This window comes from Neopelma chrysocephalum, unplaced genomic scaffold, assembly GCF_003984885.1.
Source record: "Neopelma chrysocephalum unplaced genomic scaffold, ASM398488v2 Primary Assembly neopelma1_200, whole genome shotgun sequence".
NCBI classification, from domain to species: Eukaryota; Metazoa; Chordata; class Aves; order Passeriformes; family Pipridae; genus Neopelma; species Neopelma chrysocephalum.
In genome coordinates this window covers 2857200-2926326 of record NW_020897862.1, presented here as the reverse complement: position 1 = coordinate 2926326, position 69127 = coordinate 2857200, and the positions used below count along the sequence as shown (strand labels likewise).

General features: G+C 49.2%; 4 protein-coding genes and 1 long non-coding RNA gene across 5 annotated transcripts; 1 reads left to right on the top strand and 4 right to left on the bottom strand.

Moving 5' to 3' along the window:
• Positions 1–5176: 5176 nt before the first annotated feature.
• LOC113977069 (alpha-enolase) lies at positions 5177–18742 on the bottom strand. Its single transcript, XM_027702862.1, has 12 exons — positions 18635–18742; positions 14381–14474; positions 13013–13108; positions 10679–10737; positions 10007–10076; positions 9687–9820; positions 9340–9562; positions 7564–7761; positions 7125–7326; positions 6642–6750; positions 6135–6193; positions 5177–5637 (listed from the first exon to the last, which is right to left on the bottom strand). The coding sequence occupies exons 2-12, from the start codon at positions 14463–14465 to the stop codon at positions 5568–5570; spliced, it is 1305 nt and encodes a 434-aa protein (XP_027558663.1). The 5' UTR covers positions 14466–14474; positions 18635–18742; the 3' UTR covers positions 5177–5567.
• A 10948-nt stretch (positions 18743–29690) lies between these two features.
• On the top strand, positions 29691–40323 carry CA6 (carbonic anhydrase 6). The gene is made up of 10 exons (XM_027702860.1): positions 29691–30594; positions 31650–31742; positions 32715–32897; positions 35357–35505; positions 35900–35995; positions 36510–36576; positions 37091–37248; positions 38131–38254; positions 38743–38841; positions 39371–40323. Exons 2-10 carry the CDS (start codon positions 31664–31666, stop codon positions 39982–39984), a joined length of 1569 nt encoding a protein of 522 aa, XP_027558661.1. The 5' UTR covers positions 29691–30594; positions 31650–31663; the 3' UTR covers positions 39985–40323.
• Positions 34755–38747, bottom strand: LOC113977071. Its single transcript, XR_003537257.1, has 2 exons — positions 38287–38747; positions 34755–37525 (listed from the first exon to the last, which is right to left on the bottom strand). It is a non-coding gene; the product is annotated as an uncharacterized LOC113977071 (long non-coding RNA).
• A 312-nt stretch (positions 40324–40635) lies between the features above and the next one.
• Positions 40636–50110, bottom strand: LOC113977068 (solute carrier family 2, facilitated glucose transporter member 5-like). Its single transcript, XM_027702861.1, has 13 exons — positions 49589–50110; positions 48933–49236; positions 47692–47790; positions 47150–47310; positions 46595–46719; positions 44416–44568; positions 44207–44332; positions 43768–43955; positions 43252–43362; positions 42854–42955; positions 42441–42516; positions 41915–42042; positions 40636–41290 (listed from the first exon to the last, which is right to left on the bottom strand). Exons 2-13 carry the CDS (start codon positions 48987–48989, stop codon positions 41057–41059), a joined length of 1560 nt encoding a protein of 519 aa, XP_027558662.1. The 5' UTR covers positions 48990–49236; positions 49589–50110; the 3' UTR covers positions 40636–41056.
• Positions 50111–51552: 1442 nt separating this feature from the next.
• On the bottom strand, positions 51553–64341 carry GPR157 (G protein-coupled receptor 157). Its single transcript, XM_027702863.1, has 5 exons — positions 63950–64341; positions 57877–58090; positions 55521–55715; positions 54729–54980; positions 51553–52374 (listed from the first exon to the last, which is right to left on the bottom strand). Exons 1-4 carry the CDS (start codon positions 64324–64326, stop codon positions 54765–54767), a joined length of 1002 nt encoding a protein of 333 aa, XP_027558664.1. The 5' UTR covers positions 64327–64341; the 3' UTR covers positions 51553–52374; positions 54729–54764.
• Between the last annotated feature and the right edge of the window lie 4786 nt (positions 64342–69127).

Genomic DNA, 69127 nt, shown 5'->3' with positions numbered 1-69127 from the left:
GATCTCACAGTACTTTGTTCCCTCTTTGGGACCGAAAGGGGGAGCACAAATGGGTGTCTCTCCCTGTGGAAATGACCCAACCTGGATTCCCCAGGACAGCCCAAGCACCATCCTGGTGACCCCGGGAATGAGCTGGAGGGAGAGGCCACGTTCCCACGTGCTCAGAGGAGCAGGGCTCTGGCATTTCATTCCCACACCCACCCACAGCCCGTATCTACAAGGAAATCATTTCACCCTGCAATACAGAGCAAAAGGTAATAAAAGCTTTCCAAGGGAGTGGTGGGACCAAGCTGGTGCCTGGCACAGCTCTTTCAATCCTGCTGTGAAAGGGAGCATGAGGCCAGAGCCCGAGATGCTGCTGCAGGGCAGGCAGGGCTGGCAGCCTGCCCAGCACAGATCCTCTCCCCAGCATCCACCTCCCTCCCTCGTGTCTCCTTGCAGCCTGCAGGGCAGCAGGAAAGCCAGATATCCCCCTTCCAGCAGGGAAAAAGCAGCAGCTGCCCCCCCTTCCCCTGCTCTTGCTGGTCCTTGTGGGGTTTTCCCCTCCAGTGCTGGGGACACACACACAGGTTCTGGCTGGGAACGAGCCAGTGGGTGTTGATGGAGCACAGAAACCAAGGAATTCCCTTCCAAGAAAGGTGGCTCATCCCCTCTGCCTCTCCAGAGACAGGGAAACACTGGTGTCCTTCCTGGGGACAGCAGTGGGCACAGCAGCCCAGGGATGGTCTCACTCCCTGCACACAATGGAACAGTGACTTCTCTGTGCCCAGGATAAGCCATCAGGAGGGAGAAAGCATTGGGTATAAAATAGCTTTGAGCCATGTTAGAGGCAGTAAAATCTACCTGGCAAGTCTCAAGATTTCCCTGAGCTGAGCAGTCCCTGCAAGGAACAGTCAATCCACTGTTCAATTGTTCTGTTTCTTTTCAAAAATCAACAATCCGAAAAAAAAATAAAAATCATTAAGAGCATTTTTGAACGACACAGAAATCAGGGAAGAGAGGTGAACAGGGGGGAACCTGGACCAAACAGACCCAGGGAGGTTCAGTCCTGCTCTGTGGGACACCCACGGTACGAGAAAAGGAGGGAGCAGGATCTGGGGGTGGTCCAGGATAACCAAAGGATGGGAAAACGTGCCTTGCACTGCCCCAGCCTCAGAGAGAGAAGGTTATGAGTGATGTGCTCACTCCATTCCAGGGGCCCATGTCCAGCAAGAAATGTTGAATCATTTGGTTTCTCAAGATTACACAGGGATGGCAACATTCCTTTCTGTCCAGAACCAACTCTTTGAGACAGGGCCTGTACGAGACCCAGAAACCAACATGAGGAAATTAATGCTCAGAGTAGGCTGGGCTTCAAAGCAGAAAAGCCACCTCTACACACCTAGAAACAGAGCCAGAGGGTAATGAGAGATCTCTCCCATTCCAGTCCTTTGCATCACTCCATTATAAATCCTGTTACCTGAATAGCTCCCGAAAGCACCACCTGCCTCTCCCCTCTGCTCATCAGTCATCCCTTCTCCCGCTTCCCACTCCAGCCCTGCTTTTAAGCCAGCCTGCTATTCTCAGAGCAGCCTCCCAGCTCGTGTTTGCTAAGCTGATGCCTCCCCTGCTCCAAGGAGTGCCATCCCTGCAAATTATTACAGTAATAAAGCCACTGGCTGTGCTACATTTGCTCTCTGTTATAAAGCACAGCCTTTCGAGTACAACTCCGTGGGGACAGCCCAGAAAGGTGAGGAGCTGTGCGGCGGGATTCGAGCCCTGATTAAGGAGCAGACACATCTCTCCCCCCTCTCCAGCACTGCAGGTTTAGGTCTTGATTTTCAGCAATCAAATCTTGTTCCCTATTCACTCACCCCCCTCCCTCCAAACCCACACAGCGTTACCAATCATTCACTTCTCTCTTTAACACGCTTAAAATCCTTATCTACAAACCCCAGCCCCACGTTCCAGCACTTACCCACTCTGGTCTCCTTTCTTCCTTTGCAAGGGACTCCTTTCAACGCTGCAGCCTCATTAGGTAGAGCCTGAATCCTCTGCAGCTGGAAGCACCTCGCTGATCTGGCCCAAATACTCTGTGAGATTTAACTTGAAAGCTTTACATAACTGGTTTGATGGGACAGGTGAGCACAGCGCCTGACACCGCGGGATTGATCCGCCGGCGGAGGGAGGAACGGGCAGTTCAACAGCGTCTGCCTTCAGCTTTGGGCTTTCCAGCCCGAGCAATGTTCTGACCCTGCCATTTTCCATGTGATTTCCCGGTTATTTTAAGGCAGGACACGCCTGGTGATTGACCTGGAACCGTTCTCTCCACCTTGCCCTGACGAGGTGTGAACGATAATGAATTAACGCCCGGCTCCACTGGCAGCGTTGTTAAACCAGCACAAGTGGAAGGGCCTTTTGTCAGAGCTGGGACTGAACTATTCATCTGAACAGAGGAGGAGGATTCCAGCTCACTTTTCCCCCCAGGTCGATGTAGTTGCACAGAAATACAGCAGCCCAGGTGCCAGGCCCTGCTCATGTCACTCAGTTCATCACAGCCTTGGTGCCCTTCAGGGTTTTGTCAATCTGTGGCAGCCAGTGACCTGATTTCCCAGCTCTTTTTGCCTTCTGATGCTTATTAAAAGAAAATCACCGAGTGGAAATAGAGGCCCCAGGGAAGGTGGGTTGGGCATTTGGACTTTACTTCCTGAAGTACCAGGTGAGACACAGCTCTGCTGAAAAACCTTCCCAAAGCATTCTGCACACACTACAAACTTCCCTCTTAGAGAGGAGAAAAATCCCTTGATAGGATTTGTGTGTAATTAGCTGGTTTATTCATTTAACAGGTCTAATTCAGAGATCAGCTGAGTGTGAAAAGTGCACTGTGCTTCAAATCTGCCACGGGGTGCAACCAGCCCAGCCCAAGGCCTTGGGAAAGGACAAAGGAGTGTGAGAGGAGGCTTTTACCCTGTGCTGAGCTGGGGCTGGTAAATTTGGTATTTATAGCAAAGCTCTTCTTAAGAGGAGCCTGACAGAGGAGATAAATCTCCTGAGGAGACACAGTTGCCAACTGCCCAAGGAAGGGATGTTTTCATTGCACTGGGCGCCCTGGGCAGGTTTTTTTGGGACCAGCTGTGCTGTAGTTGCTCTCAGGCTCCACCTGCTGAACTGGCCACAGGACCTGGGGAAGCCCAAGTGTGGCCAGGCCCAAATTCCCCTCACTCCCAAAGGATACTGGTCATGTGCATTTGGACACTGGATCCAAACACACCCACATCCCAGGTGACAGGAGTTCAATGTTCTTCCCCCAGGAGATGAGCTCCCCTTTTGCACTAATTACAGCACTGCACTGCACAACAGCCACCACCTTCCTCCCTCCATGGGTTCAGGGACAGGGAAGGTGCCAAAAAATCCTCCTTTCCCATCTGAGGGATGTTCAGCATTCTTAGTGCTGCAGCTTCTTAATCTTCACACAAGAGGAGGTGTTTTAGAACCAGCAACAGCAGATGAGTCCTTCTAGTTCAAAACCACTGATTGTTCAAAACAGCAGCCAGGCTTCCCCCCCACGGCTCTTGGTGCTAAACCCTTTCCTAGCTCTTACTCACACCAGTCCTAGGCAGCTGTAAACCATCCCAGCAGCTCACAAACATCTCTGCTCTGGCCTCTGCCCTCCCCTGTCCTCCCCCTGTGCAGGTTTGTTCAGGGACACAACACCCCAGCCTTGCCCTTCAGCATTTCACAGCACCTAATGAAATAAATTGGTTTTTTCCCCAAACTAGAACTGACAATATTCTTTAAGTTTAAGGCAGATGATGACACGTTCCCTGCAGCATCAGTGGCTTTAACGTTTTCCATCTTAGCGATTTAAAAGACACACAAAACTGGCTTGTGACGCTACACTGCAATGCCCGCAGCGCCCACCGGGAGGCAGCGTTGTGCGCCTCACGGATAATGAACATTCCAGCCACGGGGAACCCTTTCCTGGAACCGAAAGACCAGGAACAGTCATTAAGTGAAGCGGAAATTAGTATTTTTATTACAAATCTGCCATTATGGAAAAGAAATGAAAAAAAAAAGGAAAGCAAGAAACAAGAACTGGCTTAGACAACCCCTTCCTCAGTTGTGTAATAATTTGATTTTTCCTGATTAGAAAGGGACTAAGGTCAAGTCTGATCCCCAGTTCTGGGGATGCTGCTCTGATAGACCACACAGAGCAACAGAACCACCGTGGGGACAGAAACCCCAAACAAACTCTTGGCAAAGCCCAGGAGAAAGGAATTCTTCCTCCTCGTCTCCAAGAGCAGTGATGTGCCCCATGCTTTGCCATCTCTCCCTGCCTGCCCTGCCCAGCCAAACCAGCAGAGCCACAGCCTGAAGGGAGCAAAGGGGTTTGGAAATACAAGGATCAGCTCATCAGCCTTTTGTTCACCCTGCTCTCACACAGCTGGAAATACCCTCAAGTCTTTCCTTCTCCCCTGGGAAAAACAGTACCTGGACACTCATAGAGTAAAAATCAAAGTGCAGCTCTGGGGTCAATCCCAAATTACACCTTCCATCAGTGCCATCAGCAAAGCCCAGGGGCTGAGGAGCAGCTCTGTGCCACAGCTCACAGCCCAGGGCTGTCACTGGGATGTCTCAGCCACACTGCCAGGACTGACAAGCCAAGATGTGCAGCAGGGCCTGGCAAAGGTCACAGCTCCTGTCAGGATACACCTCAGCTTTGATACACGAGGGAAATCTCTGTGCTTTTCCTCCTCCCCTGCAGAATCACTATTGATCCATGGGTTAAAAACCTATTCTTAGTCTCCCTTCCCAATGACTGAACAGATCCTTGAAGGCCAGCTTGGTACAGGCACCTACACTCAGCTAATTGTCACTTTGTCACAAAGCAACAGGAACAGTTCAACTCTTGCTCCCTCCAGCACAGCTTTAAACCAGGATGTGATGGGAGGGTGGGGAGGCCCTGGCACAGGTTGCCCAGAGAAGCTGTGGCTGCCCCTGGATCCCTGGAAGTGTCCAAGGCCAGGTTGGATGGGGCTTGGAGCAACCTGGGCTAGTGGAAGGTGTCCCTGCCCATGGCAGGGGGTGGAACAAGATGGGCTTTAAGGTCCCTTCCAACCCAAACCACAATTCCATGATGCAGAGGGGGGTATCCCTGTCCCCCCTTCTCCTCCAAATAACTCAAAACCACACATTGTTGGGATGTTTGATGCTTTTATTTATCACATGTAAAAACACTACTATCTCTGTCTGCAGGTACCTCTGGCTGCACTGCAAATCACACAGCTCCAAACATTGACAGGCAGAGAAAGGAACTAAAGTGTTGATGCCCAGAATTACAATGTCAGGATCCCTGAGGGTGTTAAATACACAGAACCCCCTCAAGGACTGTTCTACAGAAGCAGTAGAGCATAACAATTAACACATCAGAGTCGGTGCAAACACTGGGTGAAGGGATCATCTAGGGGGGAAGAGGACCTGCAGACTGGTCTTTTCCTTCAGCTGCCCTTAACTTTCTAGTACAGGTAACTGTGATCTAAGTAAATGACTAGTGCTTGAAACCAGAACAGGGGTTGACTGATCCACACTTAGTTGACACGAGGGTTCCTGAAGTTCCTCCCAGCAAAGCGGGCCTTGCTGCCAAGCTCCTCCTCAATTCTGGGGGGAGGCAAGAGAGCACTGGGGGTCAGCAGACAGCACAGAGCTCCTGCACCAGCACAGCCACTGGCCTTACACCAAAACCCCCGACCTACATGGTGCTGAAGGCACTGCCAGTGACAAACCAGCTCCCACCAGTCACAGAACTGCCCCATCGGGTCAGTGCCCCTGTCTGGCAGAACTCAACCCAAACATTTTAAATGCTTGCCCAGGGGAATTACCCCATGCAGAGAGAAGGACAATCTCACATCCAGGATCACAGGATGCTTTATGTGATGTTCCCTTCAGTGTGGCTGTTAAGGACTTCACCCATCCAGCTCAGCCTTCAGCCACCCCTACAAAGCACCAGCCCAAAAGCACCTCTGCCAGGGTCACTTTATGTCCTTCAGCTGCAGGGTGTTTCTGAGAGGCAGAAGACCAAGCTGTGCCCCCCAAAGCATTACTGGAGCACTCATTCTATGCCAGGCTCAGCCCTGTTCCCCTTTCCCAAGGCTCACCTCAGCAGCTGGTTGTACTTGGCTAAACGCTCGGATCGGCAAGGGGCACCAGTTTTGATCTGAAAGGGAAATCACAAAGTTAGTGAAGAACTAGAGCAGAAACCAGGCCAGAGCTGCCAACACAAAACTATTCAGAGAAACAAGCATAATCATGTAATAATAATTTAGTGATAAGCTTTATTTGAGCATCAGGCTCAATATCTAAACACTCAAACACAAGAGGTTTGGGAGCAATAAAGATTGTTCATTTGCTATCAGCCTCAGGATCAGGAAATCCCAGTACACCCACTGGAGTTGACAAAGGTTTTTTAAATTGGTGGTTAAAGGTGAGTTTGCACAAGATAATAAGTTTCCTGTCACACTCCTGTGAGTCCAATCGGCTCCCTGTGTACAGGCACAGCAAACCCGCACACCTGAAGGCAGAGCAGCCCCAGCATGGCCTTGGCTTCACCACCAAATCAGCTCATCAAACAAAAAAGCCAAACTGCAGCAGGTACAGATACCAACCTGACCAGTGCAGAGACCCACTACCAGGTCAGCAATGAAGGTATCTTCTGTCTCTCCGGAGCGGTGACTCACCATCACACCCCAGCCATTGGACTGGGCCAGCTTGCAGCTGCAAGAGATAAAGACACGAGGTTCACACCGTGCCCATGTGCCCAGCAGCCTTTGCTCTGGTGGCAGTGCCAGCATTCCTGGCTTTGGCAGGACAGGACTGCCCTTTGGGCCAGGTCAGGATCACGCGACAAGGCGGTGACCGAGAGCCGCTTTCACACGTGCTCAGACCCTGTGAGGTTGTTCCGTGTGCCCCGTGACGCCAAGACCATGAAGGTACAAGTTTACTTGCAATATCCTCTCTCAGTTAATAATTGTTCTCCCTTCACAGATGCCCCACCAACAGATTTCTGTTCCCCTGGATCTAGTCTATATGTTCACCTCCCTCAGTTAAAACAACCCCCCTGCCTGGCCTGGCCAAGGGGGAGAACTTACGCTTGCAGGGACTCTGTCACGGAGCCGATCTGGTTGACCTTGAGCAGGAGGCAGTTGCAGGCTTTCTCCTCCACAGCCTTGGCAATGCGCTTTGGATTGGTCACAGTCAGATCATCGCCAACCACCTGGATGCCAGCACTGCCAGTGAACTTCTTCCAGGCAGCCCAGTCATCCTGGTCAAATGGGTCTTCAATGGACACCACTGCAGAGGGACACGAGCAGCTTTTAGACAACGCCAGCCTGAAAGGTCTTGTTTGAATGCAGTGGTACCAAAAGTGCTGCAGCCAAGCACTACCCACTTTGAAGAACATTCCTAAGACCTCTAAGAGGCTGATCAAGCTCTCGATCCCTCCTGTAAGAGAGGCTGCACAGCAGCTCTTTCTTTCAGCAATTAGCCCCTACCCACCACTACTGTCCTTCTTGTTAATGAAGGACTCACCGGGGTAGCCCTTGACAAAGCCCTTGTACAGGTCAGCCAGCTGGTCAGGAGTGATGTATCTGCTGGGGTCATCGGGGGATTTGAAGTCCAGGTCATACTTCCCATCCCGGTAGAACTCTGAGGCAGCCACGTCCATGCCAATGACCACCTTGTCGGTGTAGCCGGCCTTGGCGATCGCCGTCTTCAGCAGCTCCAGGGCTGGAACACAGGGAGGGATCTCTGAGCTCCTGCCAAACACCTTAACCCAAAAGCTGCTCATTTCCCAACAGCAGCATGTTCACTTGGCAAAGAATCTCCATTACCCACTTTGGAAAGCCCAAAGGCTGCACAGAAAAGGTTCTTAAACTCTCCCACTTCTGAACTGACTGGAACAAGATATTACTTTAATACTGCTTTTAGCTTGTAATACCCTTGAGACACCATTATGGGATTCCTAATCTCTTCAGGCAGGACTACATGTCAGCCCAGAAAGCTTAATGCTAGGTGATACCACATCCTCCTTCAGCTTTATGCATGTGGGCAGGAAGCACTGGCTGCACTCTAATCCCTTTTAGCTCCACATCAAGTGCTGCCCACAGAGTGGTGAGCATCCAAACCCTGACAGGAAAGGGGATACAGCCTGTCTCTGCACAGGGCACCCCTCTTGGCATCTACCTGTTCTCCACTTACACATTTATCTGCAGAAGAGGGGACAGAATCACTCAGGAAAAGTCTCTGGATACTGCCTAATGTGCAGAGCCCATGCAAGAGAACTCAGTATGATCCAACCAGTAAAACTCTCCCCATCACCCCTGACTCTGAGTGAAGCAGCTGGGATCAGCCAGGCTAACTGCAGTAGGAAGCTTAGATCAAGTGTTTTCATTTCTTGTTGGTTTGGGTTTTTTGTGGGCTTGGTTGGGTTTTGTAAGATGCTAATGTAGCACAGACTGCAAAAGCAGCTGCTGCCAGCAACACAAATTCCTTGGGCTGTAATGGTCATTCAAGGTCATCCTCACTGATGTCTGTGAGGGCACAGACCCAGCAAAGCTGCATGTGACACTGGGACTCAGAAATGGCCTCATTCCTGGTGCTGCCTCAGTATCTTCAGTGTCAGAAAAGGCAGTGCAGTTTAGAAGTCACCCTGAACAATAACCTAACTAACAGGTGTAAAGTAACAAGCAACTTAAGAGTCGTAGTATTCTACTGCCTTATCAGCAGCTCCATTTCTGTGAGAGGCAGAAAAACAGCTCCTCTGGCACAGTTTTTGTAGGAACAGGTATTTCACTTCCCACAGACAAACTGCCTCTCCCACAGGTTCCTGAACAGAACTGTTTGGCTGTGGAAGCAGCAACTGCCTCAACTTCCCAGGCAAGCCTTCCTGCACTCCCACACATGACCAGGCAGAGCACAAACTGTTTTCCTCCCCTGTCAGCAGAAAAACAACTCCAGAGATCTTTGACTACTGGTTCTGGGAGACCTGCAGTGCGCAGATGTTTCCACATCACTTTTCAACTGGAAGGACACAAGATTCCCTTAAACTGCTACAGGAATGGAACTAATGAGGCACTGAGGTTAAAACCACCCTGTCAAGCTGCATAAGCTGATGTCCAAGGGAACACCTGACCACATCAGTAGAGCATCTCAGGACATCTGTCAGGCTAAGAAGCAGAGCCAAGAAACAGCAGCAAGTCCCACACCTTTGAATCTATTGATCCTGCTTTTCATTGATATTGGGCAGGTGTGGTCTTAATTCTCCAGCTTTCAGTTATGGCTCCTCCTGCATTTAGCTCATCTTACCTTCTTTGTTTTCCAGGATGTTGGGGGCAAAGCCACCCTCATCCCCCACGTTGGTGGCATCCTTGCCATACTTCTCCTTGATGACATTCTTGAGGTTGTGGTAGACCTCTGCCCCGATGCGCATGGCCTCCTTGAAGCTCTCGGCACCCACGGGGAGGATCATGAACTCCTGCATGGCCAGCTTATTGCCAGCATGGGAGCCACCATTGATCACGTTGAAAGCCTTGGAGCAACCAAAAAAAGCCAAGTTAGAATGTTTCAGGGTAACTTGATAACAGCATTTATGCCCACGAGGTATCATGAGGCATCTGGTCAGACCAAGGCTTCAGCCCCACCAAGAGACTCACAGGAACTGGGAGAATGACTTCTGCGTTTCCAGCAAGGTCAGCAATGTGACGGTACAAGGGGACACCCTTCTCAGCAGCACCAGCTTTGCACACAGCCAGAGATACACCCAAGATGGCATTGGCACCAAATTTGGCTGAAAGAGAAGGAATTGTTTATGGAAATGTCTTTATAAAGACACTCAGCAATGCCAGCCCCACGGTTTTAATTATGGCAGTGCACAGCACATGCCACACACTACCCATTTCTGATAAAGTAAGTTAGAATTCTATAAACCCTTCTTCACCTTTCCACCCCTCGGGACAACACAAAGCCCACTTACATTTATTCTCAGTCCCATCCATTTCCAGCATCAGTTTGTCAATCTTTTCTTGCTCCACAACGTTGACATTCTGCAGAGAGAAGCAAGCAAAAAACACTGACACCAAACACAGGTTCACAAACTCTCACCTACCCCCCACTGCATCTACAACCCTGGCAGGCACCAAAACTTGCCATTATCACACAGCAGAACCTCTGGCCACTTGCAGCAGACCAGGGCTGGCAGGCAAGCTGGATGTGCAATCACTTCACATATTACCTAGTTTTGCACCATCCTTTGTAAGCAGGGCTTAGAGCCCACAAAGAACTCAGGAATCTCACACAAGCAAACTTTTCTAGATCCCTCAGATTCCCTTCCAAACTACCCAGCTTGGATGAAACCCAGCCTCTCCTCATCATTCAGCCACTGAAGTGTAAAGCACACCACTGCAGCTCCCAGGTGCTTGTGTTCCTACACACTGCACCACCAGGCTGCCAGAGATGGTTTGATCATATATTAGATATGCATTCATTAAGTAAATTAAGTAAAACAATTGCTGTAGTCAGTTTGTTCACATGCACCCCAATCCAACAACACCCCCCATGTCACACAGTTCCTGCAACCACCCTGAGGGGTGGTTTGGCCACACTGCCTGGCTTTAGGTGAGGTTAGGGAAAGGCAGATTGCTCCTACCTTGCTAACCAGTGCAGGTGCAATCGTTTTATTGACGTGCTCAACAGCTTTTGAGACACCTGGAAGGAACAAGCAGATCAGACACTGGTCAACCACACAGGTTATGCAGGTGTTAGTAGGGATCTCAGGAGCAGTAACATCTCAGGAATATCACCTCATGCTACTCCAGCCCCAATCCAACCTGAGCTCACAGAGAGGTCACCTCCACTGAGTGGGAGCTGCCTGAAGGACACTCTGCCCAGGAATGCCTGTGCAGGGTTAGTCTGCAAGGCCATGCACTGCAGGAGTTCACCCAAGGGCCAGAGCTGCACTGAAAGCACATCCATTACCTGTGTGCACAGGGCTGTCCCCAGGAACTCGTTAACATACTTAACAGCTCTGGAGACACCTGACAGAAGCGAAACAGGACAACAGAATCAAGGGGGAGAGGAAGACTCACAGCCAACCCCACAGGCATGCAAGAGAAAGGACACACACAGGTAAAACAGGCCTACCAGCCAGCAAGAGCCTGACACTGAGCAGTGGGCTAGAAACAAAAGGTTCAAAGAGCAAAAGAAATTGTGCAAGGCTGTATTTGAGTTTTCCACCCAGGTCTCCATAATTCTGCCAACAGCACTTTGGACCCAAACCTCAAGCGGCTGAACGGCAGCATTTACAGAAGGTTTTAGGATGGGCTACTCATAGAATCTATGAAAAGGGGGAAAGAAGAAGGTTTCCCCAGAAGTCAGGTATGCAGCAGCTCAGGCATTTCACCATCTGCTAGCATTTTGTAACTTTGCTAAAGCATCACCCTAGTACACGTTTTACTGTGCAGTGCTTAAAGATTGCCAAAAACCCCATGTTCAGAACAGTGAATGCTAATTAACTGCACCCTAAACCACATTAATTGCTTTTCCAAATAGTCTAAGTCTGCAGATTTATATTACAAAAGGCCTATCAGTTATCTGCAACTCATCCCATTTGGTGATTATTTTTTCACAACTCCTGTTATCTCCCAGCTGACAAAGCCCTTCAGCTGCCACAGCCTGTTAACCACTGTCTAGTTAGATGCCATTAAGAACTGCCTGTAGGATCAGACTTAACAGGTCTAAGCACACACACATTTAGCACAGTGAGGTAAGTACACATTTACTCTTCTCAAGAAGAAGTGCTCTGGGTAAACAGCATAAGCTTTTCAGCTTTTTGGGATATTCAGTCATCCAGGAGTTTATTCTGTGTTAAAAGTATTAACAACCATGAATCTTCTAAGACAAAGCTCTCCAAGTTAATTCAGTAGTTATCCACTCTAATTGCTCTTTCTTAATAGGCAAAAAATATTTCAGCTTCCTTTCACCTGACTGGCAAAGAGTCTGAAAATAATTCCCTCTCCCAGCCAAAAGTCAGGATGATTGCTTATACTTGGAAGGCATCACCAATGCTTTTAGAGCAGCAAGTTACAAAGGAGCCCTGGCTGTCCAAGCTCTCAGAATGGTCATAAGAACTACAATTAGGATGTGTATTAGGTAATGACATCTTGTTTGCAGCTATTCATTCTCACCCATACTTGTTCCCCAGCCAGCCTGGTGACTGCTGTGTTTAATTTCCTTTCAGAGCACACAGTCAGTCCCCAGACAAGTAAAATACTACACCACTAACACAAACCTAAGTATCCTGTAATGACAGACAAAATTCAGAGTGGCTTTAGCTGCTGTGCACCCTGAAATAGAAGCATCCTCCAGGATTACCAGTGCAGAGCTGTGGTAATTACCACATTAGCTGTGGACAGCAGCTGGCAGAAAACCTCAGGTTCAGGAGTTAACATGCAGGGAGCTAAGGAGTCTACAGTGACAGAGCTGACAGATTTAAGGGTTCTTTGAGAATTTGGTCCTTGTGACTGGCTCCAAGCCTTTTGGAGGAGGCAGTGTGGATGCTCCCATGGCACCCTGCTGATGCACTCTGTACTGACACACACACAGGGCAAGGGGAGCAGCACAGCAGAGGACATTTGGGCACACTGTACAGACACTGGCACCTGCCTGGCCTGTCCAAGCTCCACAGACCCACCTGTGCAGGTACAGTGACCCCCAGCATGAGGCAGCTGCACTGCTGGAGGCAGAGTCACCCTCCACATCATCCCCAGAGCACCAGCCCAGCAGCCTCTGCTTTCCCTGTGCCCCAACCCACAGCTGTCACCTCCCTGTCCATCTCCACTGGCCCTGCTCACTTGCCATGCCTTGAACAGAACACAGACAGCAGCACAGGAGCCCTGGTGTCCCCTGCTACAGTCCAGCAGCAGCACGTGCAGGGGCACAGCTACTGGAACAGGGCTCTCTGGGGACCCAAACTCAGGTTTACCTTTGCCCAGGTAACGTGTCTTGTCATTGTCACGAAGCTCCAGAGCTTCATAGATTCCAGTTGAGGCACCACTGGGAACAGCAGCTCTGAACAGACCTGTGCACAACACAAAAATGAAATGTCTTGGCACATTCAAACCCACAAAACATCCTACACTCATAAACCATCCCAACCTGCCCATACTTCCATCCCTGGAGATGGGAGAGGAAGTCTCTAAACCACATCTCTGCTCACATGTACAGTGATGCTAAGAGGGTTGTTTGCTCCTTTACAGCATCATCAGTTTATCAGTGTTTCCCTCACACTGACTCATTCTCCTCCACTGTGCATTTCAAGTGTTTAAGTTACAAAACTATCCATTCCCTTTTCAAAAAGGCAGCTTTATTCACTGGATCTACTTTTGAGCTCAGTCTGGCAGGCAAGCTCTTAAATTCTAAGATATGGCATAAAAGGGACAATTAAGAGGTCTATTTTGTTAATGTGAGTTCTGAGCTCTTCTGACAACAGCAGAGCCACCCAGACAGCCCATTCCTCCAGCCAAGGATGCTGAACTTGGAGCAAACCTGCACACTGGAGTCTGTTCTGCCCGTGGTTCAAGATGCCAGCTTCAGCCTCCAGTCTTTCCCTTATCCCACTAAATCAAAGAGCTTAGTGGGGGCAGTCTCATTAAATGACTGCATTAATCCTTTGAGGCAGAAAGATCAGCTCTTTAGTCAGTGTATTACAGCCATTGTGTTTGCTCATTCCACCAAAGCACGTTGGTATGAGTCTGCACAATGCCTCTGTCAGATCCTATCAGATGTGGGACGAACAACTCACAAACCAAGGGAAAGTCCTACAATAATTAAAAATATAAGATGTTATATGTGAAGGCCCAATTAGACAAGTTCTTTAGTCATGCCTGAGTTCTCGCACAGAGAAGAAACCATTACTCAAAATTCAACTCTGCAGCAGAAGACTTTCATTACAGCAATGACTGCCAGACAAAGTGCAGTCAGACAGAGTTTGGGGAGCACTGACCACCAGGACCATCAGCAGCTGCTCAAGGACAGGAACAAAGGCCTTCACTTTAGTTTGCAAGTGCTAACCCAGTTTATGCTTGGGGCAAGGGAAGGAAGGCAGGTTTGGAACTGCACTGGCACAATTTAGACTGTAAGAAGCAGCACACTCCAAAATACCCTGCACTGTCCAGGCCAGGAACTTGAGCTCAGCAAACTCATCCCAGGAGAATGAGGCAGAGGTTTTTCCTGCCAGTCTCAACAAGTTCTATGTATGGAAGAAAAAGTAAACACAATTGCAAGGCTAGAATGGGATAATTTGTTCCATCAGATACAAGAAAGGAATGAACCCCTACAGCTGAGGACTCACCTTTGTTGGTGTACAGGTCTACCTCAACAGTGGGATTCCCACGGGAGTCAAAGATTTCACGGGCGTGGATCTTGGTGATGGACATCTTTAATATCTGAAAAGAAGATTTGAGCATTACTCATGGAATGGGTTGGAAGTTTCCTTCTGATCATCTCGTTCCACCCCCTGCCATGGACAGGGACACCTTCCACCAGACCAGGTTGCTCCAAGCCATGTCCAACCATCCCCAACTTCCAGGGACGGGGCAGCCACAGTTTCTCTGGGCAACCTGTGCCAGTGTCATCACCTTTATCATTAAAAAACCCTCTTCCCTATATCCAAGGGAGAACCTCTTTTGATGTTTTTAAGTGACCTCATTGCAGTATCATGAGACCCTGCACGAAACAGTAGGAGCAGATGACGTGAATGCGAGCTGCTGGTAGGCAGCAAACTTCTCTAGAGAAATTGTCTGAATGGACAATGGGAGCTTCAGCAGGGAAGGGAGAGATCTCTAATTAACAATACCAGACATGCCTTTCTGGTGTCAGGTCACAGTGTCCTCACAGTTATAAAGTGGTAATTCCTTTGAAATATGGCATCTTCCTAATTCCCAGGAGTCCCCAAGTCCCTGGGTAGGCTCTGCACAGTCACCACTGAGGTGGGGTGACCATCATGTTGCAGCCTAAGCTGCAGGTGAGCAGAGCAGGCAGAGCCCCATCCCACACCCTTCCCACCACAACCTGCCAATGCCACTCCCTGGCTCCTTGGGCTCCCCAGAGGTTGGTTGTGTGTGGCTTTTCACAGCTTCAACTGGCCACAGGCACAACCAGCACCAGCCCTGTCCCAGTCCCTGTGCCACACAGCCCAGGGGTGCCAGGGACACAGAAACCCCCTCAGGCTCCCTGCCCAGGGACCTCACAGGCCTTGCACTGCTCTAAGCAGGCAGCAACTGCTGCAAGCATCAGCTTGAATTTTATATCCTGTAATAATACCTGCAGGCATGAGACCAGTTCAAAAACATCACACTGTAGGAAAACTTCTTAAACTTGGTGGGAGTTCAGAGTCAAATGTTGGGAAAAGTCTGAACTTAGATGGGAAGAACAGTCTAAACCCAGAAGGCTGGTTTCAGAGAGAGATCTCTCACCACAAAAGAGCAGCCAAGCAATCCTAATACAGGAAATCTCTGCTACCAGTTAGAGTTCTTTTTGATAAGAGTCTGAAGTGCACCAGCTCTTAGTATGCACAGCAGCTGCTCAGAGCCAAACAGAGCCTGTGTCAAAATAGAAACAGTCCCAGCTCTAATTAAGAGCTTGCATTAATAGTTACACCCTGTTGAGTATTTACAGGAATAGTTTTTCCTTTTAACTTTTCCTCTTAAAAGGAAGAAAAATCACCACAATGTTCTGAATACTTCCTTTTCCCCCTTCTCACTTCTACACACATAAGAAAACTCTTATGTAAGCTTGGCTAGATTTTAAAAACCAAGTCATACACATGCTTGTAAGCCACTCACTGGCACCAAACCCAGCCCATCTGCAGAGAATAAAGCTCAGCCTCAGAAGCAGAACTATCTGGAATCTGGCTTTTTGGCAAGCCAGTGTGGGTGGCAACTCTGTTTACAGAAATGGTCATGAATCCACAGTTACTGCAAAGTTAAGAAAACACGACCTTAGAAATGCTGCTGTTTGTTCTGAGTCTGTGTGAGGAGTCACTTCACACACTCAGTTCCTCCACAGCAAATTCCTGCCCCTGAAGTTAAAAACACAGGCAGCCATTTGCCTTGTCCCCTTGGCTTTCAAGTGTCCCTTCCAGCTGTCCTGCCCCTGCATGTTGTATAACCTCTAACATTTTCAAGTGCCTGTTTGGAGTCAGACCCACACACTGACAGATGATATGACTAATCTAGGAATCAACACAACTTACTTGGAGCTGACCTTCACGTTGCCACTACTGAGCTTCAACCAGTGAATAACACACAAGCTAGAAATAAATCCCTGCAACTCTCCAGTTATCAATCCCACCCACACTAACTCTTATCGCTCTGCAGGTGCACTGAGCAATGGTTACCAGGAAGATTCTCCAAAAAAAGGGCTTTGAGAGTTTATTAGGCTGGCACTTTCATTTTCAGAACTGTGGCTTTGCCACAAAACTTTAGGTGCCTTATTCTTTGAAAGCATGGCCAGCTCACAGGAAGTCTTAGCACAATGCAAGAACTGTTTGTTGACCTCCACAAAGGAGGCACTTCAGGAATACACACTCCAAGAGCTTCCACTGGGAATGTCTGCCAGGTCTGACACTACTGAGCATCCTTGACAAACAACCTCTCCAGAAGTCCCTCCCTTTCCTGCACAAAGAGCCATTTCACAGCACCACTCCAGAAATCCTTCACACTTTTTTCTTGCTCATTTTGCAAGCCCCCTCACTCCCATGCTCAAGGAACAGTTTTCCCACTGAGCTACAGGGTAAAACTGAAGTTGTTTAGCTCCCCATGAGCTCAGCACTAGAATCCTGCCTCAATCAATTCAATCAACTCATCTAGGGTCAGCCTGAGCACAGGTTTAACTGTGGAAATGCTGACTGAAGGCAGGAGAGGTCACCAGCAGCACTGTCTGCTCCAGACCTTTGTCCTGAGCCCTGGAATCAGCCCAACACGCAAATACCACAGTGGTATTTAACGCACACATTGCCTTAAACCTTCTTCTGTACCATAATCTGCTGACAAGGTCGCTGTCTCCCTGCAGGGGAGAAGCCACACACACCAGCTTTCCTGGCCTTCCCAGGAACACACGTGTCAGCACCTACTCAAAGCTAAGTCACAACCCACTGCCAGCTCTGAGTACTCACTCCACTATCACCTGAAGTCCAAGAAACCACCATTTATTCCCCATGTGATTCCGCACTCTGCAGAGGAAATGCAGTACTCCCACACCAGTGGGGACTATTCCAACTGAAAATTATTTCTAAAGGTTTTATTTACAGCCAACTTTATCATCAAAGCCTGTCCTTGTGAACTGTTTTGCAGCCACATGTCTGTAAAGTCAAGACAGGGTTACAGCTGAGCACTGCAAGCATCTGAATGGAGATTTAAAAAGCAACACTAAAGTTTGGCCTTAGGAAGAACTACCCTAGAGTCTTATTACAGAACTGCCACTTACCAGCTTTGCATGACATTTAAACGTCCTGTATGACCACAACTCTCATACCATTACCACTCTGAATATAGTTTACTGCCCATTAGACCTTTCAGCTCACTCTATCGGATTCAACACATCAAATCCACTGCTAAAGCACTCCTGAAAACCGGGCAAATGTTCACCTTCCAACCCTACCGCTCTGCATTCCACGGGGTTTAAATTCACCTCTATCTCTGTAACATGATACAACGGGTTCTAAACAATGCCCGGCAGGGAGTAAATCACAGACGTGTAGAACCACTTTCTCTCTCGGTGTTTAACAAGATGGAGGCCTGAACCTGCACTGCCTCAGCCCGTGGGTTTGGATGACAAACTTCAGTACTTCCTGCCAGGCTCAGACAGTCACAGCCCTACCCTGTGACTCAGCAGGCGAGTAACGGAACAGGAGGGAGCCCAGGATCCTCTCCGGCAGTCCCTGCACGAGGCAAGAGGGTTAACACGCAATTCTTCCATTCTTTCTGCACACCTCAACATCCAGAGATGCACATCCACGTGCTGCTGCCTTGGGATAACCAGCACTTAACCACCCGCTAAGAGACCTCAGGCACGGATTGGAGCGCCGATGGCAAAAGTTAAATATTCGAGACGGGCAGCTGAAGGACATCAACTAAAGAGGGGAAAAGTCGGAATCACCACAGGCAATCCGAGCGCGATTGTTAATGATTCAGAGGGAGAGGTTAAGCTCTGCCTTTGAGGATGCCTCGACCCATCATATCCCCCAAACTTTGGCCCAGCCTTGACCCACCATATCTCCCCGATTGTGTCCCCGCCTTGACTCATATGACCCATCATGTTCCCCCGATTCTTCCCGCGCCTTGACCCTCATATCCCCCTGATTTCACCCCCCAGTCCCACACGTTGGCGGGGTTCAGGCCGCCCAGACCCTCCAACCCCCACCGGTGCTGCGCGAACCGCCCACAGCGGCCTGCACCCCTCAGGTACCACCGAGCCTCGGCACAGCCCGGCGGCAAGGCCCCATCCCACGGGGGCGGCCGGGGCTCCGCCGCTACCACGCGGGGAGTGTGAACCGCGTCCCCGGTGCCCGCGGGGCGCCGAGGCCGAGCGGTGCCGGCGCACTCACCGCTGTGCCGGCAAACCCGCTCCGCAGCTCCGCCGATCTCGCCTCCCCGGCTCTGACTGAGGGCGAGCGGCCGCGCGCCCGCCCGCCTATAGCCGCCCTCGCGCTCAGGGCCCGCCCCCCGGCCGCTCCCATTGGCCGGGCCGGCCCCGCGCCGCGCTTCGATTGGCTGCCGGCGCCTCGCGCCAGAGGCGGGCTGGGGTGCGTGCGCTACGTGCCGCCGAGAGCCGGCCGGCGCCGCGTGCACAGTGCGCGCGCGTGGGGGCGGGGCCAGAGCGGCCCATGCGGGCGGCGGGGGGGGGGGGGGGGAGGCCGGGAAGAGGACGGGACCATGTGGGGGGGGGAGCGGGGCAAGCCGGGTCCGGGCGAGGGACCATTGTGGAGTCATGGAATGGTTTGGGTTGGAAGGGACCTTAAAGATCATCCAGTTCCAAACCTCTTACATAAGCAGGGACACCTTTCACTACAGCACTCCAGCCTGGCCTTGGACACTTCCAGGGATGGGGCAGCCACAGCTTCTCTGGGCAAACCTGTGCCAGGGCCTCACCACCCTCACAGCGAGGAATTCCTTCCCAGTGTCCCATCTAAACCTCCTCTCCTTCAGTTTGAACCCATCCCCCTCATCCTGTCACTGCATGCTCCTGTAACTAGTCTTGCCCCATCGTCCCTGTAAGTTCCCCTCAGGCACTGGAAGGCCACAATTAGGTCACCCGAAGCTTCTCTCCAGGCTGAACAGTCCCAGTTCTCTCAGCCTTTCCTCACAATTGTGTCCATCTGGGGAGCTGGGTCCAGTTCTGGGCTCCTCAGCACCAGAGGAGCTACTGGAGAGGGTCCAGTGGAGGCCATAAGGATGATTTGGGGGCTGGAGCATCTCTTTGAGGAGGAGACACTGCGGGAGCTGGGCCTGGTTAGTCCGGAGAAGAGAAGACTGAGAGGGGACCTTATTAATGCATATAAATATCTCAGAGGATGGTGCCAGCGACAGGACAAGGAGCAATGGCCATAAACTAAAACACAGGAAGTTTCACCTCAGCACGAGGAAGAGCACGAGGGCGGCAGAGCCCTGGGACAGCTGCCCAGGGAGGGTGTGGAGTTTCCCTCCCTGGAGACATTCCAAATCCACCTGGGCACATTCCTGTGGCACCTGTCCCAGGTGACCCTCCCTGGGAAAAGGGGTTGGGCTGGATGATCTCCAGATGTCCCAGTAATTCTGTGTGGGAATGGCAACTAAACCCAGAAAGAGGAAGGCTGGAAGGGGGGGTATGTGTGTGTGTATTAGTTCTAGGAAAAGGTTAATTACAATGAATATTTACTTTGATTTTTAAGCGAGTAACCATCAAACTTCCCGAGGTGAAGGAGCACTTATGTTGATGGGTTAGGACACCTCGTATCAGTGTGCCAGCAGCAACAAAAACTTTTCCAAGTGTTCTGCCTGGATCTGATTCCCCAAGACACGTTTGAAAACTGTTGTTACAAAAGAAACATAACAGAGCAGAACAGAGCTCAGAACCAGCCACAGAATTAAGGACTTTGCCAAAATGGAGCGATCTTTGCTCCTGAAAAGCTCCAACCCCTCTGTGGATGCTGTAAAAACATCCAATTATTCATTGATAATTATTCAGTCTGCTGTGCTATGGTGAGGGATGAGCCACTGGCTGAGCTGGGAGCTCTGTGATCAGCAAACCCTCCATCCCTGGAAAGTAACACTCAGCTGTCTGTGGACTTGGTGCTGACCTTGTGTCCTGGTGTTTAATAAGAGCATGACCCCTCACATGAATTGTTCCTGCTGTGGCACTGCCGAGGGATTCCTGTTCCTTCCGTATTTATCCAAATCTCCCCACTAGTTATTCCCTGGGACCACCTTGGCAAGGCCCTGCTCCATCTCCTGAATACTGGAATGCTGCACTGTGGTGCTGGTGGGGGCCATGCCTCCCTGCCTCACTCAACATCAAAAAACCCCCTTCAAACTTGTTTTCATCAAGCCTGGAGTTGGGGTCTAGGGGCTCCAAGGGTCCGACAGACCTCAGAGTAGGTTCAGATTGGATATTAGGAAGAAATTCTTCCCTGTGAGAGTGGGGAGGCCCTGGCACAGGTTTGCCCAGAGAAGCTGCGGCTGCCCCATCCCTGGAAGTGTTCAAGGAGCAACCTGGTGTAGTGGAAGGTGTCCCTGGCCATGACAGGGGGCTGGAACAGGATGATCTTTAAGGTCCCTTCCAACCCAAACCATTCTGTGACGTGATTCTGTGCCCAGTTCACCCTGACTGCTCCAGGCAGAGCCGCTTCCTCGCTCCCAGAGCCGGTGATGTTCATGCTCACTCCAGCCCTGCCTCGCCCTGCCAGCCTGTGACTGATATTTCTTCTGGGCACATTTTTCTTTCCTTCCTGAGAACATCCCCTCGGGCCAAGCTTTAAGTCTAATAAAAAGCAAAGGGAACCTGCTGAACTGACCTCCTTCCCCCAGCATGTCACAGTGCCACGGTGCCCCACGGGCCCCCTTGTGTGACCCCCAGGCTCCCAGCAGGGACAAGCCCTGTGAAATCCAAGCTGGTTTGGGACAGTGTGACGTGTCCCACGTGCCCACAGCGACACTGTGTGCTGGGGTTTGTGCTTTTTATGCAGGTCCATGTGGGCTGCCCAGCCATGAACCAGGCTGAAGTGCTGCTGGGTTGCACACAGCTGAGATAAAGCGATGTTGACCAGGAAAAGGAATTAAACTGTCACTTAAGGGTAGATTAATTAACTAATTAAGCTTGGGATTAAACTGTCACTTATAGGTAGATGATTTTTTGGAGTGCCAGCCTCCCCAAAACTCCACATTAAACCCAACGTACTTGGCATTACTGACTTTTCTACAGTCTTATCCTTCCTGGTGTGAGGGCATAGGAGGGGAACATTCCCTTCGAAAACACATTCCAGATGCTGGAAAACACAAAACTGGATTTTTATGCTGGTTAACTGCTGGATTAGAGATGCTTCACCATCTTTGCACTTGGTAAAAGTCCCTTGATTGCCGTGCAGGAAAATCATGCAGAGGTGCCGAGTCTCATAATGAGCTAAAGAAAATGGAGCACAGGAAAGCCTAAGGCAGAGGGAAATTAAACATTGTAGTAGCTGAGCAAAGGCTGATGCTGAAGTAAAATAGGGTGCTCTTTGGGGATACAAGATGTATTAGGAAAGGTCATAATTAGCCTGGTGGCAGGCAGAAGTGGAGTGTAAAGCAAACCCTCTGGCCTGGAGCACCGAGCCTCTTGCAGGTCCCTGTTCCTGCTCAACCAAACCAAAGCTATGGGAGAGGACTGGCTGTAGAAGCCCTTCCTTGTGAGGAAGAGTTTAGAACTTGCCCCTTGTCCGGGTTCTCCTTTCCTTGTGACCACAGAACCAGCACAAAGCGAATTCTCCTCCGTTGGAGTGTGAGCGACGAGCTGTGTGCTGAGAACCTGCATTCCCCATCCCCAGCAGGCAGGACTCGCTCCTGCCCACGGACACCGTGCCAAGAGCTGTGTCTGCTCCACTGGCTCGTGTGTCCATGAGGGAGGCACAGCTGGAGCCACTGGGACTGCAGTAGCTGGAGGCAGCAGTGGTCAGGCATCCATGATCAGAAGTCTGGCACTGTTCAGGTGTTGGTATAATATTTTTCTGGATCAGCAGATTTAAAATTGCACTGTACCATACGTATTAAAATGAAAGTCGGAGCTGATATTAAAAAAATGCCGCTGCTCAGTCATGTATCCTGTCTGATTTTTCTTTTTCTCTTCCTTCATAAAGAGCATTCCTAAGGCTATGAGATATCTAGGAAGCATGAGTTTCTGTGGGAATCCACGCTTGTTACCAGTTAATCAAATACTCAGGGCACTCTTTTATAATATTTCTTTCATGGTTTGGAAGGGGGATGTATGGCTGATGGGGTGGACACTGGGAACACAGAATTTTGGGAAACATAAAGCCAGCGATCCCATTTGACAGCCCACGCAGGAACACCAACACAGCAGCGTAACTGCTGATGGAGCAGATGGAGGAAAAACACTGACAGGGGTCTGGCTCACAGGCATCCACCACCCAGAGATGGAGAACAACTCTCATGATCAGAATCCCCTCCACTGCAAGGCCTGGTCGTTCCTTGTGCTTGACAGGTAAAATTCCAAGTGGGATTGTGTAAGTTATTTGAGTGCTTGAAACAGGCTGGAGAGCACAGCAGCTGACTGGGCCAGGCTTTCCCTTCCCTGGTTAAAGCAGGCTGTGAGCTTTGCAGAGTGTGAAATCACTGGTTCGGGCAGCTGAGAATGCCAAGGCAGGGAGCAGAACCACCACAGATCAGGACTTGTTTGCCGGTGCATTAATGTGCTTAACGCCCATTAGCAGTGCAGGGCTGCATTCCAGGGCGTGAGCTTTTGTAGCACCTTGAAAGCACTTCCTGAATGCTCAGGGACTCCTCTTTCCCCCCCAGTGCCTCCCAGAACACCTGAGGAACATGTGTCTGGGTCGCTGCCTGTGCACCACCCTCGCCCGCTGCATCCGACAAGTGCCAGCCTGTTGGGGTTTGGATCGGGAGCCTGCGGAAGAGCAGCCCGGCATCTCAGGGAACGAGGCTTCCCACATCACCACAGCCAAGTGGGGATCTCCAGGGGAAAGCCATCGGATGCAGAACTCAGCACTCTGTCACTCAGATTTCTCCTCTTCATTGGCTCTGCAGATCCTGCTATTTTAAGGAGCATCCATTGGAAAGGTAACGGCAGAGTCTGACTGATGCTGTTCCTGCGTGTCTGTTAAATTGCTGAATGACTGTTTAAGAGGTTTTCTTCCAGGCATTCAAAGCTTCCTCTGACTTTACATCCTTCTCTCTTGCTTCTCATGCCCCTTTTCTGCCCTGCCTTTGTCTTACCCTATGGGTTTTAGGCACATGAATAGTGAAATGTCTGCAGGTGACAGACCTGATGTCTTTCTTAATGCTTTTAATTTCTTAATTCTCTTAATTCTGCTGTCCTCTCCCAGGGTTTTAGAGATGGACTGGTTAGTCCATTTTTGAGAAGTGACACTGTGGCACACTGTGGTCTGTGTGCAGCTATGAATATGTAGCATGGGTCAATCATCAACCTCCACGAGTAAATAAGGGCTGTGTTAGACACTGGGCAGAATATTTTGAACATGTTTTATTCCAAATGGAACATCCATGCACAACAACCATGACAACAACAACAAAAGAAGAGCGGGTAAGATGGCTCAAATAGGAAAAATATATACTGCTTTTTAACTGCTGTAAATTCCAACCTACATATACAGCCACTACATCTGTTTTCAGGTGATGGGGAAGGGTTATTTGGAAGGGAACCAATGCACAAATCAGAGGGCTAATACCAGAGAGCACATTTCCCAGCAGCTGATGATCTGATATGGTGATTTGAAGTGAGACTGAAAGCTTTTAAACCAGCTGGATATTAATTGCCAGGAATTGTGGATGCAAAGGCCATAGCTGCTTGTTCCAACCATGGTGAAACCATTAAGTAATATCCTCTTTAGAGGCCAGTGTGCAAGCTTTGCACTGCCTCTTACAGGGTGTTTGAGGCTCCTTGCTGAGCAGGGCCCTCCCTCTCTCTTTGAGATATATTCTGCTGTAAAGGGGAAAGTATGCTTGGAATTGATTAGCCATCAAGAAATTATATTTGGTATTTAGGGTTGAGGGTTTTTTTAATGGAAACCTAAAAAAACCCCAGTATGAGTAACCCAATAACAACTCATTTGTTTTCTTAAGGAGTGCAAAATACTTATGTAAAGCACAGGAGTTATCAAGCAGGATTCTCTTGCCACAGAACAGGTACAACACAGACAGCAGGATTTAAATCTCCTTCCTGTTGTCTTAAAAATGGACCTCATTCTCATGGGAATGACTTCTAGCTCCCATCATCACTTTAAGCTCCTGTCATCATCCTCCTCTTCTGAACTGGCAGAGCCACTGGGAGAGGAGGGACTGTGGGCACTTTGCTCCTGCTGAGTGTCCCTGCAAGGACCTTGCCTGCAGGAAAAAAACACTGCAGGGCTGAGCCAGCAAATGCTGGGGCACTGACAACCCTGAGGAAAGCAAGGACTGGTTTCTTGATCTTTGAAACTGGATGCATCTGTCCCTAGTTTGGATCTCTGAGTCATTCAAGTCTGCTTTTATAATCCAAAGGAAACAGGCACGTCTGGGTTGGCATCAAGGACACCCATGTAAAACACAGCAGCTGTAAAAAGGCTGTTTCTCATCATGGGCTAGAAGGGAAGCTTAAGGTGGCAAACTTGCACCCAGGCTAGAACTTTTACATGTCTTCTTGGAGCTTAAACACTTTGGGATATGGAGTGATTGCACTTCTATCCCTCACTGAAAACTGCCCAGGCTGTGAGCAGCTCATCAAACACACCCTGGCCCATCCACTCAGCACATGCCTCAAACAGGCAAAGGGTTGAGCAAGGTCTGAAATGCAGCAGATGTACCAAATGCTACCATTAAACCTGTCAGAGGCTTTGTACCCACTGCTCCTCCCTAAACATGAGCCATGAAAACCCATCCCTTGGTCCATCTCTGTCTTTCTCTGTGGAACAGATGTTGCTAACACCAATCTGGGATGCCCTGTTCCGTGGGTGAGACCCAGCTCCTCTTTTCCATGATTTTTTTTTCTTGGTTTCTCTATCTTCCAATTTACCTGACACGACAAGGAATCACAGTTAACTGCTGGGATCTCCCTACAGTCACATTTCTTAATCCAAATCCATGTTAGTGCTGCCTTCCCCACCTTCCACATCTATCAGCAAAGTGCTCTGACATGTTCAGAAAATCTCTGCAGAAGCTTTTTCCTCAGGCCAAGCCTCTTAACAAAGGATCTCTTCCAAACCAGCCCTGCTCCTGTGTCCCCTCATCCGGCTTTCCCCACTCCTTTACCATGGATTTTCTTGCTCTTGGGAAAACCAGCACAACCCTCCCCTCGGGTGTGTTCTCCTCATCAGGTGCTGAAGGAGCTGCACCTTTCTGATCCCTTCTCTCTCAGCAGCTTCTCTTTGCACTGCTGGGTGAAGGTCCTGCACTCTGCTCCTACAGCAGGCTCTCCACCTCCCTAGAGAGCTGATTCCTGTGCTTTTGGAGAGCCTGGGCAGTGGTATCCCCCTCTCACGTGCACTTTTGGGATCACTGCATTGCTCTGCCCCGCAGAGCCGCGTAGGGGTTAATGAATTCGTGCTTATACAGCTCTTTGAAGATGAAAAGTGCCATGGCAGGGCTCTGTTATTGTTACCATGTATGAAGAGGTCTGTACCAGGCCCAACCTTATTGTGTTTGGCCACTGGATGTCACAGCTGCTCAACACACAATGCAGCTGAAAGCAGAAAGGAAAAGTGCTTACCCAGCAATGGGCAACAGCAACTTCCAGAGCCTTTCCTTGTTCTGTGCACAGCCTCTGTTTGTCAAGGGGCTGGGGGGTCTTCTCCTCTGTTTGTGCCCTGCTCATGTTGGTTTTCAGAGAGATTGAGCAGCAACTGTGCTTCCTGTGCCTGTTGTTACACTGGGAGGTCAGGAGCAAAATGAGTGTTTTTATGGGAGGAGGTGCAGATATGTATAAAACACTAATAGCAGATGGAAGGTGAACAGGTATTTGCACAGGCTGACAAGCTGCTTTTTCACTGAATTATTCCCTTTCTGTCCCACCACCATCCAATGCACAGCACAGAGCCCTGGAATGATGGAAAAATTTCCTCAAGGCCCCCTCTCTACAGCGCTCCTTCAATCCCCACGTTCAGGCCACATTCCTGTGTTCCTCACACTAAATGCAGAGGGAAGTTTGACCTCCCCCTTCCCAACCCTCCCTTCAGGTTTTGGGTTTTTTTCAAAGTCTCAACCAGAGATCCAGAACGTGAAGCCACTTTCAGCAAAGTCCACAGAGCAGCCCTACAGAGACATTACAAGAACTGTAATTACATTTCCTGCAAATGAAAACGAAGAGGGATTATTTGACCACGTCCTCTGCTTTTTATGGCATCACATTGTCCTTTTCTCCACCTTGGGGAAACAGTGAGTGAAAAGCTGCTCCTGCCCACGGAGCAGTGAGGTGATAACCACCCCAGAAGTGATGTGAACATTAAAAAGGGAAAACTATTTTAAGATAATCCAAGGGTTATAGCTACAACTAAGAGTAATTGGCTGAAACTGAGCAAAAGAAGATTTAGGTTGACAGTGAACTGCAGGTAGATAATGCTGAGATCTGTTAGACCGTGAAATGGAATCCGCAGAGGGAACCTCTCTGCTTCAAAATGGGCAAATCCTGCTTTTAGGAACACTGGTGTAAATCTCTGGTGTCTGTCTCTGACTGCCTCAAAGCCCATTTCTACCACAAAGCTTCAGTAGAATCAGTAAGTGTGTCAGAATTTGTAGCAGTAGAAGGTAAGAAGGTGTCCCTGCCCATGGCAGAGGGTTGGACTAGATGATCTTTAAGGTCCCTTCCAACCCCAACCATTCTGTGATTCTATGATTAAATTTAGTCAAACACATCAAAATATTATATAGGATGAAGGAGGTCTAAGGGGATTGTGTGATGTGGAGAAATGAATTCCAGCACTTTTCTACCTCTTGTGATCTCTGTATGTACTTGAAAACCAGGGGGGCAAAAAGAGGGGGGAAAAAACCCACGTGCGAAATTTCAAAGAAACGAGGGCGAGTTTTGGAAGGAAGATGTGAAAACATGACAGGAATTGCTGCTTAAAAGAATCCCCTGTTTCAATCTGTGCAGCTATTGCCAGCTTTTACTCATGGGTCTGGGCCTGCCTGCACTGGCTGATTCTGGTCTTTCATAAAACTTGTGTAGGCTCTGGATACTTTCACTCATCCAGCACGACCTCAGCAGACAGATCTCTGTTTGAAGAGGCTTTAGACTCACTTAGGAAAACCCAGATAGCCTGATTGAAGGCAATCTGTCCATCTCACATCAAACAACCTGTGCCCCTGTTTGCTGGACTGGGGAGTGATGCAGCTATTACTGCAATTCCTGATGAAATTCCTGCTGATTCAGAGGGAGAGGAGTTAACCCTTTCAAATTCTGGGTCAAAGGAGCACTGAGGTTTTGAGCCAGCTGCTTCAATGCCATGTCAAGGTTTTAATGTGTCTCCCAATACTGAGGATGTCAGACTTGAGCCGAGCTTTAGGCCAGCGAGGAGAATAGCCCGGGAGAAGCAGGATTTAAAAGATGGCAAAGAGTCAGGGAAAACTGTAGAGATAAAAGTGAAGTGCATGGAAGCCATTGATGTGGGATAAAAGGCTTATTTCCTACTGTAGAGGCGGGAGGGGGGAGGCTGAAGTCTGTGTGAAAGCAGCCTGCCCTTGGGAAGGAATAGTGCCAGGAATATTCATGGCTGAGATACACAGCTTTAGATTTTCTCACTGGCTAAATCCTGTCAGACCCACAGTCTTCACCTGTGAACCACCAGTTTATCTCAAGTCCTGCTGTGCTAACTGGAGTTCCTGAGCACTGTGTCCATACTTCTCCCTAGCAATTATTTTGGGGTAGCAAAAGAGCCAACTAAGACAAGCCTCAGCCCAGCCAGGTTTAATTCCACACACACTAAGAAGGCTCCAAGAACCAATAAGCAGTGGGTGTGCAATACTTTATACAGGGGAAGGACTTCCATAATATTCAGCTTGTACTTAGAAGCTGAATATCCAAATACATTTGAAGAACTTGATTAAAATCATTGCTCTGTCCTAACCCCAAAACGAATTCATACTTTGTGCCCTTAGCAAATCCTCTCCCCAGGTTGCTGTGCCTTCATAGGATCATGGAATGGTTTGGGTTGGAAGGGACCTAAAGATCATCCAATTCCAATCCCCTGCCGTGGGCAGGGACACCTTCCCCTAGACCAGGTTTCTCAGGGTCCCATCCAACCTGGCCTTCCAAAGCAGGCACTAATTTGGGGGAAGCTAACTCAAGCTAACAGAGATGTGGTTTTAGGATGTGCTGAGCACCCAGAGCTCCTGCTGATGTCAAGTGAAATGTCACGAATGTTGCAAAAGCTCCATTAAAAATTAATTCCCTGTCATCTCCAGTTTCCTGGCACCGGTACATTCCCGAATGGGCTTTATTCCAAATCCTTTGTGCGGGCTGGGCTGGCTGATCAATAAAGCACGGGCAAGGGAAACAGCTTGTCACTCTGTGCCATCCATTTTCACTCTCCTGGTGCACACAGGGAGGTGACAGGAGGGATGCTTCAGTGCAGAGGTGACCTCCTGTGCTTGACTCTTCTTCGCACCCTCCTCTGCTGCTGTGTGGAATCCTGAAGTGTAAAGAGGTATAAACCCCCAAAATTTCTCCCTCAGCTAATTTCAAAGCCTATTTACCCAACTGGATACACAAGGATTAAGAAGTGCATTGCAGGGCATGTTTGCTTAGTTTAGTCCTTACACAGTTCAGTGCAACTGTCAGAATAAATGATTTCTTCAGAGGAGAACGGGAAAAAACCACATTTGGTTAATCAACTCAATATTACAGCAGTTCCCAAAGATTAAACATGCACTGCACAAACCAGCAGACCAGGAAAGGCCTTTTAATGCTGACAAAGATGAATTAAAAACCTGCTTCTGTCCTTCAGCTCAGCTTAATCCCGGAAATCTGAGTTCCCGTGCAATCTGTAACTCACTGTGGCTCTCACTGTTGAATTGCTCCTTGTTGGGGGGTGGATAGAGGATTCTCTTGATCTTTAATTGTCTGTGGTGGCTGGTCCTGGGAGGGTGGTGAGGCACTGGCACAGGTTGCCCAGGGAAGTTGTGGATGCCCTCTTAGGGAGGCCAGAGGGTGGTCTCACCACTCAACCTCCATCTCTGGTTCTCTGATGCTTCTCAGCCCTTTCTGCTTCATCTTATAACTCCTCTGCCAGTCTGAGCACGTTGTCCACCTGGTCACATCAGCTGCTGCTGCCATCCCTGCTACAGCCTGTGAGAAAAATTCCTCCCTTGAATTTGGAAAGACAGCAAAAACTCGTGAAACAAAAAGAAAGAATTTACTCAGCGTGCTGGGTCCGGTCTCGCGCCGAGTTTTTTGGGAGAAAAGACCCCTTGTGTTTAAATTTCATGCATTTTATAGTTTTACAAAATCCCAGCTTTTTTCAGATAAGCTTAATATATTAATTTTTGCCTAGAAAGGTTTCTTTTCTCTCAAAAAGGGCTTTCCATTCTTTCCAATTGGCCACTGGGCATCCTCTGTCAAAAATGATGGATATTCCTTTGTTCTTAGCCCAAAGAGAGAAGAGAAACCCCTGTGCACAAAATTCTCACGTGGCCCCGAAAGATTTTAATTTTTAGGAATTTTTATATTTCCCGTATCCGTCCAAAAAAGACCCTGACACCCAAGTCCAGTCTGGGACTTGGATATCTTACAGCTTCACAATACTCCTATAAAACCATATGTTTATTTCTCACAAACCCACTGGAAAGCTCGGGCACTCCCTACAGCCCCAAGCCTGGACAGTTACATGGGGTTTTTTGCATGTTTTTGGGGGTTTTTTTTGGAGGAGCTCTGTTTGGGTCACCACATCTTTTTGGATGAGTTCAGAGGCCTTGTCCCCACGCTGGGGGCGGGCACCACGTCTGAGCTCTCTTAGCAAGTGTAACGACCAGCAAGCTGAGCACCTGCAGCACCTCAGCGCCCTACCTGCCCAAACTGCCACCCAAACTGCCACCCAGCTGCCTCTGAGCTCAGGATCCCCCCTGTACAGCTCAGTCTGACCCTCAGCCCCGGAGTTACCTCACTGCTGCCGCCTCTGACCGACTGAAAATCGCCTTTACTTCTGAAAATCCCCCGCCTCGTTCCTGAAAATAATTGCAAATCTTATTGCAAGTGGCAGGGACGTCGTGAACAGAAGTGCTGAGGGTGGCACTGGCCTGAGTTTGCTTTTCTGACAGATGTTTGATATTGCTGCCTGTCTTTGGGGGAAGCTGTAGCTCTTCTCAGTGCCAGGTGAAAATTCCATCCCCCGGGGAGGAGATTTCTGCTCCCCTTCTGTTGTAAAGCCGTGGGTTTGCGGGTTGGGCAGGAAGGGCTGTTGGTGGTGTGTCATTCCTGGAGGGAAGAGAAGGTTTTTCGGAGGGAATGGCATTTGCTTGGTAACAGGATACAACAAGGCAGGCAGAGGATCCATGGGCTGTGCCCAGTTCTGCCAAGTGACTTTTTTACTGGACCGTATTTGCTTGGGACAAGTTTTTAAGGAAATCAAATGTCTGAAGAGGCACAGAGCAGCTGCTGAAGTCCACGAGAGCATTTAGACATCTGTCACCTGCTGGTTTTTATTTGAATTCCTGTATGATTTTGAGAAAGCCATCAGGGTTTCAGTCTCTCCTATCACGCCTGTATCTCTCAACAGTCTAAATGTTTGGGTTCTTTTTTGAGAGCTCTGAATTTTTCAAAGGTTGCAAATCCCTCCCAGTCAAAACTAGATTTGCAGCGAGGAGGGAAGGTGTCGAAAGCAAAATGAGTTGAATTCTAAAGGCTTGGGGGTGTGGAGTGCTTTTAAACCTGGCCTCAAAAGTCTGATTTTCACAGGGGCCAAGTGTCTACGGTTTTGATTTCTAATAAGATTGCGAACGCTCCCTTAAATGCCTCCTGCCTCTGTGTGAGGAGGAAACAGTTGGCTGTCTCAGGACAGTGTTTGAGGTCTGTGCTGGGTATTTTTGCTTACAAAGCACTGTTTTACCCATACTTGCAACGAAGCTTTTCAACCCATGGATGAATGGACAGGAAAAGTGGTCAGACAGCGACTCAGATCAGCGTTGGCCATGGGGGGGGAAACCTGTCCCGTTTGCAGGCACAGCTTAGTTAAGAGGGTCAATAATGCTGACTGTCCAAATATATTATCTCAAATATCTCAAATATCTCAAACAGTTGTTTGCTGTTATTGTTTTGGCTGGGTGAGGGGAAGGGCAGGGTGGGTGTTGGAGAGGCCAGACCTGCAGTAAATGGGTATTTTCACCTCCTGAGGGTTTTTAAAGCTCTCCCCACCTTGGGTGTCACTGCAGGTACAGCCAGAGACATGTGGCTCCGAGCTGCCTTCTTCCACCTGCTCCTGCTGCCCCTGAGCTGCTCCCACCTGGTGCACTGGACCTACAAAGGTAATGAAAAACGAGGCTGGTTTGGGGTCTCTGCTGCTGAAGACGCTCCCTTCCCTTTTGTGCTGCAGAAGCAACACTCAGCTTGACTCTCCCTCAGCGAAAGAACACAGAGCAACTAATTTATTCCACTTTATTGATGCCTCTGTGTCTTGAAAGTGATTCTCTTCAATGTCACCCCTTTTTACTCCTTTGTGTGGTTAGGACACGTTGTCAGGGTTGGCAGCACAACGAGGTTCAAACAATGGGGGATATCTTTACTTGTGTTAGAAGAAAAGCTGCCCTTTGGATGATCCTGGAAGGAAAAGCTTTAAATACTGCCTACTTCTTATTTTATTGTCACGTTCCAGGCAGTACAGAGCACTAAGAAGTCCTTATTTGGGCATTTAAATTTTTTTGTGAAATTTTATCACAATTGCATTTGTTTCAGGGAGTTGATTGCAGGGCTCACTGAAGTAAATGTTAATCCTTTTATGATCTTCGGTGGGTTGGTAATCAAGCTAAAACAAAGGACGTCGTTGAATAGTTGCAATATTGCAATTGGTCTTTCCCCAGTTAAAAATAGCAAATTGCTGCCAGTTCCTGATCCCAAGTAGAGTCTTCCTGCCCATTGCCCTGATCCTATTCACTCACAGTGGTTGAGAACCGAATTCCACACCTTTGGCAGTTGAGCCCCATTTAAATCCCCATTTCCATACAAACACTGCTCCCCTTTTGGTGGAGGCTCAGTCTCCAGCCATCATTAAGCTGCTGCTGCAATGCAGGTTTCTTGCTTTGCAGCACAGTTGTCCTGCAGACAGAATAATGTGTATTTTCGCTCCAGGGAAGGCAAAGCAACCTTTTACAGCTGCAGCTCCTGGTGTTACAGTAATTAGATCGACATTTCCTGCTGGCAAATGAGGGGAGTTCTCCCACTCCCGACTAACAGCTCCTCACCACCCCCCTGTAACCTCGCCTTGCTTCCCCTCCTCGCAGAAGGAGAGCTGGATGAAGAGCACTGGGGGAAGCACTTTCCAGACTGTGCTGGCAAGAGCCAATCTCCAGTTGACATCCAGAGGAAAAAAGTGAGGTACAACCCCCTGCTGCTGGAGCTGGAGCTGAACGGTTACGATGGGCCTTTGCAGGGGGATTTCAAGATGACCAACAATGGTCACTCTGGTAAGGTTTGGGGGGGTGTCAGTGGTCACTCTGGTAAGGCTGGGGGGGTGTCAGGCTCGTGGCAGTGCAGAGGAACACTTCTTATTTTAACTGATGGAAATGCTGTTCACAGACAGTGCCCTATTTTTATTTGGTTTTTTTAACTCATCTTACTTTGCCATCTCCTCCCCTAGTTTTGCTGTTTTCCCCCTAATCACCCAGGAAAGCCCTCCAGAAATACATATATAAACCAGACAAATAAAGGGCAGTTAGGTTTCTGCAAGATATTTTCTCTGTTGGACCTGAAAAGGGGATAAAAGGCAGCCAGAGCATTCTAGATTGACCCTTTCTTTTAACATGCTACAAGACAAGAGGACTACAGCAGTGTGTGGTATTTGGGGCATACTGACTCCTCTCTGCATTAAAAAATGCATCTTTTGGCCCTGTGCGTTAGTAAGAAGTGACAGGAATGGAAACCTTTGCATCTCAGGTTCATTTAGATGTAGGTCACACAAAGTACAGCACAGAGGATCCCTCCCTCCCAGCCAGAGGATGGGTATCTTGGGTCTCAGCAAGGGAAAATGAAGCACAGCACAGGTTAAACCCTGGCCTTTGGCCACACAGTGTCAGGGCGAGGCGTGTAATTTAGGAGATCCCAGACTCTCCTGCTGCAATCTGTAATTCACTGCCTAAATAATTCATCAGCTGGTACTGTTGGGATAATGCTTTTGGACTACAGATGAGCAATGAGAGGATTTTCTGATGGCTGCAGTGGGGAGGTGAGAACGAGTGGTTCTGGGGAGGCGCTTGGAACATAAAACTCAGAGCTCTTTAATCCTGCACAACAGTCCTTTCTTCCTCTCTGTAACAGGGAGAGGGGAAATATGGTGTGAGAGCGAGGAGATGAAGTGATGAGAGACAAAGTGCCTTCAGAGGAGGATTGTGTGTCTGAAAATCAATCGTGCCTCCTGTTTGTGGCCCCACACAAACTCGGCGTTCAGCTCGTGTCAGCACTGCTGCCCTGCCTGCCTAGACATTAATTCTTGCAGGTTTAGCTTTTCTGACTCTGCACGTGTGCGTTTGCCTGTTCTTTTGTTAACTTCCCAACAATGATTTTCCGGTGCAGGGCAGTTTCCTAAAGCACAGGGACAAACGGCTGGGCCCATTCACAGCTCCTGTGAGTCAGGCTGGGATTTTCTACTGGCTTCAGTGAGAGGGGACAGGGCAGCAGAATCCCTCAGGGAAAACACTCAGCAGATCTGAGAGATGGATTTATCAGCAGGACTCTCCTTACAGGCTCTCAGGAGCCAAACCCTAATGTCTCACCTAAGAAACCGGATACATTTTCTCTGTAGCTCTATTATTATCAGGCTAAATCCCACCTGATAAAGCCTGTTTGCAGTAGTGCAGACTCTGTGTGCAGACACACTCACACAGATAACCTTGGGTTAATGAAACCTTTTGCATTTGGACCTTTCTTTTTGTTTTAAAGAGGACTGGTCGTCTGGCAGGTAGTGAGGGCAAGCACAGCTCTGGAAAGTAGAAACCCCAGTGAGGTACTTGAGGTAAATAACCCCAATTATGGAAGGCAGGCAGCAGAGATCTTATGAAAAAAGGTAGATTTTTCCCCCCCACTCTAGACCCTTTGGGATATTACAAGGACACATGTTTTCATCTTGTCCATCTGTAAACAGTTCACAAACAAAAGAAACTTCTCAGAAACCCAAACTATGACTACTGAATAATATGGTGTGCTGCATTTTGCAAGGATAGTTGCCAGTTTTTATGACACACTGTGGGCTTTTATTTAGATGAGGCAAATGTCCATTTTCACTCCTAGATTTGGCATATTTATTAACATGAGATATGATTTGTGGCAGTGAATTAGCAGGAAGACAAATGGTTCCTAGCTTCTTTGTGAGTACTCCTTGGCAAGGAGAAGGAAAGAGATTTGTCTCCACAAATCCTTCAAGAAACAAACAGCCTTTTCAAACATACAGGGCTCCCCCCAGTATGCCTGTTCCTAGAAAATACAGAATCCAGAACACTGGGAATTATGACAACAGGTTAGATGAGGCCAATCACTTTGTTGATTTCTATATTCCCCTTTTCTTCCTGGGAAAGGAAGTAGTTAAATTTATGCAGAGCCCGGCAAGAAGCTGATGTGCTGTGCAAGAGCTGATCACTAAAGCACTTTAATTAGTGCCTAATGACAAACCCGGAGCTGCTCAGATGGAGGAAGAGTTTGCAGGCACAGCTACTGCCCCTGGTGGGAGCTGCGTGGGGCACAAGCCTGAGGTCAGGAAGGATTTTAAGCACATCCAGCTTTAGGCTCAGTGTTTTCCCTTCCACACTGGGATCAGTTCCCGGGATGTTCCTGCTCATTCCAGAGGGAGCAGCAGGCACCGTGAGGGGATCCACAGGGACGGGTTGGCTGCACCCAGCGCTGCCTCCAATCCTGGTGGGTTTCTTTTTTTCAGTTCAGATCGATTTGCCACCCACCATGAACATCTCCAGAGGGCTCCCAGGCCTCTACACGGCTGTGCAGATGCACCTGCACTGGGGTGGCCTGGACCTGGAGACCAGTGGCTCCGAGCACACCATAGACGGGCTGAGGTACTTTGCGGAGGTACGTGAGCAGGGTGGGCTGCAGGGAGGGGGACTGCACCTCTGCCAGCTGGGAAACTGGGAGCTGCAGCCCACAGAGCCTGCAGGAAGCAATGCAGAGGCCATGGGGGAGGACAGGGCTCCCAGGAGTGCAGGTGGTTGGTGCAGTGCAAGGGCTGAGCCCGACAGTGCTGGCACAGTGAGAAAAGCCATTGCAAGAGCACTGGTGTCCTTCTAACATGGAGATTTTCCCCCACATTCATCACAAACCTGTTAAACCAAAGGTCTCCTTGGCCGTGCTGTGAGGCACGAGCAGCAGGAATTGGGAGGGTGGCTCTCCCTGCAGTCTGCCCTGGGCAGCACCCAGGAAGCCACTCAGCACTTGTTGCTGAATGACCTTGTCTCTCTCCTGGCAGCTGCACATTGTCCATTACAACTCTGCTGAATACTCAAGCTTTGAAGAAGCCAAGGACAAACCCAACGGGCTGGCTGTGCTGGCCTTCCTCTACGAGGTAGGTTTAATGCCCAGGGATCAGCGCCTGTGCTAAAATCTCAGTCCAGACACAAGCAGCCTGTGCTGGGTTTGTACTTCTGTCCTAAGAGATAGTGTCTGCCACCAGTTTAGGGAGCTGTGCTGCAGCAGGACTGTTATTCCTGGGACCATTTCTGGGGTTCACACAACTACAGCCCATACATTTTGGGAGCCCCGGGAAAGTTTGCCCCATAAGCAGTGCAGGTGGAATATCAGGTGTGGCAGCTGCTGTGCATCAAGGCCTTGCTCTGCTTTGCAAGTGGGAACACTTGACTTTGTGTGGATTTAAAAGTGGTGAAAAAGGACCCTTACAGTTCCCTGTTCTACCTGAGATCTCTGTGTACACACCTGGTCATTGTCCAGCCCATCAGATCTGTGATAGCATCTGTTCTCTTTATCCCCCAGTTCATCAATTAGTCCCCCCAGCTGATTAGCAGAGCAGAAGGACAGGCAGGTCACAAAGCTTTTGATCAAGGTTTCTGTGCTGTGTTTAGGATGGGCACTTTGAGAACACCTACTACAGTGAATTCATCTCCAAACTGGCAAGAATCAGGTTTGCAGGTAAGACCTGGGAATGCCTTTCTCCACCCCGATATTCCCAAAGCCTGTATGTAGGTACTGGGTCTGGGGACAGACCTCTTCCTGCTGCTTTGCTGAGCATCCTCAGCCCTGCCCAGCTCCACACCATCCCTGCCCACGTGGCTCCAACAGCAGCAGGGTGGGGGGGAAGGTGCTCAAGGCAGCAATAAATAGACTCCTGGTAGGTCTGCAGCACCAAACACCAGCTCCCCGCTGTCTGTACACCCACTAAGACTCTCTGCCTCCTGGGAGGACCAACAGGTACTGGCAGAGCACTGGGGTGCAGGTGCCCCCCACCCCCAGGTACCTCCAAATGACAACCCACAGACCCCCTGGAAGGGCCACTCATTTCTCTCCATCTCCATCCATTCTGCCAAAGGCCTGATAAACCAGTGCTCTGGGCACAGGGATTTGCCAACCCCGGCTCTGACAGAGCTTCCACCTCTCTCCTCACTCCCCATTAATTGCTGATGTTGCCTCTCTGCTCCCTTTTGAGGTCAATCCACAAAGCTGAGTTCTCTGGATGTCCAAGCCATGCTGCCAGAAAACCTCTCACACTTCTACAGGTACCAGGGCTCCCTGACAACCCCACCCTGCTCTGAGAGTGTGATCTGGACCATCTTCCACTCTCCAATTGTCTTGTCACACACACAGGTAAGGGGTAGCTGTCACCAGCTGCTCTTTCCTCCGTGCTTCACCTTTCCTTTTCTGCCCTCCAGTGATTTTGGGAGCAGCCTGACAGATGAGATAACGTGGCATCTCTCATACGGAGCTTTAGGGATAGATTCCTAAGCAACTGGAATTACAGGTGGCTGTGATGACACTGTGATGCCACATCACAGCAAGGGTCAGGTGCTGTAGAGCAGCAGGTTACCCGAGGTCTGCTGACTGATAACAAAGCTCTCTGCTCTGTTAAGCTCACCCTGAAGCACTATAAAAAGGAAAAGACCAGCCAGAATCAACAAGGCAAAAACTACTGTAAGAGACTCCCCCCAAAAAAATCCAAAACTACCATAAAAGAGCCATTCATAACATAAAAATAATTACAGAACAGTTGGCACATTTTTATACAGTATTTCAGGGTTTTTCCCTGCCTAGACTTACATTGATAGTAATACTTTTAAGCTAATAAAGGAGCATCAGAAACATTTCCTTCTAGGAGAAGAGCAAGATAAAACTGGGACTACAGCAGTGGAGGATCACTGTGTTCCCTTTGGAAAAGAAATACTCTTTCTGGCAGGGGGAAGGCTGGAAGGCACTCGTGAGAAAGCTACAGCACAGCAGCAAAATCTCCATGCATGCATTACCATCAGGTGTTCAGAACTTCCCTCAGGCAAAATACCTTTATCAGGAATTAGCTGATAAGAGCCCTCGTGTTCTGTTCCCTTCCCTTGCTAACGCCCAGCGAGAGACCCCTGAGGATGCCTCTGGAACAAGCTGTTGGGTTTAATCCCGAGCTGCAGGGTTTTCCCTGCGCTTTTTAGGCACAACAGTTGTTCCCACTGCCCTTCTAAAGATGCCCTGTACTCCTGGCAGATCAGCCTCCTGGAGAACACCCTGCTGGACTGGGAGAACAGGACCCTGCGCAACGACTACCGCCATGCCCAGCCCCTCCACGGCAGGGTGGTGGAGTCCTCCTTCAGAGCCAGACCCCCCCAAGGTAAGGGCTCAGCAGGCAGGACTTGGGCTTACCTGGGGAGGGGCGAGAAAGCTGCGTGGAAGGTGTTGAGCTGCGAGTTTAGGTGTGCTGGAGATCATCAGCTCTCCCAGGAGCAGCAGCATCCCTGCGCGGGTGATGCCCCACACGTCTCCTCTTTCCCTGCCAACACACTTTGCTTCTAAAGGTGCAGTGGTGGCTGCAGGGTGTGTGCCAGCCTGTATTTGGACAGTTTGGGGTAGTTTTTTGACTGTCACACACATCTCCAGGGTAACTGGTGCTACGTGGCACCCCAGGAGAGTCCTCAGCTCGGGTGTGTCTGTGCCCGGGTGGGTGAGGTGTGTGAGCGGCCGGGCACCACACGGAGGAGAGATGCTGCGTTTTAAAGCAAAGGTTTTCACCAAACTAGAAGATCTAGTGTAGAAGATCTAGCAGAAGATGTAGTGTAGATGTCCTGGCCTTCTGTAAATTCACCTGCCTGATTGCTCTAGCACAATGCCATCCTGAAGAACTCACCCTCAGACTGGATCAAATCCAGACGCAACTCCAAGACATGAAGACAGAGCTGCTGAATGGAGGGAGCCAGGCAGGTAAGAAACACACAGCTGTGGGGTCCAGCTTACCTTGGGAGGGTGAAGAGCCCATGCCCTGCTGCCCTTGATGGCCTAAATCATTGACAAGTTTGGTACTGACACGTGCAGGCAGAATTTTGTCCCATGTCTAGGCCTGCTGATGGAAATTCTTCAGTTAAAGCATTGCTGTGGCCAGCCCTAATGTAGATACTCCCACAGCAACTGCAGCTTTCTCCTGCAACATGTGAGCACATTTTTACAAGCAGTGAAACATTTAAGCTCACAGTTCCCCCAGGATAAATAATTGTCACCTCTATTTTATGCAGTATGAGAAAAAGAGAAAGAAGGAGGGGAAAAAAGCAATTTTCCCAAACAGTTGTGTGAGGGAGCTCAATTTTTCATTGTTTCAAGCCTCTTCCCTGTTGGCACAACACACACCAGTAACTGTGGCTCAAGACAGCTCAGACTATGGGTGCAATTCTTCAGGATTTGGGCTTATTTACAGGCACGGCAGGAAACGTAACCGGTGCCTTCTTGGTTCTTTCAGGTATTAAACCCAGCACTTTTCCAGCTTTCTACTTCCCTGTGGAAAACATTGAGAGCTTTGTGGATGTCCATCCCCTGCGTGACATGTCTCTCCAAGCCTTCACCTTGTGTTTCTGGGCCAGATCTCAACACTCCGGGAGCCAGACCATCCTGTCCTACTCCACACGGGAGAGGGACAACGAGCTGGTGGTGACCGTGGGCACAGAGGTGGGGCTGTGGGTAGGAGGCCATTCCATCAGCTTCCCCCTGCACCACAGGGCACAGGACTGGCTGCACTACTGCCTGGCCTGGGCCTCCCAGCCGGGAATGGCAAACGTGTGGCTCAACGGAGCGGCCGGCAAAGCAGTGAGCATCCAGAAGGGGTATGTGAGCCAGGCTGGAGGGATGCTTGTCCTTGGAAAAGACAGAGACACTCTCCTTGGGACGTTCTCCAATGGTTTTGCAGGGTGGCTGGCTCAGGTGAACCTGTGGAGCCACGTTCTCAGCCCTGCGGACGTTCGGGCGCTCGCGCTGTGCAAACCGGGGCGGCCGAGGGGGGACGTCATAGCCTGGGGACAAACCCCCATGGCCCTCCTCGGGGGGGTGGTTCTGGAGGCTGACACCAGCTGCCAGTGATCCCAGCTGCTGGTTTTTTAATTAAGGCATCAGGAGAATCTGAACTGCTTGCTGGGGGAACTGAGAGGAATTGAGATTATTGGCTTGTTTCTCCTTCTGCTGTGTATGGGCTCACCGTGCCCCTGCTGCTGCTCCAGGGTGTCTGTCCAAGAGAGCAAAGCCTCCATCAGTGGGGTAGAGGCAAAGAACAGCAGAACTTGAGGCACAGTCCAGCACCTTGGGCTGTCACACCCCTCACAGGAATTTTAGATCCCCCTACCTAGATCCTTCGTGCCAAAGACCCGCTCTCCTTGGTCACAGGAGCCACTTTCTCAAATAAAATTTCTGTCCCATCCTTCACCCAGTGTTGCTTTCTCACCATCCTCCCTGCACATGTGTTTCCTTCTGTTTATCATTGTCCACTCACCACCCTTCCCCTGCAGACATATCACATAGGAAAGGGGATGTAAAGCAGCTCCTGTGCAATGCTTGTGCCCTGGCCAGGGACAGCCCTTTGCCTTCTTTTCTGTAAGGGATGTAGAGACAGAACATGAAAACAGTTTCTTTTTCAACACATACATCACAAATCTGAGGGCAGGTATAAAAGTAATTTTGTAAGGTTAAAGTAAACCATGTGAAGGACTCTCCATCAACACCACCAAATCCATGCCAGGCTGTTCAACAATTCTGCTTTTTTTCAACACAGAGGGCAGCACCCTCAGATAACAAATTAAATTTAGTTTCCCCATCCTAGACCCTCAAATACACAAGTGACAGTTCCTCAGAGGAGTGTGGTGCTGGCTTGTGACAAGACAAGGGCTGGCTTGTGTCTCCCAAGGTGTGTCAGCAGGAGATCAGGGACATTGGTCACTTGGTCACAGGAACTGAGCTGGCTGAGGACATTGTCCTTTCCTGGTGACAGGAGGTGGAACTGGCAGCGTCAGGTTTGCATTTGGACTCGATGGTAAAGGTCTTCTCCAGCCTTAAGGATTCTGTGATTCTCAGAGCAGTATCAAATGATGAATCAATGCATTTGTTTTCCCACTGAACAGATCCTGAGGGATGTCCCTGCCAGGCCAGACACTGGGCTGTGTCACAGCTGACTGCTAAAGCTCATCGTCCTCTCTGGCAGCCCAGTTGGGACAGCGCAGTAATCCTTCAGCTCTTCCTTGTTTTCCTGAATCTCCACTTTGTTCCTCTTGGCCATGATCCTGTTGATTTCCATGAAGGTTTTGTTCTTAGTCTCGGGAACGATGAAGAAGATGTAAAGTGCAGTGGCCAGGCAGATGGCACAGAAGATGAGGAAGCTGTAGGGCCCCAGCCCAGCCTAGGGCAAGGACAGGAGAGAGCAGGGATCAGGAAAACATTCCAGGCTTGGACATGGTGCACCCTGCACTGGCTATAAAAAATGCAGCCACAGTGGTGTGCACATATTTTAAAGCTGAACAACTAGAAGTTGGAGTGGTTCTAGATTCTGTCTTCTCACACCACCACCATAGGTTTATTGGAAACACCACGAATTTAGTGGCAAAGGAGGGTGAATCAAGCTAAATCAAACTAAATCAAAGTGAACTCACCAGCTCCCTTTGCACAGGCTAAAGTCGGCACCTGCTGCAGTTTGTGGGTCACAGCTGGGGATCAGTTTGAACTGGGGGACCCAATTAAAATTGGTTCCCTGAGACACACAGGGAAAGATGGGGAATTTGCCATCTTTTCCATGCTCCTGAGTTCAGGATGAGACATTCACCTGGCAAAGTAACTGCTGTCTTTTAAAGCCTGTGCAGCAGACAGGTGTGGTAAGAAAATGGTGATTAACATCATGCCCTTAACATATAATCCCACATACAGGTACTGGGAACCAACAGGGGCATTTACAGCTTTTGGGATTAAACAGGGGTGAAGGGATTAATCTTAAGCTGAAGTTTTGCCCTGTTGTGGGGCTGTATCTCACCTCCATGTAGAGGAACAAGAGCCCCACGGTGAAGTTGCTCAGCCAGTGCACAGACCCTCCCACCATGAAGGCTGCAGGCCGGGACGACTGCAGGAACATCTCGGTGATCATGACAGAGGGAACCGGACCTGGAAGGCAGTTGGATATTTGGAAATCCCAAGGGCAGTTCCTCCACTCTGAATTCTTGATCACACTGGTTTGTTTCCTTCGTTTCAACCATTCGTCCGAACGGTCGAAACGTTCAAAAAAAATGTTCCAGCCATTTCAGTGGCAGGCAATGGTTTCTTACTCCTAAGAGTTTAGGAGCACCCAATAAATTAAATAAGGATTAAATTAAAAAAACCCAAACAAGTAAACAAACAAACAAAAAACCAGGGCAATTAAATGACTTGCGTGGTGCGTGGCCACACAGAGATGAAACCCAGTGTCCATGGATGAGCTCCACAAGGGTTTTGGGTTGAAATGGAACATAACACTTGGCTTTAGCCAGCTTGTGGAGCAGACTGGCCAGGCTGTGCATACTTACTGGGTCCTATGGCATGCCCAATGATGTAAAGGATGACACAGGCTATGCTGAGGTAGGACATCCAGGACACCGTGGTCTGTGAAGGATTGGATCACAGGTTAGATGTGGTTCCTATCTGAACACCACCAACACATTCAAGGCGCTATTTGTAATAAGATTTGAAGGCGTTCTAAAGCCAGTGTCACCCTCCAATGCCAGATATGTCCATAATTAGCCACAAAATCACAGCCTGGGTATGATCCTTGCTGCCAACAAATTGGTGCAATGGGTGTTAGGAACGTGACATACTGGAAGTAGTATTCAGACAAGCAGGATCACAGCTTTTCAAGATGTACTTCAAAATATAACCCTGGCCTGCTCCCTGGGAAGTCCAGAAATGCTTGGGTAGGATCACCTGAGCCATTTGTACAGACCTGAAGGTTGAGGGCCAAGGTTAACACCGCACAGGAAGCACAGCACAAAAAAAAGCCAGCGAGGAGAAGGATCCTCCTCCCCAGGGATTCCACAATGAAAACCTGAAAGAGACAGGAGAGGGTGAGAGACCCAACACCTGGGGTCTCTTATTCCAAGTGCCTTCACCCAAGGGACACCACAGGACACCCACTGTGCAAAGCACCTCACCCCATGGGTGAGTAACATTCTAGTGAGAGGTTTCCCTGCCCATGGCAGAGGGTTGGAACGAGATGATCTTTTAGGTCCCTTCCAACCCAAATCGTTCTGGGATTCTCTGGTTTGATGAATATAAATTGAACAGAAACAGACAGGGGAGACTGGACAAGTCAGAGCTCAGAGAGCCCCCAAAGAAACTCACAGCAAGCGAAGTCATGACAACGTTGATGGCCCCTATGGACACAGTGACATACTGGATGCTGCTGCTGTGCACACCTGCTGACTCAAAGATTCTGTCTGCGTAGTAGAAGACCTGCAGCAAAACCACAGCTGTGTTTGTATGTGGCCAAGGGCAGAACGTGGGAATCCCATTTTGGCTGCTTTACATCCTGTCACTGGTGCACCGAAGCCTGAGGACTGAATTATTTTATTTCTGAAGACGTTGTTGTTTGGATCCGGGCCCAAGCACTCTAAAAACATCCAAATTATCCTTAACAGGACAGCTTGGTCCTGCATCTGTGTATGAGCCTGACTCTGCACCTGTCTGTGCTGGATTTGGTACTGGCCAGGGTCAACTCACCACAATATGAACCAGTGTCCTGGATGAAGGGCTCCTCCTGTGTCCTGGGTTTTATCTCCTGTGTCAGCACTGCCCTGCATCACCAACCTCATCCATCCCTTCCTTTCCACCCCACCGCCTTTCCCACTTCCCACTCACCCCATTAACCCCGGAGAGCTGCTGGCCCATCATCATGACGATGATGGAGATGAGCTGCCACCTCAGGCCTCTGAAGGTGCACAGGCTGAGCACAGTGAACTGCCCTTCTTCCTTTTCTGACTGGCCCTCTTGGAACATTTCTTCTATCTCGTCGTCCACGTCATCGCAGCCTCTCAGCCTCTGCAGGGCTAGTTGGGAGAGGAAAGTGAGTTTTACAGTGAGCTCTCCTGCTTCAAATCAAGACAGAACAACCTGTAACGCTGGGCAGCGGTGCCTCCGTGGTGGGAAGCTGGGGATTCACATATGCAGAAAAAGGAGCAGTGCTGCAAGAATTCCACCTTCACCACCAGCGAGGAATTCCACGCTTTGCCATCAGTGGTGTCCCACAGTCAGACCCATCCCATTCCATCTCCCCTTCCATTAAAGGATGACACTGTACCTTTTCGTGCCTGCTCTTCGTTGCCCTTTTGGAGCAGCAGGTACCTGGGACTCTCAGGGAAAAAGGGCAGTGTAAGGAGCTGGATCAGTGATGGGATCCCCGTGAGCCCCAGCAGCACAGGCCAGCCTGCAACCAGGGAGACAGGACAACAAGGGTGAGAAATCCTCCCCCTACAGAGCCCACAGCAAAGTCCCCAGCCAGAGCTTTACCTTCAACATTCCCCAGGATGCTGGTGAGACCAAGGATCTGAGCTACAAGGATCCCGACAGTGATGAAGAGCTGTGGGACTATCCCAATAGCACCTCTGAGATTTCTGGGGGACATTTCTCCAAGGAACATGGGAACCACATTGGAAGCCAGACCTGGTAGCGAGAGAACAGCGTTAGCCATGCCTGGTGTGAGCACACTCACAATCTCCAGCGAGATGCTGTTTTCCCATGGGGGACAAAAGAGATTCGTGATGATCCACAGCACACGCAGGAACTTCACACTCAAACCCTTCTGCTCCAGGTGAAGATTTGATGTCACCTTCTGGCCAGTGAATGGGCTGTGTGTGTTTTCCTCACTCTCAGTGGAAGAGGGGACAAAAAACACGTGGCACTGGGTCACTCAGGACGTGAAGTACAACATCCATCCCTGCAGCTGCTGCCCTCAGAAGCTCTGGCCCTGGAGTGCAACCTGCCCATCTGCTGGTCCTCTGAGTGTCGAGATTATTAACTGCTCTGCTGCAAAGCATTTTAGGAGTCACAGGGTGAGCAGGAGCCTGTCTTGCCCACAGAGCCAGCAGATGATTTGAGGGCTCTGTGTTCACCTTCCTAAAAGCAGCTTTCTCCCAGCAGCTACTTCAGCACAAGACACTCAAAGGAAAACTGTGTAAGGGAGGAACTTTTACTTCCTCTGAAACAAGAAATCAGTATCCAGTCAAGCTGGTGTGAGGGTGGAAGGAAATGACTTCGTGTTGGCTCTTAAAAACTCGCTGCTCAGTAACGCTCTGCAGAGAGCTTTGCTGGTCTGAGATGTCTTGCAGGTGGAATGCTGGAACAGGGATTTCTAATCCAATCAGGACACCAAGGGCATGGGTTATTTCGAGGAACATGACATGCCTACCCACAGTAACCCCAGCGAGCTGCCAGCTCCTGCTTACGCTGTAAATCCTGGCACGCAAACCCCAAACTCCTGGAGTCAAATGACCACATGAGGCTCTTATCTGACATTTCTACAGGTCCTGGGCTTCAGGAGCTTGGGGTTACAGAGGTGATCAAGCTGATATCTGAAAGCTAAAAGGCATGGAAACAAGTGTCACCGGTGCTGGAGGGTGACATTTGGATCCTCCTGGAGAGTCACACGTGGATCCTCCCAGATCCCAAGGCAGCCTGGCTGGGCTCAGCAGCTTCCCTCCTCAGGAAAAACACCCACAGTTCTACCAGGGTCAAGCTGCAAAGGACAAATCAGGACAGCCAGTCCAGATTCCTTTGTTGGTTATAAATAACTGGAAAGAGGGATCACACTGAACAGGTCCCTCAGCGTTTATTCCGAGCTCCAGTGCTAAGAGCAGCTGCCAGGTTTGGGCGAGTCAAAAGCCAAAATAAAACCACTGGAGTAGATAAAACTGGAAAACAAGAAACTGCCCCGAGGAAAGCAACTTGATCTGTAATGTGCAGCAATTACAGTCGCTGAGCTAAGGCAGGAAATTTGTCCTTGCAGGATATCCCAACTCACTAATAAACCCTGGAGCACGTGAGCCTCGTCAGCCCAAAGCCAATTAATTGAGCCTAAATGCTCTTAGGACCCTCACAGACCTGGCTGTGCCCAGCACTGCACGGGGTACCCAGAATTCCAGGGTTCTGTTTGTTCCCTGTTTCTGCAGCTCTAAAAAAGCCACTCACACCAGCAGTACACTTATATCCTTGGCTTCCCACTGCCTTTGCAGTAAACCAAGTGTCTCTGAGCTCTTTTTTCTCCCTTTTAACAGTTCTTTCCTGCTGCAGGAAGAACAATCAGTTCCAGGACTGGATTATTGGATCTGGCACTGACTGCAACGACTTTAATGGATTATTCTGATTATGTTAAAAAGGAAAAAAAATGGACTACCTGCTTTAAGTCCTCTGGGGAAAGAGATTATCAGCAGCAGGTTTCCTGGCTGTGGGAGCTGCAGTGCCTAGAAGATGTTTATTGCAGAGGAGAGGTTCACCTACAGGCACACAACTCCTTTATATATCTTAAATTCTAGTCTCAGGGCCCTTATCTCCAAGAGATCTTTAGTATTTCTGCAACATGCAGATGACCAGTGCTAAAGCACAGCATTGTTATGCAGATGCTAAAATGTGAGAGCATCTGATGAGAGAATAAAACAAAATATTTATGGCTCTCCCTTTACTATCCACTTACCAGCATAGATTCCCATGATAAAACGGGAAATGATGATTGCTTCAAAGGTTTTTGCTAGCTCTGAGGTTCCCATGAGGATTGCAGAAGAGATGGAGAAGAGGTTATTTATCAGCAAAGTGCCCTTTCTGCAAAGTAATAAACAGAAAAGGAAACATTCAGTTTGGTTTTGCTAAGGCCCTGGGTGCAATGCTGTCCCAAACCCCAATGACTCATCATCCCAAAGACTGATCAAAGAGAAAGTGCCAATTGTCCCATTTTTCCTGCAGGGAATGAAGGCTTCTCAGGAACCCTGAGCAGCAGGAGCTGGGCCTGATCTCAGCCCAGCACTTTTCACCAGTGCTCTCTGGCTGGCTCAGTGCCCAGCACACAGCCTGGCCTTGGCCACTCTGAAACCATATAAATTCCTGACAACACGAGCCCAGCAACTCACCCTCATCCCACGTGCTTTATTGCCAAGGTGTGTGTGGGAAATTCATCCTCCAAGCTGGAGTGACCAGTGAGACAAGTCTTATCTGAGCCCTGGGCTGAGGGATCTCAGACACGGCTCGCACGTACCTGCCAAAATTGTTGACCATAGGATACACCAGCAGGGACCCAAAAAAGCCACCCAGAGGGAACATGGACACAGTAAGAGACCAGAGCAGTGTCTGGAAGGCACTGGTTATGGGCGTCCCAGTCCTGTCCAAGTAGGTTTGGTTGTAAAAGTCTTGCATGTACTGGAATGAAACACAGAGCACGTTTAGCAGAGCAAGGACAGTTTTCATGCTGTAAAAGCCAAACAACAAATGCCATAAAGCTTTAAACGAATGTCTTGATAAAAAAACAGAGTGGGTGAGTGGGAAAACAAATCCAAGAGAGGGATAGAGAAGCCTGGACTAGATAACTGCTGCTACAAGTTATCCTGACTCACAGGATGTGCCTGGTTCCCAGAGGGGGAGGCATTTCTCACAGTCCATCTGTCCTGAGCACCAGGAGAGCACAAGCACCTGCCCACAAACATCTATAACGAACTGTTTCACTTGTTGTGTTTGTAAACCTGCTCCTAAGTGTTTGTAAACCCACTCCTAAATCATGGGCCACTCCACAGCCGGACCTACCGGGGCTGGAGAGTTGATCACAGACACGTTGTAGCCGTACTGGAAAGAAGATCCAAAGGCAGATATCAGAGCCACCAGGGCAAGGGAAATTGTCATTTTCTGTAGAGGGGAAAGAAAACAAACAAGCACCGCCTTAGAAGCAGGTCTGGTTCTTAGGCATTAACGACACTCAGTAAAAATAAAGAATTACGTTAAGCCTTGGTTTTCTGTGTTTTTCCCCTTAATTTTACTGCATATGAAAGCCCAATGGGTTGTTTTCATTATGACTCATTTTGTTCTGCTTGATTTGCACACAGTCATTACAGTAATTCACTCAGTGCTTTGCTGGTATTGATGAATCATTTGGATGATTAAATTTTTTTTTGAAGCTATCATCCTTAAAATACCACCCCACAGGGAAAAAAGGTTGTAAGCAATTATTCTTTTTCCCACGTGCAAATTGGGTAAGGAAATAACACAGGATATTGGCGCAGGAAAGCTTTAAAAAGAAGTGATTTTGCATCAGGTGGCAAAATCCCTTTCCTGTTAATTTTTTCTGCCTCCCACATTTTGGGACCAAGCTTTTCACGGATCTAATTAATTGTCACTGAAGCCAATTAGAACTTATCCAAGTAGCTCAGCGAGGGCTTGGTTGTGGGGTACAGGAGCTGCACTTTGCAGTTAAGCAGGCGAGTGGAATTGCCATCTGGATCTAACACCATGTTTGTGGGTACACAAACAGAGTTACAAACTTGCCTTTCACAACAATTTAGTTGCTGTTCAGCCCCGGGCTGTGTTGACAGAGCTGGGTTGTTGGGTTTTTGTCGGGTTGGTTTTTATAGCTCGCTAATGTATCTCATTGCTGCCACAGCAATAAAGTCATTTTAGGAAAACCTCTGGCACACACGAGCGCTGTGTTGTGCAAGACTCCACGAACGCTGCTGTAAAAGGCAGCCCCACCCAGAAAACTAACACTGTAGCCTAAAACTGATTAGACAATAGGAAAGAAAACTCACACACAGAAGGGGAACGTAACACAGAAGTTACAGGGTGGGTGAGCTGCAGACAGAGAGAAAATCACAGCACTCAGTGCAACCCTGCACTGCAGACAGACATAAACAGCGCTCAAGAAATACTTGTCTCTGCCCTTCCTGTGGACATGCCAGCCCTTCTCCTTTCCCTACAGGCATCCAGAGATTTCCAAGAGCTCGTTCTGTGTCCCTGGGAGGCTCAAGCTAGAAGAAGGGAGTCAACATACTCACCCCCTTTGCACCTTCGCTTCTGTCTGACCTCTCCCGCTCCCCTCCTTTCAGCTTCATTTTTGGTGTTTGAATCCCAGATGCAGTTTTTGGAGTGCAGGTTTTTACGGATGGAACAGCCAAGGCAGGGGATGGAAACGCCCCACGCAGAAAATCCCCCTCTGTGACTCTTCCAAACACATCCGATCAACGACAGGCTCTACCAGCTGGAGTAAGTCAGTCCTTGTTGCCTGATCATTCCCTTCCTGAACGTTTCTTTTCCTTGCTCAAGCCTGTCGCCGCGGGGGCAGATTTGTGTCACCAGATCCTGTTTCAAACAGAGGTGCTGCCAGTTACAGGGGAAACAGGCTCATCTCCAGCGGGAAGGGGCAGATTTATTGCAAAAGTTGCTAAATGAGCTGGTTCATAGACAGGGACGAGGTGAATCTATAGCACACAGAGCTGCTGCTCCTTCCCCCCTGCAGCCCATGGACAGCTGTGGATGGCGCAGCTGGAGACGCTGCCCAGCAACTGTGGAATTCCGGGAAAAACAGGTCATTCTGCGGGAGCAGCCCCGGCAACAGAGAGGGTTGTTTGCCATCTGGCACAGCAATACAAGTGAACCACATTAACCCCCCCTGCAGCCACAAATCGCACCTGTCCTTGGCCCCTTGTCCTACCTTGCTCAGGCACTTCTGCAGTTCACAGGGGGCAGGTTCATCCTCTCAGAGCTGTGGTTTCCACAGCACACAAGATTTTTTCCACCAGCACTTTACGTTCCTTTCCCTCTGCATGCAAAAGGTGGCACCACGTGCTGCTGGTTTGGTATGAGCCTCCTGCCTTACGGGACTGCTCTGAACAGTCCAGCACTCGGTTAATAGTCGACCACAATTTATAGAGTTTAGCAGAGAAATGCAAAGTTCACAGATATCTCCAGCAGCTGGAGGAAAACCAGCCTCCTCTTTATTAGTCCATCTATCTTTAACAGTCACCAAAAAAAAACACGTCCTCTTGAGCAACAGCTCTTTTCCACGTGTCCTGCATGTGTTCTTTAACTGGCTGGCTTGATCACCAGCTCTTTTTCCACGTGTCCTGTATGTGTTTCTTTAACTGCTGCAGCCTCCCTTCCTCCAGGTAGAAGGGACAGAGCCCTGCCACTTTTAGAGTAGTGGAACTTAGACCCCACACTTCTCGGAATTTCTCTTTTATTGCTTTTGTTATAAGTGAATAACGATAAGGACGCAGCTCTCCGAGATACCTGATGGTGGATCACCTTAAGAACCCTCCTGTGCCACAGCTGCTGAGGTCACAGCTCACTGAGCAACTGGTGGTGTTCTCACCCCTCACAGATCTTTAGCCAAGAAGGAAAATTCTGCCCCAGGGGTGGGAAAACTGCAGAAAAAGGACAATTTTCCTTCATGGAATTACTGTTCTTTAAAGACAGCCTAATTTTGCTGGGAGCTCTTGGCAGAATGACAACTGCTCTGATGTAATTGTAAGGGAGGAGAATTCTCTATCGTGGTCTTTAAATTCCTTTCCTGAAGAAATAATCTTGACACATACAGAAATCCAAGACAACATGTAGGTTTGCCATCAGAAGTCCTCCCTCAGAGTAAATATTTGCTCAGGGCAGCAGAAACAGTTTGAAGATTTACCAAACACAGCAGGAGTCTGACAACACCCCTAAGGTGGTAATTGGCACTGGGATGACCTTGGAAGAGATTGATGAAGGGAGACAGGGTGATGGATGGACTTTCAAAGCAACTGCAGGGTTGAAACACCTTCAGCACTTGAGATCCTGTTGGACTTGGGCACAGGACAGAGCCAGGAAGAAGCAAAGAGCCGATTTTACAAGCATTTTACAATCACACTTTCCATTTCAGCTTCTGCACACGTTGTGCTCCTTACAGCTGCCCTTCACCCCAGAGAGTGTTTGTCTGAAGACACGACCTCTGCTCTGGATGTTCTCTCCTCTGCCCTTGCCCACCACGTGGCAAGAGTTCCCCAGCACTCATGCAGGGATTTATTTACCCTCAGCCCAATTGTCTGTGCTAAAAGCTGGATCCTATGAAACCCTGATATCATTAGGGGAGAAAAAAAAGCAAATTAAGAGGGGAAGCTTAGTTTTCAGGACATGAAATCTGCTGGAGGACTTTAGTGGTGAGCTCTAGAAAAGTCCTAGTTGGATTAGGAGCTGGCAGCCAGCTGTGCTGCAGAGTGTGCTCACTGCAATGCCTGCCCTGAGGAGGCTCCTTAGGAGACATCCCACACCAAGAGAGTGACATCAGCAGCCTTTCCACCTGCATTTTGGGAAGGAATTGCATGTTCAGTCAAGGCTCAGTATCATCTGCAGTCCTGGGCATGACCTGGGGCACTGAGCTACAACCGGGGCCTCAAGGCCAAGCAATGATTTAAGAAATACATTATTTGCCTGGAAATGAGTCATATGCAGATACTGCTTTATTAGCTGCATAAAAGGCTTCCAGTCAAGTAAGCAAGAGGTAAATATGGCAGTTTGATCCCCTGGAATAGGAAAGGGGTGCTGGACACTCTGCAGGGAACAGCAGCAGACATTGGGGCTCTGGAATTAAGAAGCAAATGAGACCCTATTTTCTCTGCACAAAGGCAATGCTGGGCAGCATCCTGGTAAAGAAACAAAACTTTATTTTGTACGAGTTGGAGAAATATTTTAACACCAGGCAAACGAGGAGCTGTAAATAAGGTAAAACATTATCCCCAAATAGCAAACAAAACCCCCATCCCCTCCCCAGGTCTGATGCCACACTCCCAAAGCAAGAACACACTGCAGCCTTCAGCAGGGGACCTCTGGAGCTCAGAGCACTGGCCAGGCACTGCTGGGAGGGCTGTCCTTGCTGGAGGCTCTGGGGAACATCCCTGAGCACCAGGGCACTCTGCAGAGTTCAGATTTCCTCAGGAGGCAACTCCTGTGCTGCCACCACCATCCCTGATGATGAAGGCCCTCAACCATCCAGGAGGAGGAATGAACCATCCAGAGGAACCATCCACCACCACCAAACAAAGACGTTTGTTTGCACATTGTTATCTGTGTTCAAGTGAAGAACAGGAGCCAGCCTGGAGCTCCCGGGAAGATTCACACACTAGGACTGAAATCCATGCCCAGCACAGTCCTATTCAGCAGCTACTGAAGTTTTCCTGTCCCTGTGATATTTGCTCACCTCAGAACTCACCACACGTTTGCCTCAAAGCAAAACCCCAAACCGATTTCTAAGATTTATAGCGGAGGGTGAGGGGAAGAAGGGAAGGACACCAGGAAACTGGAGCACAGTCAAACAGTCTCTTCCAGAGGATCCTAAGCAAAGTTGAAGACCAAAGCCTTTGGTATGTGAGGGCAAGGAGGAGTGGGACCTTTTCCATCTGCTCAGCCTCTCCAGCGGCGTTTCCCGGGCTTTAGCTCCCTCTGTGGGACTCCGGGATGATCCCACACCTGCACAGAATGAAGCACAGTTACAACCCAGGACTGTCCCCCCACCCTGCAGCCTGTGCACAGAGCCTGGCACAGCCTGTGCCAGGAGAACAGGCTTTGCTGCGGCTCAAGCCCCAGGGATGTCCCCTTGGAGCAGCTGGAACAGGCATGATGGACCCATTCCTAAAACACAGCCTGGCACCACAACCTCAGCCACCTCCAGAAACACCTGAGCTGGAATTCTCCAGTCCGTGCCTGGCAGGGCAGAGGTCAGAGCCATCTCCACACCCAGCTGAGACACCTGCCCTGCACTCACACCTCACCCAGAGACCGAGGGGCACCTGGCCAGGAGCAGCCAGGCACTTCCACACATCACCTCCCCTATTATCCCATCTCCCTTCGTATTTAGGCCATCCTCAACTTCAGTGTTAGGACCCACAGGCATTTCTAAGAGGTTCTCTGTTGGCTGTTTTTCTTTCTCTGCCCTTGCTGACACGAGGATGTCAGAGATGTCACAGACTTTTGGTGTTTACAACCCAGCGTGAAACCCCTGGAGCTGGAAGTGTAATTCTGGTGAGCTGCACATTCCTTCAAAAGCATTTCTCAGAGCTCTGTAATGGAAAAAGGCAAACTGAGAACATGGAATCTGTTTTGATTAATTTTTTTGTGTTGGGTGTTTCTGTGTGTGTTTTGCTTTGTTTTCCCTTAAGCCAAGCTGGTGACAATTTTATTTTCTCTCTTCAGGGCTGGGTCCAAAAAACAGAACACAGCATGACACTAAGTCTCATAAAATTCAAAAATTACTATCCTGCCTTTCTACAAGAAGTTTAACATAGCTCCTCTTTCCAGGCCTCATGGGACCAACATGAAGTTGAGCTACCCAGGTTGCTATTTAGCTTTTAGAAGTTTAAAAAAAGACTTTTGAAAGGAGAAAAAAAACCCTCTTGAAGTTATCTATGGCAAAGATAAGATGTTTTCATCTACTTTTCAAAGACTCCAGGGATGGTAAGAGCAGAGCCCTTCTACATCCCCTTTAAATGGGCTCTGAGCTCTTGAGGGCTCCACCTCCCCTTGTTTACACAGCCTGTACACAACGGGGCTTAAATATACTAATATAGTAATAAAGCTAATGCCAAGGCTTCAGGAAATAACAGGGCCTGCCTCTGCCTACAGTCCCCTAAGAGCTCTGGATCATGTAACTGTTGTGCTTGCTGTTAGGGTGACTAAAATAAACTAAAATAAGAGCAGCTTTGGAGCAGCCGTGTGCCCGGAGCGGCGGCAGCCCGACAGCTGCCCTGCCTCCCCAGACAGCTCACAAGGCTCCTGCTCTGCTTGCAGAAACCTGGCCTACAAATTAAAAGTGTCAACTGATTAAAAATAAAGAGTCCTTTGTGGTTTTTTGGGGCTGTGTGGTTCTGGGAGGAGAAGAAAGAGATGTATGCAAGAGAGATCCCCTCGGAGCCCCACAGCCCCTTCCCTCCAGGATGCTCATCCCCTGTCCCAGGCAGGCATTTGCCTTTCAGGCTCAGCCCTTTGGACTGAGTGTGACCTGCAGGGAAAAGTACAACTGCAGAAGCACAGATGGTTTCATACTCTTCCTGAAGAGGCAGCACATGCCAGCACATTTATCTGAACAGTCAGGACAGCTGCTCCAGGTTTTACCTCCCTCAGCTGCACTCTCTGTTCCTGGAGAGAGCTCTGTCAATACCTGCTTCACAGACAGAGACCCACACAGCACCCCGGCCCCAAGTGCTCTGCAATGGACTGTTTGACACCCCTATAAATTCTGCAGCTCTCACTCATGAGGTCAAGCACAGAGGAACCAGGTGCTTCCACAACAATGCAAGGACATCAGTGCCCCATCTCGTGTCTGAAATTAAGAGCTTCTGTCGAATTTTTGCTCCTAGAGCCTTTCTAGCAGGCTTGGATGAATCACTTCCCCTCCTTTTCCCTTTCCTGGTGACTGGCAGCAGGGATTGCATTGCCTCATGAGGAAAACTCGGGGCACTAAACATCTGAACTGTGCAGTGCTGATGAAATGTGTGTGCACGTGGTATTTTACATCAAGAAGAGCCACTAATTCCTCTTCTTCAGTTTTCACTGGTGTCCTGTCTTTGAGGGCCAGACAGCCCTGCAGTCTAGTTCCTCATTTTACAGGCTCGATTAACAGCCACCACCCCAGCTCGGGGGAAAGGGGGGTGGAGCAGTTCTATAAATGGTTTAGGACCTGCAAAGTCAGACAGGGAATCCCCCCCAGCAGCAGCAGCAGCAGCAGAAACCCCCCTCTGCCAGCTGCTCCCTGGTAGCTGTCCCCACCCCTCAGACCACGAAGCACAGGCAAGGCAGGAGGAAAGACTCACACTGGATTTTTTTACCATGAAAGAAGGACTCAACGCTGAGGTGGAGGCAGCTCAGGTGCTGGAAAGCAGTGGCTTTGTCTGCTCAGGGCCTGGCACGTCCTTGTGGGGTTCTGGGCGCTGCCAGGAGCTGTTTGATCTCTGCCAGGGCCAATCCGACTCATCGTGTTTGCAGCAGCAGAGGAAGGAAAGCAGCCGAGCCCGGACCACCCGAGTGCAGAGCACAAACATGATGCAGTTGGCACCTCCCTGGAACGTGTTACCAATTCCCTGCAAGGGCAAGAAAGGAATGAACCAGTGCTGCTCCTCCAGGCACCCCCCAGAGAAGAGAAAACCTCGTGTCAGACCAGCTGCATGACAGTCACCAACTTCACCTCAACGAGAAAAACAAATTCAGAAAAAAATAAAGCTGCTTTTTTTTTTTTTTCCCCCCCCAGAGAGAGCACCCAAAAGCAGAGCAGAGAGCTGCTGTGGGCTGGCACTGCTGCAGCCTGGTGTGGGGCAGCAGCAGGCTGAGCCCTCCTGAAGGACAGACACCCAGCATTCCTGGTCTGAGCAGCTTCTCCAGGCAGCTGGCACTGTCCATCCCTCCCCGCTGCAGCTTCATCCTGCAGCCACTAGATGCTGCTGAAACAGCTGCTGCTGGAATCACTGCCCCTGCTGGAAGCATTGCTGTGGCTGAGCATCCCCGGGCAGCACCTGCCAGTAGGGAGCAGGTGTTCTCACAACACAGCATCCTGCCAAAAGAAGGGATATCGAGAGCACCAAGACCTCATCTCCCTCCCGATGCATTTCCTGGCGAATACTCACGTGCAGGACAACCAGGGCTGAGTTTTGCACGGCAGGGGAGTTGCAGAGGGTCAGGATGAACCTCACAGTGCTCCAGATGCGGAGGAAGATGAAGATGACAGGGATGAGAATCAACTTCTTGTCCGCTATGGAAGTCCTGGGCTGGAATGCGGGTGCTCCTGAGAGGATGGGGCGGTACTCTGAGAGAGCTGCGTGCTGCCAGGGAGGGGGAGAGAGAGAAAACATCAACAAAAACCTACATACACTGGATTCAGCTCCAGGGAGGGATTCTTTCCAGAGCAAATTAAATCTCTGCATCCTGCAGGAATTTAACAAGGGCACAGTTGTGAGCACCGGCCACACTCTGCCTTTGCAGGCACAAACATTCCTGCTGAAGCCAGGGAGTGGCAAATAAGGGAGGTCCAGCCCTTATCAGAGTCCCACTAAAGCTTTATACTTGCAAACATCACCAGGTAGTTGCCAAGAGACTGGGTCATAAGAATATAAATAAAAACGTGGTGCTCCATCAAATAGTTTTGCTGGGGCAGTGCTGCTGGCCAGGACTGTGTAAATGGGGGGCTGAGAATTCAGCCTTGTGAAGGCCTCTTGCCATACATATATATATAAAAAATATATATATATATACATATCTGGAAATATATAAATATATTTGTGTAGAACCTGCTGCCTGATTTCTGATCATGTACTGTCAGCAATGGGCTTCTGCAGATTTGGACAAACCTCTCTGTGCCAGCACATGTAGGGAAAAAAAAAAAAGAAAAAAGAAGATCTGTGCCCCGGATCAGGTTAAATCTCTGGAGAACTGACCTGCAGGAAACTGTTCCTCCTGCCATCAGGGTTACTGAGCACACACAGCTTTGATGCTTCGGGTTCTCCTTCGCTCCAGTCCTGCCAGTCCCGACACCTCATTCCCAACAGGACAGAGCTGTGTGACCACCACACTGCACAGTGGGCTCAGTCCAGTCCCACTGAGGGCTTTCAGTGCAGCTTCCCACCCACCCCCATGCAGTCTTTTCCCTTTGGAAAGCCCTCGGGACACACCCTGTGTGTGTCCCCCACAACAGCTCCTTCCAGAATTCCTCCTGCCTCTGACTGTGCAGGAGCCGCTCCTGCCACACTCCCTTCAGCCAGAACACAGCCCCAAGCCCTGCTCTGGTTGCCTATTGCTCTTCCTTGGAAGTGGGAGGCTCCCTGCCAGTTCGGAAGCTCAGCAGGCAGCTCCAGGCCTGGCAAATTCCCCAGGGATGAGGAGAGGTGCTCCAGTCCAGAAGGTTCCATGAGCTGCTGCTCCAGATCCTCAGACCCCCATGTGAGAGCAGTGAGAGCCTCCTGCCCTCAGCCCTGCACCCAGCACGGGGTCAGGGCTGCACTGGGGAGGGAGAGCAGAGTTTCCAGGAATCCCTGGCAGAGCAGGAGCAGTAGCCCAGCCTTTTGGGGTGGTCAGGTTTCCAGGAGGTCACACTTCTATCTTTGACAGCGGCTGGGACACGGTGTCCTGTTGGGGTTACATCAGGTGGTGCTGACAGGCACGAGTAAACCCTTCCCAACTCCCCCTTCCCAGGACACTTAGGGCTGCTTAAAACTACCCTGTTCTTCCAGCTTGTCTGCAGGATCCTGCCCTAACCAGATTGGTGTTTATCCCTTACTACAACTGCCACAGCTACACAAGTGCAGTGGCAGCATTTTCCAGAAGGACACCTATCGACACTTGGGAGGGTTTTTTTAACTCTAATACAACTTAGAGGAAAAAAGGAATCCCTGAATGCAGTTCCTTCTGCCACTCTCAACCTAGATGTCTCTGTTATGCAAATGCTGTCCCAGATGCCTGGATTCTTTGTGTTCACAAGGAACAGCAACGACTAAAGCTCTGAATTCCAAAACCCTGCAGGGTGTCTCCTGTGCAGTGTGTGTGTGGTGCCTGTTGCCATATAGTGCCCAGACTCCCAAACAGTGCTTTATGCTGCCAGTACAAAACATTCATAAACACAAACTATCCTCACTGATACTGCAAGGACTGAAGTTAGATAAATCCAGTCTCAGGCTGGGTACAAGTGGAACTGCAGAACACTGATTAAAGCGGAATTTTGTCCTTCACGTCCTGTTTCAGTTCTTACTGTAGGACTGAGCATTTCCCTCATGAACATCCCATAACCCCTGTATGTTCTCAAAAGGTTTTTACATCCCTGTGCTAAGCCACTGTGTGATGCTGCAGGGGCACTGCTGCTCCCAAGAGTGGGGACATTTCAGTGCTGAGAAGCAATTCCTGCCCAAATGTGGCCCAAAAACTGCAGAGCACTGGGAAGGCAGAACCACAGAGCAAGTCTGCAAGCCCAGCTGAACCCAGCACAGTACTCACTGCTCTGTTGATGTGCTTCTTGATGAGGATGTAGAGCACTGGCAGGGTCACATAGGCCAGGATCTCCCAGACTTTCCCCGTTAGCAGCATCCACAGGACACGATCCTCAGCATCCAGGTTGACCCAACACCAGCCCACGGAAACGTTGGAGGCGTCGTAGCCAATCTTCTTCAGAGCCACAGCTGCCACCGTGATGCCAAGGGGGACACCCCAGCTGAGGGGAGAGCACAGAGAGCAGGGTGAAGCCAAGAACATCCTCAGTTTAGTTCCCCCCACACCTCAGGGAGACGGGTGGCAGGTCAGGGATTCTCCATCAGCCAGGATGCCAATGTTGTTCCAGACCATCAGGCTGAAGGGAAGGGGCTGACAGTCAGACAGTGTGTGGATGTGGACTGCAAATCCATTTCCTAAGGACCCATTATAGGGATTTGGATCCCCAGTCCTGAAGGACAGATGTATAATGATGTGCTACACTCTGACCTGGCCTGCACAGCACACTCAGGGTGAAGAGGAGACATCCCACCTTCCCACCTACTCCCCTTCTCCCTTGGATACAGGTGAGGCTGAGGATATGACAAGTCCAGAGCACTGCACAATGTGACTGCCCTGCAGGGCTCAGCCACCTCACTCAGGGCTTTCAGAACACAAGCAGCCAAATCCCACGCTCTGATTCCAAAGTGACACTTGGCACATAAAGGACCAGCACACAAAGAAATCCACAACTTTATTCCATCAGTGGTTTGGTTTGGTTTGGTTTGCTTTTAAGTGGAGGTGTAGGAAATATTTTGGGAGCAAAAGCATAATTTCTGAAGGACAAAGAACAAGTTTCTTCCCAAGGAAAAGTACTGGCAGTAACAGCAGAAAGCTAAGAATGCCAAGAGGAGCCACATTCACATAATTTGGAGCTGTGACTTCAGCTTGTCTCTTGACAGCAGAGGCAAATATAAGGAAGCATTTAGAAGAAAAACAACTGTGGTGACACACATGAATTGTCACTCAGCAGCTTGGGCTGCCCACAAGAAGCCACAAGGAAGAAGAGAAAAATTCCATGAGCCCACAGAAACATAAAAATTACACCAGGGCTGAAATAGTGCCCTGCATCCAGCTGAATGCATCACCTGCCCTTCCCACGTCCATCCTCAGGGGAAAACCCTGTGGAGCCTGAAGAGGGACAAGAGACATTCAATAAATGCCATAAATGCTTGAAAGTGCTCAGACTGAGCTCCCAGCACAACCCTCCTGGGCTCCCCAGGTGCAGAGAAAACAAATTCTTGCTCTCAGTACCTTCCTCGTTCATGCTTGTCTTTCACTGACAGCCTGGAGCAGCTGCAGAGAGCATGGAAAGGATCTTCCTCCCAAAAATGGGTTCCACAGGCACCAGACTATGCAGGCAAACAGCAGTTGCCTTGACCAGATTATCTGAAATTCCAATTGAAGAATCAGAGATAATCCCGTGATATTAGATTTCAAAAAATACCCCATTTCCTACTCTTAAATAACGTCCATGTTCACCTGCTCACAAAACAAACAAATGTGAATGTAACACTGTAAAAAATGTCAGAGTCAAGTCTTCAGCGTGTTTAGGACATTTTGTTTCAATGTTCAGCTCAGAACAGGCAGTGCTGACCCAAGCCAGTGCTGTTATTTCAGGACAGTGGTGCTGCAGGAAGCCCTCCCCACGCTGTTATCAGAGCAGGCTTTCTAAAAACATCCCAAACGTCACCACCACCCTGACAGTTTCCACACAATCCAAGACTCGTTTTGGTAAAAAATGGTGATTTCTCTGAAAACCATCCCACGTGCCAAGACATTCCATTTTCAGCTCACTCGGAAGAATTAAGGTAAGGAATTCAAGAGAACTGGCATTTCCTTAGACAAACCAAGTTAAGGCACACAGGTACCAAGAAAAAGGAAGTGAATTAAAAAACTAATTTCTCTAAATAATCATCTCAACAGTGACCTGAAACTGAGAGAGAATCAAAATAAAAGCAGCTCAAATTTCTGTGTGTGGATGTAAAACAGCCTAAGTCCACACAGACACAGCCAGAGAAGCCACTGTAGGAAATATCAGACCCCAAGGCAAGAGAGTTACAAAAATCTTCAGTATATAAGTGGGGAAAGGAATAATGTGGAAGAAAACTGCTGCACAGCAGGCAGTTAATTTTCACTGGAATAGCACGTTGGGATCAGATGGATATTTACGACCAACACCAAGGACAAAGTGAAGTCAGAAACACCACTTCAAAGTGAAGTCAGAAAGGATCTAGAAAGCAATCAGACATTTCAGTGAACTTCAGCTCCATTTTAGAAAACTGGAAAGGAGAACTGAGACTGGTGAGTTGGTTGTTCTTAAGAACTCCTAAATGACAGATTCACCAGGACTGCAAAATGCCAACGCTTTACACCCAGCTGGAGGAACGGAGGAGCTGAGGAACCAGGAGTCATCACCCAAGGCATGTAAAGAGTGGAATGAAAGGGATCCAGGATAACAGAGAGGCAGAAATATTCCTCTGAGCCTCCAAGAGCAATTGTGTGGGCTGGGCCTCTCCAAAGCACACTTGGATCTAAATACAATCGGAGTGGGAGAGAAGGGGAAGATGACAACTCCTTGCATCTCTGTAGGACGGGTGGAGATCCCATCTCTAAGGCAGACACAACACTTCTTATTCCCCTAATACAGCTCCTGGCAATGGATTACTAAAAAAACATATAACCCACTGTTATCCTTGCACATCAACACCACAACAAGGCAGGACAAGGACCCCTAAACTCCAGCAGCATTCAGCTGGACTTGTCCTGATTTTCTTGTCCTCAGTGTGCCTGGGTCAGGTTGTTTAATAACCATAATTCTGATTTATGCTGCACAGCTGCTTTTTTTTCCTCCCTAGAGGCTCTTACAAGAGGTGATTTGCTGTCACCTGCCTGCACAGGTCAGACTACAAGCCAACCTGCCAGCAGGCCTGCAGGCAATTCCTTCTGGGGGCAGGAATTTATCCTCTGCAGAGAAAGAAAAATCAATCTTCTGGATACCCCAGCCAATATTCCAGGAAAAGAGCTTTGAGTACACCTTGCAAGCAGAACTCCAGAGGAAATCTGCCCTGATTTAAGCATGCATGAGGCAGCCCAGCAAGGACTGAGATGAACAGCACAGTAGTACATGAAAGGACCCCAAGTACTCCATGGACATGCATGTATATGTACATAAATGTATATATAAACCAACACACATTTATATGTATATATACAAACAAGGCATATATATGCTTATAATGATTAAATATTATTTATTAGCGCTATAAATAAAGCATATATATGCTTGTATGCATTGCCTGATCACAAAATAAAAATACTTCAAAGCTTGTCAGCAATTGCTGTCAAAAGCCAAGAAAAAAACCCTAATCCTAAGATGGGCTCTGTCTGTCTGGTCCACTCCTCACCCTCAGTTTGGATCAGCTGCTCTCACAACAGAGATGACATTACCCAACTAGATATTCAGAAATTCAGAACACGAGGTAGCCTGGTTCTTTATGCTCTGGATGCCAGAACTCACACTTTACAACTGCATAAATATTTCCAAAGCTAAGTGTAAGCTTGTTTTCAAAGCTCCTCTGAGCTGGGCAAGTTTAAAACCCAAACAGAGGCTGCAGCTCTCCAGCCCAGCAGCAGAAGAGGTGGATGTGTTACCACATGAATCGCTGAGGGACAAACCTGTTTGGCAGGTTTGGTCCAGTGTGACATCCTCATTTCCCTACGGAGACTTTCAGGTCCTGACTTCCCAACATGTATTTAGTCAGCTCCACTCAGCTAAAGAATAAAGTCTCTGGTTACACCTGACATCAACAAAGCACTCGTCTTTACAAACACTTGCCCCTTGTGAGCAGCTGCTGGTGAAGAATGGGAAACATGTCTGACAAAACTCCATCCTGCCCTGAATCCCTTCCAAACGTGCCTTGGAATGACTCTTCACACAATGGTCGCTGCATGACTGTGCTGGCAAACTACAAAGCAAGGAGGGGGGAAAACAAAAAAATCTCAGGTTCTTGCCTGGACAAAAAAAAAGAAAAGAAATTTAACTTTCATTACCTGCCTTTGTCACCTTTCTTTTTGCCCTAGACAGGTCTCCCACACTCCTCCTGCAACTAATATACAAAAAGACACATTGGTAGAAGTGGTTCTAGTAGATTTTTAGGCTACCAGCACCACAGACTTCCAGTGGAACCTTGAAACACTGGAAAGGGTGAGGGGGAGCCACCTTCAGGCATTACATCCAGAATTTCACGTTATGATTGAGTTCTCAGGTAACCACCAAAGCGCAGGGATGGGAAGCAGGATGATGTGTCACGAGGGGACGGGCAGAGAACAGGTCCTCACTTGTTTTCCTCTGAGTTTTCCTAAGCAGAAGCAGCTTTAACCACTGGCTCTGCACAGAGCAGGAGGCATTTACAAAGCAGCACCTGATGACAGGTGCTCTGTGAGTGCTGCCCATACCCTTTTAACAGAGCGAGTGGTGCTGATCCACACCAAGGGCAGAAGATGGCATTTAGTTTCGTTGTAAAGAACTGAAAATAAACTTACGAATTCACCCAGAGGGCAGCTCAGTTTGAGCTGTGTCACAAAGCAGAGCAATCTTTCAGGGCTTTTACAGTTTTGAAAGAGTGCACAGATTACAGCCAACCCTGTTTCAGTCGCTCTGGCTGTTCCTTTCTGCACTTTGTAGCCAACGAGGCTGAGGAGCATTAAACCAGATGGAGAAACAAATACAGGCAAAAACCACACAAGCAATTAGCAGACAAGAAAATTACAAATAGACCAGATTTGCCTCAACTCTTTGATGTCTCCTGATGGAGCCAGCATGGCCATGAAGGAGTCAGACTTCTGTTTTCTGTCCATTAAGCAACTTGTGGCTCTTCACTGGCGCTCCATCCTCCCACAGCTCTCAGAGCTCTCTATTTACTTGAGATTAAATAATCTAAAAAACTCCTCCACTGTCTCACTGCATCTTATTTCAGCTTCTCCACCACCAACCTGGTGTTTCCAGTCACCTCAGGCTTCCTCACACACAGCCCTTGCTGTCAAGCAGGAATTAGAACAGGTAGGGCAGGACTTGAAGTTTCTCCCTGATTCACACTCAGCCTTAAAGTCTTTCTGTGGCACATCCTTACCTGCACTCTAATTCAATCATCTCCCAACTGATAGTGTTTGAAACTAAAAGGTGACAAATATTTGACTAAGAAACCAAAGAAAATTCAGTGTTTGTCCCAATGACTTCCCCCCCCCTTTTAAAGCAGATCATTCCTCTTATAATTTATTGCAAAAGCTTGGCAACAAGGAGGACTAAAGGATCACTGTTTTGCTCAGCGTGGACGCAGCACATGATTCCACAAGCTCCCATTGCATAATGAAAGCTTTTACTGAACATGCTGTGGAAAATCAGCTCCCTAAATAACAGCAACCGAGACATAAAGCTACACTGCGGTCTGGCTCGTCTTGCTTTCAATCAAACACGCCAAAACAACCTTCAGAATGCTTTTCTAGCAGCAGCCTCATCACTTGCAGACGACACTCTCCTGTGGGTATTGAATTACAGCAACCTGCCCGGGGAAAGGGGGAAGGATCCACACACCAGGGAAGTCAGGGACCCATGGAAACAGATCCCAAACACGGGGGTTTTGGCAACACCAGACAGGTATCGCAAACACAAGTTTTAGGATATTATTTCCAGGATGTCAAGGCAGAAGCCAGGATTTTTAGAGTCGTTATAACTTGGCAGAGATTTTTCTATGTGACCTTGAGCAAAAACATTTTTAACTTTTCCGCGTCTCCAGTTCTTCGCTTGGGAAGGGAGCGGGGGGGAAGGGGGAGGGTAACCAGCAGGGTTGGCTGGTTACAAGACAGCAAAATCCACGTTTAAAAGGAATCTGAGAGGGGGACACAGACGCTATCCTTGAGGGAAGCACAGGTGATTCCAGCGGCCATCCAAGCGCTCCATCGTGGAGCGGAGCAGTGGGGGCTCCTGGCCACGGGGTGGGTGTCGGGGGGTCCCCACCTCCCAGGAGCCGCAGGCAGCACCCACCTCACGGCGTGGAAGCAGCACAGCAAGCCCGTGCCCGTGGGCGAGCCCCTGACGATGGTGAGGTAGAGGTAGAGGGCGATGGCCATGGTCCAGAAGAAGGAGCTGGTGTTGGCGAAGGTGGACAGGGCGCCCTGCAGGACGCAGTCCCAGGAGGTCCTGTCGAAGTCCTGCAGCACCCCGTAGAAGTAGGAGAGCGCCGAGAGCAGGTCTGCCAGCGACAGGTAGAGCAGGAGCTGCCGCGGCCGCGTCCGCAGCTCCGGCCACAGCGCCTGGGAGCAGAGCAGGAGCGAGGAGCCCACGCAGGACAGGACACAGGACACGAGCACCACGGCCCGCTCCGAGCCCAGCAGCTCCGTCGGGGGCAGCGGGGCGGGCATCGCACCGGTCCCGGCAGCGGCGAGGGATGGAGGAGCCGCGGCGGGACGGGAGCGCTCCCGCGGGAGCGCCGGGATGGGACGGGATGGGATGGGATGGGGAGGGCAGGAGCGGCAGGAGCCGGGGCCGGCTCGGCAGCGGCGGGACCCGACCCGCCCCCGCCGTCATGTGAGCCCGGCCCGGCCCCCCCGCTGCCCCCGGATCCCGAGGGAATCCCCGGGGACGGCACCGGGAGCCGCGCACGGCGGAGCGCTGGGAGCGAAGCGGCTGCGGCTCCGCGGCACAGAAAACACCTCCGTTCTTCAAATCAAAAAACCCCGCCGCCACAGGACAGGTCAGAAACAAACGCCTGTTCTACTGTCGTTTCCTTATTTTTACTGCTGACTCCTTACTTTTACTCTCGGGACCTTCTTCCCCCAGGACAGCGCACAGTTCGCCTGCCCCTTCTGAGCCAGATCTATCGGTGTTTGCACAGATATACGAACACCCGGGGGCACACTGGAACACGTTCAGATGTCCAGAAGAAAGGTTTATCAGCAACACACACCACCGGTCGCTCACCCTCCCCAGGTGACACCAGTGTTACCTCCACCTTCCACATTCCAGCACTGATTCACAGCATCCTGCTCCATCCTGCACCCCGTGGAGTGGAAAAGCCTCAGGAGACACAACAGAGCGTTCACTCCCGTGTTAAACGGATTTTACAGTTCTGTCGATAAGAAAGAGCTTTCCCCCACCCTGCCTCCCCTTCAAAGAACTCACAGGCTGAAAGCATGTCCTTGTTTGCCTGATCCTTTACTGGCTTCCAAACACAACTCATGCTTTACACCTTTGATGTGGATGTGCTCCATTTTCAAAGGGCGTTGCTGTCTCAGGTGTCTTGTTCTCTCAAACAGTTTAATCATTTCCCAGCCATGAAGGACCCCTGCTGAACTCAGTTTTTAACACGTTTTTTTGGGACCTGTAAAACCAGCTGTCCCCACTCAAACTTCTCCCAGCACCCCGAAGCCACTTAACACACCCCAGAAAACACACCTGATGGAAGCACCTTAAAAAAACACAAACGATTTCATGTCTTCATGTCACTTTTGGCCACGGTGTCCTTTCAGTTTTACATTCCCATCTTCCAAATTGAGAGTTCTCAACATTTCAAATCACTTCTTTCGACCAGTTTTGTATTTAAAACACACCGTTTTGCAATCGAGTAACTTTTTCAGGGTAACAAGTATTTAATTGAACTCTGCTTTTGCACTATGAAAACTTTACTGGAAAATACATCATTCCACTTCTTAAAAAATAACCCCACGCTCCCCTCAGATGTATAAGAGGGCCACCACTGCTTACATGTTTTTTCAAGAGCGGGTTTTTCCACTGCAGCCATTTCTTCTTCCACTGCTGTGCTGCACAGCTGCACTCAAACCTGCAGCTCCACTGCCTCCTTAAGTTTTTTATTACCTTCGTCTGGTTTTGAGTTGCAAGTTCAAATCCAATTTTCTAATGAATCCTGGAAGCCCTGGGGGACACATCATCAGTTTGGCAGGATGAGCCTTCACACCCACTCTGCCAGTTCACAAAGAGCTTCTCGGTAACATCCAGCCCTGGCTGCCTTGGGTTGGGTGCCAGTGCTCAATGAAGCCTTTAGAGCTTTTTATCACATTGATTTAAATCAGTTTTGCCACAGTACAAAAAAGGGGGGCACGAGGGTCAGGACCACAGAGCACCTCACAAATAGACCATCTGACACTTGCCTTCCCTGTGCCACCCAAAGACAATCCTGCTGCTCCAGAGGCACCTCCAGGGACGAGTCACACCAACACCTTTCTGAGAAGCTGCTGGATAGAACTTCAGAGCCTTTTAAAGCTCTCTTCACTAAGTCCCCAGCTACATCCAGGCCTGGTGTGCTTGGGGCATCAGTCAGTTGTTCTGTTAAAATTCCTTCCTCTGGAAACAAGATTGTCTTTCAGCTTACCCTTTTTGCCCTTTATTACCACTCAGTTAAACTTCAGCCGAGCAGGCTTTCACTTTTAGGAGTTTATTTTGGAGCCTGATGCCCTCTGCATGTCCTTTATAGGAAAAGGAAGTTGCAGCAACTTGCATTTCCCCTGAACACAGTTTGACACTAATAGCTTTTTTTAACTTATCATTATTCCAGCCTTTCTTTAGCTACCATCTGATCCACCCCAATAAACCCACGAGACAAAGCTTTGTCAAGGCTGCATTCCCAGTTGTTGTTCTTACACATTCTTGGCTTCTTCCTTGTTGTTTGGTTTCCCCTTTCCCCACTTTTATAGCACAAGACACTCCCCTAACTATCACAAACATCCAGACAAACCACACCATCAAACACCCTGGCCTTTGAGTGTTGCTTTTATTTTGGGTGTTGGATGTGGCTCCGTAACACAGCTTAATTAGGCCTTGCCAGAGAGTGAATCAAAATAAATCCAGAATTTGCATTTCCCTGTGGCTGTAATTCAGATATTCCCCTCTCCTCGCTTTTAAAAAACAGTTTGTTAGGTCGTCAGGTGTTGCAGAAATAAACAAATGTATCTTTGTCTTAGCAATCAGAAATAAGTCGGGCAGAGGGTTTTCTGCTGGGTCTCTCCCTGTTCTCTAAAGTAGGAATATAAGTTTACACAGAAGTCACCACTCAACAGCAGGGCACCCACAAGGAGTTTGTGCTTTAAAACTGATTAATAAAAGGCAAATAACTTCTTACTAAGGATTCCCACCACCTTTCATTTTCTTGGCATCTCCACATCCAAGACATCCAGCATCTCCGTGGCATTCCTGGCATTTTGGGGTTGTCACCTTCCAACTGCAGGGGAGCAGTGCAGCTGCCTCTGCCCAAACACACATTCCTACCTTCACTCCCAAGGAATCTGCAGTTGTCCAGAGAACAGAAATATTTGGAAACTGCCCAAAGATACATGTCAACTCAAAGGCAGCATTGTCTGTAGCTCAGAAGTAAAAAAAAAAAATCTAAGCAAGTAGCTTGTTATAAAGCAACAGACACAATGAAAAATCTCCTTTGAGAACTTGGCTTTCAGATGCTTTTTAAGGCACAGGGAGATGAAGCAACCTGGTGTTTGGTGAAAAGACAAAAAAATCTTTTTTCCTGACTTGAATTCATCTCACCAGCCACTCAAAGAGCTTTCTGACACACAGGCTACACTCTGCATCTTATGAGGCACTGGTTGAGCTGTAACTGCATAAATTTACCTCCACCATGAGACAAAATGTACTGACATAACCTTTAAATTTTTATTTTTTTTTAAACCAGCTTCAACAAGAAGTTTTTGCTCTGCCCCTGCAGCTGGTAGGAAGCTGGGCTGAGACAGTTCCCCATTAACTGGGAAGCTGGTCATATGCCTTAGGACTTTTAAGTGATTATTAGGAGCTGAGACCCCACAGCACCTCTGCATATCACAGACAAAGGCCTGCTTTCACAGCACTGTGAAATCTCCTGGATTTAGTGCAGGATCAGTGAGACAGCTTTTATCAGAGATAAAGACACTCCACAGAAAAAGCACATGAGCAGAAGTTCTGCTCTTGCTCTGTTTTACTCCCCTGAAACGCTCAAAGGCCAACTCTGGGTTCACCAGGGAGAGGAGCCTGAGCTTCTCCTGAACCATCAAGACACCATTTCCCATCCCAGCCCAGAGCACACACGTGTGAGGAAGAAAAGAGACTTTGCACCATTTACAGCTGTTTGTTTCTGATATTTAAGCCAAGAGAGAATCCAAGTTCCCTTCACCACATCCACTTTAAGGCCACAGATAGAATAACACCCTCTGACTGCAAGTGCCAGCTCCCAGCACCCCCAGCAGCCTCTCTACCCACAAGAGGTCACTGCTGGTCCAGGCAGGAGTGTTTTCTCCTATCACCTCTGTCCTGATCTAACAAGCTCTTCATAAAGGCTCTGACACCAGCACATGGACCTTGGTCACCTTTTCCCATCCCTGCCCACAGCTTAGACAGCACTTTCAAGTAGGAGCCTGGAAAAAATGGGTTGAGTCCAGTTTCACTGCACACACACAAAAAATGTAGATGAGTACTGAAATAACCAGAACTCTTTAATGCTTTAGTTTTCAAACCACCACGCAGCTCATTCCAACCCAGGAAGCCAATACAGCTGTTTCTTGTACTCATCAGCTTCTCAGGGCTCAGCCTGGGAGCAATTAGACACCCAACTCCCACCCTCCTGAGAGGAATGCAAAGTTCAATGCACCCTGCACAACCTGCCCCTGACACAGACCCCAGGCAGGGCACTGTGCATGGCTGAGAACACCTGGCCAAGAGTTAAACCTGAGTCTCTGGAAAGAGGAACCTCACTCTGGAATTGTAAAACAGTAAAGAAAAAAAAAAAAAAGCCAGCCAACAGTTTTACCAGCACCTGAGCTCTTCATTTCCAGGAGAATGGGACCATTTTTCTAAGTCATCACCTGATCCTTGGGTTCACTGCCTCAGCTGAAAGGAAAGCCAGGGAAGCATAGTTGAGAGAAGGCTTCTGAGAGAGGTGAAAATCCTCATGCTTGTCCTTTGTTGCTTTTTCTAGCATGTGACCAAAAAAAACCCTACATTTCTAGCAGTCCTGGCACAGATTAGGGACCTAATCCTTGACTTCATTAACCCCCTCTGTTCCATTTTTGGACAGACACTAACACAGCCAGCTTTTGATAGAGCATTGCTGAGAGCCATCGAGGGCTGCTCAAAAAATTCCAGAGTGATCACTCAGGGCCTTCATAACAGCCTCTCACAGCTGCCCCTCTCCAGACAACAGCCTTCCTCACACAGATTTGGAAG

Coding starts and splice junctions, on each gene's coding strand:
- LOC113977069 (XM_027702862.1), bottom strand. CDS start 14,465: ATGTCCATCACCAAGATCCACGCCCGTGAAATCTTTGACTCCCGTGGG. Junction 10,738..13,012: donor GACACGTTACCTGGGCAAAG/GTAAACCTGAGT, acceptor TGTTCCTTCCAG/GTGTCTCAAAAGCTGTTGAG. Junction 6,751..7,124: donor GTGACAGAGTCCCTGCAAGC/GTAAGTTCTCCC, acceptor TATCTCTTGCAG/CTGCAAGCTGGCCCAGTCCA.
- GPR157 (XM_027702863.1), bottom strand. CDS start 64,326: ATGCCCGCCCCGCTGCCCCCGACGGAGCTGCTGGGCTCGGAGCGGGCC. Junction 58,091..63,949: donor TGCTGCTTCCACGCCGTGAG/GTGGGTGCTGCC, acceptor CTCTCCCCTCAG/CTGGGGTGTCCCCCTTGGCA. Junction 55,716..57,876: donor AGAAGCACATCAACAGAGCA/GTGAGTACTGTG, acceptor CCTCCCTGGCAG/CACGCAGCTCTCTCAGAGTA.
- LOC113977068 (XM_027702861.1), bottom strand. CDS start 48,989: ATGAAGCTGAAAGGAGGGGAGCGGGAGAGGTCAGACAGAAGCGAAGGT. Junction 46,720..47,149: donor ATGGTCAACAATTTTGGCAG/GTACGTGCGAGC, acceptor ATTACTTTGCAG/AAAGGGCACTTTGCTGATAA. Junction 43,363..43,767: donor AGCTCTCCGGGGTTAATGGG/GTGAGTGGGAAG, acceptor GTTTTGCTGCAG/GTCTTCTACTACGCAGACAG.
- CA6 (XM_027702860.1), top strand. CDS start 31,664: ATGTGGCTCCGAGCTGCCTTCTTCCACCTGCTCCTGCTGCCCCTGAGC. Junction 35,996..36,509: donor TGCTGGCCTTCCTCTACGAG/GTAGGTTTAATG, acceptor TGCTGTGTTTAG/GATGGGCACTTTGAGAACAC. Junction 37,249..38,130: donor TTGTCTTGTCACACACACAG/GTAAGGGGTAGC, acceptor TACTCCTGGCAG/ATCAGCCTCCTGGAGAACAC.